The 72089-nt window shown below is 30.5% G+C and overlaps 5 protein-coding genes and 1 pseudogene across 6 annotated transcripts in view; 4 read left to right on the top strand and 2 right to left on the bottom strand.

The window, feature by feature from the left end:
* LOC107629737 (signal recognition particle 14 kDa protein) overlaps positions 1-2131 on the top strand; it is a 6676-nt gene extending 4545 nt beyond the window's left edge. Inside the window, exon 6 of the transcript XR_001618025.3 lies at positions 2064-2131. The gene's annotated coding sequence lies outside the window, so the exon portion shown is untranslated. The remainder of the gene's footprint in view (positions 1-2063) is intronic.
* A 32672-nt stretch (positions 2132-34803) lies between these two features.
* IRE (AGC (cAMP-dependent, cGMP-dependent and protein kinase C) kinase family protein) lies at positions 34804-42294 on the top strand. The gene is made up of 17 exons (XM_021118250.2): positions 34804-35227; positions 35301-35368; positions 35477-35653; positions 35765-37120; positions 37307-37479; positions 37690-37939; positions 38209-38301; positions 38391-38531; positions 38644-38736; positions 38844-39045; positions 39330-39415; positions 39937-40025; positions 40648-40699; positions 40794-40850; positions 40947-41102; positions 41256-41336; positions 41503-42294. The coding sequence occupies exons 1-17, from the start codon at positions 34804-34806 to the stop codon at positions 41590-41592; spliced, it is 3588 nt and encodes a 1195-aa protein (XP_020973909.1). The 3' UTR covers positions 41593-42294.
* Positions 42295-44269: 1975 nt separating this feature from the next.
* Positions 44270-47606, top strand: LOC107629735 (P-loop containing nucleoside triphosphate hydrolases superfamily protein). 2 transcript variants are annotated; one of them, XM_016332610.3, is made up of 9 exons: positions 44270-44520; positions 44640-44708; positions 45002-45041; positions 45499-45616; positions 45698-45854; positions 46226-46306; positions 46388-46495; positions 46888-46953; positions 47132-47606. In XM_016332610.3, exons 1-9 carry the CDS (start codon positions 44446-44448, stop codon positions 47153-47155), a joined length of 738 nt encoding a protein of 245 aa, XP_016188096.1. In that variant the 5' UTR covers positions 44270-44445; the 3' UTR covers positions 47156-47606. The 2 variants fall into 2 exon arrangements, with proteins under 2 accessions (XP_016188096.1, XP_016188097.1); XM_016332611.3 differs by having other exon boundaries at positions 44275-44520; positions 47135-47606.
* Positions 47607-48119: 513 nt separating this feature from the next.
* Positions 48120-50112, top strand: OTP70 (Tetratricopeptide repeat (TPR)-like superfamily protein). Its single transcript, XM_016332609.3, has one exon. The coding sequence runs from the start codon at positions 48315-48317 to the stop codon at positions 49896-49898; it is 1584 nt and encodes a 527-aa protein (XP_016188095.1). The 5' UTR covers positions 48120-48314; the 3' UTR covers positions 49899-50112.
* A 7599-nt stretch (positions 50113-57711) lies between these two features.
* On the bottom strand, positions 57712-58382 carry LOC107634202 (pectinesterase inhibitor 4-like). The gene has a single exon (XM_016337774.3). It carries the CDS (start codon positions 58328-58330, stop codon positions 57737-57739), a length of 594 nt encoding a protein of 197 aa, XP_016193260.1. The 5' UTR covers positions 58331-58382; the 3' UTR covers positions 57712-57736.
* Positions 58383-65167: 6785 nt separating this feature from the next.
* LOC107634201 (21 kDa protein pseudogene) lies at positions 65168-66028 on the bottom strand (annotated as a pseudogene).
* Positions 66029-72089: the final 6061 nt, after the last annotated feature.

The following is a 72089-nucleotide window of genomic DNA, read 5'->3' as shown; positions in this document are numbered from 1 at the left end:
CAGCGAGGTGCGTCATTTCCTATATTTGTAAAACAAAAATTTTCACATCGGGTGAGAACTCGAAAGTTTCTAGTAGGATAATAATTCCAAATAAAGACTATATAAAAATTACATGAACCCACTAGACAATCCTAGTCTCCAAACTCACAAAGTTCAAATCTAGGATTCTTTCTAATCCAAATAGGGTGTATTCACTAAGACAACTCTTTCCAACACTTCTTGGCATCTTTAATATCCAATATCACAATTGACCAACTCAGTAATTTAGTATCCAATTTAGTAGTATCAAACACATTTAGTAATCAATGCAAGTTAAACACAATTGCAAAGCAAGTAATACAAATAACAGTTAATTAGAATAAGTAGTTAGGCAAACCAAAGACAATTAAGCACATTCAAACAATGACAATTAAATGTAATATGATGTATATCTATTCTACTAGTCGTGAGCTCACATGTCGGTTAAACTGCCAGAATCTGACACATCCAGTAGCTAACCTAGATATCGTCTCTCTTGTGTTAGTTGAGATATATTGCCTGGCACATTTCTGAGATATAGTGTCCAACACACTCTTGGGATATAGTGCCCGCCACACTTTAGGGATATAGTGCCCGACACACTCGTGGGATATAGTGCCCGCCACATTTCACACACCGAGATAATGTGGACGGGATGAAACCACCATCCCCACATAATACCACAACCACGAAACAATCGGGATGGAACCACCGTCCTTGTCCGGTGCAGGTCAATACGCAGGAGGGATAAGACCACCATCCTTACCAAATTAACCATTCAAACCACAATTAGTCGTAATCATTGTCTTTAATAAATTTCATAAGTTATTAAATTCGTTAACCCCAATTACGTATGAATTACTAAAATTCGTTTTCTCATGAATGGGATAGCACCACCTTCCTTACCGCGGGCGAGACAAGACCTCCATCCCCGCAACAATTTTCTCCGGTTAACTAAGTGTTTATTCGGAAATAAATTAATTTAATTCGTCATATCATTTCCCAGTGTATTCAAAGCTTAATTATCAGTTATTCAACTCCATATGGAGGTTAAAGGGGGTTACAACCACGCCGAAAAGGCAGAACAGCCACAAAAATAGGGTTATTTAACAAAACAGGGTGTATGCGCACGCACACCCCTGTGCACACGCATGGATCAGATTGCAATTCTTGTCGGGTGTGTACGCACCACCCCTATGCACACGCATGGATCAGATTGCAATTCTTGTCGGGTGTGTACGCACCACCCTATACCTATGCACCAACCTATGCGTACGCACAATACGCACAATGTCTCTTGGTGTGCGTACGCATGAGCTGAAACACTTGTTCTGTGTAGTACACACGCACACAGGCCAATTTTTTTGGTTTTTTTTGCAAACTATGCAATTTCAGTTTTTTGCACCAATTTTCAAACGCACATAACTTTTGTTACAAAATTTCATTTTTTTTTCTTAGACGGTTTTAAAGCTCTCATTGTTATATTTAATTTAGGATAAATTTTATCCAAATTCGAACTCCGAACACTAAATTATGACCCGTTGAAGTTGGTCAAAAATATATTTTTACACAATTTTCTGCTTAAGTGTAACTTTACCGATTCCCAATTTATTTCATTTTCAAAACTCAACATAAACCAATCTTTGACACTTTCTATACTTAGCTCAATCATATCCTAGCCAACATACATCACCCAACATCAAGCATGCCAACGCATAATTCATCTAATTAAAGCTTTCGGCCACAATCTCACTCAACAAATCATCAATAGACTTACTGAAATGCTTCCAATCATGGCTTCCGGACTAATTTTCATATCAATCGTCATAATAGGCAATCAAACCACAAATTTGCATCCAAACTCATTCATATATATACATATCATTATTCAAACCATCATCCAACCAATTAATCATACTAAACTATCAATAATTCACAACAATAGTTATTTTCATTCAATCCTATCCTAGGGCATTTAACTTATGTTTTCACATAATTTACATAATGCTTATCTGAAACAAAAATTCGTACCTTATTGACGACAGTTTTCAATCTTTGAATTTTCTCCTCAAAATGGACCCAAACCTCAACCAAAAGTTCCACAAGCAAGTCAAGCTCCAATTCCACAACAATCAACTTCACCCAAAAAATATATATGTGAAATATATGTGTAAATGTAAAATATATGTGAGTTTTTAATATTGTATTGTTTAAAATTAGGCAAAATCTATGGTGTAGATACCATAAATTATCTACACGTATAGAAACGTGTTATAATTTTTTTAGTGACACATAGTTCTATTTTTTCTTTTATCTTCTCCATGACAGTAATATTGCAAATTTCATATTTTTGTCCCTTTAAAAATGTATCATTAGTAGTATTATTAAATTAGTAATCAAGGAATTTTTGACCTAATATACTGGGCCAACTTTTTAATTATAGTTAAGCCCGTCGTTATGATTTAATTTTTTTTATTTTTTAAATAATGCAATATATTTTTATAAGTTACGCAACATGGTTTCTTTTTTTACCGTTATTTATTTTTTTCTTTTACAACATTGCTTCTTTCTTCTTTAACTTTTTTAATGATGGTAAATAAATTACAGAAAATTTTTATGTGATAGATCTTAACATAATTAATATTCATGGTTTTTTGGTCTTTAAATTTTTTGTTGAGTATAGGCTATAGATATTTTTAAATAATTTATTTATGAATTAAAATTTTATAAAAAAAATTAATATTTGTGATTTAAATCATATAAATAATTTTATCAAAATAATATTTTAAGCATACAATTTAGTATTTATTCATAAATATATATTTTTTATTTATATTTATCTTAATAATAGTATGTTCAAATAATATTTTAGTATTTATTCATAATTATGTATTTTTTTTTTCTTTTGCTTATACTATGTGTATAATAATGTGTTTAAATAATATTTAATAATATAAACAATTTATAATTCTATAAGAGAAAAATCAATTTTTTTTGGAAGTCATATATTTGGGTGTTTTTAGATCCAAATAAATATAAAAGAAATCAAATTTTATTATTTGTTTTACTATTATAGAATTTTTATTTTAATTTAAAATAATTCATTAAATTAATATAATTAAAATTAATTATAAATTATTTTATATAACACATACAGATTTAATTAAATGTTGTTTAAAATTATTTTTAGTTATTTATATTTTATTATTATTAAAATTATATAATTATTTATTTTAATATCAATTTTCTGCATATAGATGATGATGAGTGTATGAATAAAAAAATGGTACGCTGCAGAAGTAGTGATTTTTTTTTTGGGATAATTCTAGTAGTAGTGATATTTTTATTTTTTGAGTATTGAGTAGTAATAATATTAATTTATGATATTCTTCTTATATATTTTTCAGCTTTAAACACAAAAACATCTTTTTGTCTAGAAAATGTAAAAAGTCCAAGATACAGATCCCAGTAATCAACTTAACTTAATTAATCATAATAAAATATAATTATCAAACTAAAACATTAACCTCCTCACGTGAATAGTTTTTTCTACATGTTCTTGCCAAATTTCAGATCTTGTCTCTTCCTATGATATTTGTTGTAATCATAGGCTGCCACTACAAATCTACACCTGTACAAGTCAATAGACCATATTCTACAGACAATCTATAATTACAACAAATGTTATAGGAGAGACAAGATTTGAAATTTAGGTAGAAAAAGTTCAATGACATTCACACGAGGTTAATGTTTTGGTTTGATAATTATATTTTATTATGATTAATTAAGTTAAGTTGATTACGAGTATGTATCTTGGACTTTCTAAGTTTTCGGACAAAAAAATATTTTTATGTGTAAGATTGAAAAATATATAGAAAGAATATCATAAATTAATATTATTACTACTCAATACCCAAAATACAAAAATATCACTGCTATTATAATTATCCAAAAGAAAAAAGAAAAACATCACTCCTACTACTAAGCGTATCATTTTTTTGTTCATACACTCATCATCATCAATATGCAGAAAATTAATAATAATAATAATAATAATAATAATAATAATAATAATAATAATTAGAAATAATTTTAAGCAACATTTAATTGATTCTGCATGTGTTATATAAAATAATTTATAATTAATTTTAGTTATATTAATTTAATAAATCATTTTAAAACAAAATAAGAATTCTATAATAATAAATCAAATAATGAAATTTGATTTCTTTTATATTTATTTGGATTTAAAAATACCCAAGTATATAAGATTTGCAAAAAAATTATTTCTTCTCTTATAGAATTGTAAATTGTTTATATTATTAAATATTATTTGAACACATTATTATACACATACTATAAACAAAAAAAAAAGAAAAATACATAATTGTAACTAAATATTAAAATATTATTTGAATATACTATTATTAAGATATAAAATAAATGAAAAAAAATACATATTTATGAATAAATACTAAATTTGTATTCTTAAAATATTATTTTGGTAAAATTGTTTATATGATTTAAATCATGAATATTAATTATTTTTTATAAAATTTTAATTTAAAAATAAATTATTTAAAAATATCTATAGACTATACTCAACAAAAAATTTAAAGACCAAAAAGCTATAAATATTAATTATGTTAAGATCTATCACATAAAAATTTTCTGTAATTTATTTACCATAATTAAAAACGTTAAAGAAAAAAGAAGCAATGTTGTAAAAGAAAAAAAATAAACAATACAAAAAAAAACTATGCTACGTAACTTATAAAAATATATTGCATTATTAAAAAAATGAAAAAGAAATTAGATTATAACAACGGACTTAATTATATGAGATCTAATTTAAAAGTTGGCACATTATATTAAATTAAAAAAATTTTTATTACTAATTTAATAGTACTACTAATGATATATTTTTAAGGAGATAAAAATCTAAAATTTGTAGTGTGTTATTGATATAACTGCTATCATGAAGATGAAAAAAGAAAAAATAAAACTCTGTAACACTAAAAAAATTATAACAAGTTGTTTATGTATATGTAGATAATTTATGGTGTCTACACCATAAACTTTGTCTTAAAATTAAAACTGTTTAATTCTATGTATAAATGTAAAATATATGTGAGTTTTTAATATTGTATTGTTTAAAATTAAAACTGTTTAATTCATTTGAAAATAAAAATATTATTATATTATTGATTATTTTAAAAAGTTAAATAAATAAGAGAAAAAAAAAAAAAAAGAAAATTGATCCATAAGACCATCTCCAATAGGGAACTCATCCCCGTTCCTGTTTATGGCCCACCTGTCATAAAAAGTAACTCCACATTAACTTTTGCGTCATAAACAGTAAATAGGAACTCAAAACATCTCTCTCTTCTCCATTAGGAGGAACTAACTTTAGTTCATGTTATGGTTCCACTTAATTAATTAATTAAAATACTTGTAATTAATGTAATTAATTTTTTTTAATAATGTAATTTAACACCAGATGAGTTATGTCTTGATGCACTGAATCGAGTTGGAAACGGCAAGAAAGTTGGAGTAATATTTCCGATAGAGGGGTTAAATATGGACGAAAATAGAAAATGGGGGTGTTTGTGAATTTTGATTTTGCGGTTGGAATATAGGAAACTGATTATTATAAAGAGCTTGAAAATTGAAATTAGAAATATTTTGTGGATTTGGATTTTGAAATGAATTTGGTTGTGTGAAGTTTTGATTTGGAACTTGAAAGTTTGAGATTTGAGATTGTTGGGTATTTGGAATTTGAGGAAAGTTTTGTAAGTAATTGAAGAAAGAGTTGAGTTGGTTTGGATCCATTTTTTCGAACAAAAAATAATAGTAGCAGAACTTTGATTTCGTAAACTTGGAAGAAGATAAAGAAGAGTAGTAGATAGTGTGAGAATAGAAGTGTATCCAAGTGGTATATATAGAGTAACAAAATATTAATTTTTTAACAATAACGGTAACATAGTAACGGCTAGTTTCTAACGGCTATTTTTACAACAGCTAGTTTTGCAACGGTTAAATTAATATAATAATATAAATTATTAATTAAATAAAAATTTAATTATTTAATTATTATAATTATTAATAAATTAATTATAACTTAATTACTTAATTAGTTATTAGTTAATTAATTAATATAAATTATTAATTAAATAAAAATATTAATATTTAATTTAATTAGTCATTATAATTATTATTAAATTATTTATTATTTGATTATATAATATAATTATTTAATTAATTAATATTTTATATAATTATTTATTTTTTATTTTACTTGTCACTTGGCAATTATATATTGGTCAATGGGAGTCCCCATTCAGAAGGATTCCCTCTTCTCTCTCTCTTCTTGAAAAAAGTGAAAGAACTCACTTTAGTTCCCTCCAACGGTCCAATTCCTTTTTTCTCTAACTAAATAGTAACTGGGCTTCTCCATTGGAGATGCTCTAAGCCTCTCGTCGGTCCTCACAAATTCCCAAAAAGTTATTAAGTTGTGTTGTGATAAGATTAAGGCCAGTTTGGGTAAATAACTTAAATAAGTTCTTTTGGAAAAAGAGCTTAAAACATAAGGACTTTTATTAATAGCAGCTTATAAATAAGTTATTTTGTGTTTGGATTTTTAGTTATAAAAGTACTTATTTTAAAGTTGTAGCGTTTGGATAAATAACTCAAAAGATAAATTTTTTTTTACAAAAGAGAATGAATATTAAAATAACGATGATAACAAATACTTTTCAATATTGAATGTTGATTTTACATAACCTAATCACTAATATTGTGTATGATATGGTAGGTGAAAATAAAAAATAAAAATAAAATGTGTGTCAATGTATATTTTATTGCTGTTTTTTATTTTTTATTTTTATTCCTATTAGAACTCTCTTCTCCTTTATTGAGGTCAAGAACTTGTTATAATTAACTATGAAAATAATAATAAGCTATAAAATTACATATGAAAAAAATAAAATTAAAACTGAAATTTCATACCACACTTGAATACAAATTTAATAATAAAAAATAGTGATAAAATAATAAAAAAATATTTAGAAGGAATATATGCAGTAAGTTGTTCAGATGTAATATTGTCTGAAAATGTGGTGGAGGATCAATACTTCCATCAGATGTTTCATTACGTAAAAATGGTGAGACTTGGAACATTGTGTGAGAATGATAGTGGAAGGCCAGTGCTTCTAGCAGACCTTGTGTGAAAATGGTGATGAAGTGTCAGTATTTTTCATAGAATCAAGAAGGAAAGTAAATAGTGCCAAAAAGTTGCAAATTAACTTTTCGGGAAGTTAGAAGCTTTTTTTTAAATAGTGCCAAACACATAGATTATGACTTTTCATAATCCAAAAGTTAAAAAAAGTAGCTTCTGCTACTTCCCAAACGGGATCTAATTAGGTGGATGCCCGTTTATAATGGACAGTTGAATATTCTCAAAGAAAAATATATTTAATAGGGTTAGAAAAAGGAAACCTTATACATGTATAAATAGGAGGTTAAGCCTCCGTTGATTATACACACAAAAGTAATAAAACACCCTTCTCTCTCTTTCTCTCTTTATTTTATATTTGTTGCCTATTCCTTATTTATTTATTTAGTTATTTTATAACACGTTATTAGCACGAAGCTCTAACGAAATTTTAGGAAGACTCCAGGTAACAAATTTTCATTATGTCGAAACTCTCTCATCTTGAATTTAATGCTCTTGATATATCTGAAAACAATTATTTATCATGGATAGTAGATGCTAAAATCCATCTTGATTCAATGGATCTTGGAGATACCATTAAGGCTGAAAATAATGTATCCCAGAAGGATAAAGCCAAAGCCATGATTTTCCTTCGTCGTCATCTTGACGTATGATTGAAAAATGAATATCTCACATTAAAAGATCCTGTAGATCTGTGAAAAGACCTTGAAGAAATGTACAATAATCAAAAGACAGTGATACTTCCTCAAGTCCGATATGTTAGAGAAAATTTTCTCGACCTTCCATACATCGAATGTGCTCCTGTAGCAGCAGTATCGAGAAAAAGAATTTAAAAATATTCTGAGTTAATTTATTGCCTTCTTGTTGCTGAACGCAACAATGAGATACTTTTGAGAAATCATGAAGCGCGCCCAGTTGGTGCTTCCCCATTTCCTGAAATAAATGCAGCAAATTATAACCTCAGAAGAGGTAAATGGCAAGGTTTTAGTAGCAAGAAAAATTATGAAAGAAAAAGAAATTATGTTCACAAGAAAGGATCTCACCAGAAGTGGGACAAAGAAAGAAACTTTGGGCAAAATAAACAGAGGATAAATATTTCCATTGTGGTGGAAAGGGCTATTGGTCACGTACTTGTCGTACCACAAGGCACCTAGTCGATCTTTATCAAGTATCTTTGAAAAAAGACGACAAAGAAAAGGAAATAAATTTTGTTTCAAATGATGTTGAGAATTCCACCACTCATTATAATGTATCTGATTTTTTTGAGAATCCTGAAGGAAATATTAGTCATTTGATCAATGATAGAATAATTTAATACGTGAGATTGTTAAGTATTCATGTAAATAAATAATATAAGAAACTTCTTATTAAGTGTTATTTTCTATGCATTTGAATAATGTTTGATAAAATATTTATAAATTATTGCACATATATTTCTACATATTTAATTATTATTTGTCTTTGAAGCAAAATGGCAAGGACATATAATGAAAATGTATGCCTTGCGGATAGTGCGAGTTCGCACACCATTCTTAAAAGTATTATATATTTTATCCATCTTGTGCCAAAAGAGGAGTATGTTAATACTATTATTGGCTCGGGTAATGTGATAGAAGGCTTCAGAAGAGCTATAATTTTGTTTCCTGAAGGAACAAAATTTGTAATAAATAATGCACTATTATCTACCAAGTCTTTGAGAAACTTGTTGAGTTTCAAAGATATTCGCCGAAATGGATATCATATTGAAATAATGAATAAGGGAAATCATGAGTATTTATGTATCACAAATCATGATTTAAATAAAAAGGTTATATTAGAAAAGTTACTCTCACTTTCATCTGGGTTGTATTATACCAAGATTAGTGCAATTGAATCACATGCCTTTGTAAACCAGAAGTTTACTAACCCAAATGAATTCATAACTTGGCATGACAGATTGGGTCATCCGGGAACAACCATGATACGAAGAATTATTGAAAACTCCCATGGACATTCACTAAAGAACCAGAAGATTCTTAAATCTAGTGAATTTTGTTGTGTTGCATGTTTTCAAGGGAAGTTAATTTTAAGGCCATCACCAGTAAAGATTGGATTTGAGTCCCCTGAATTTCTAGAAAGGATTCAAGGTAATATATGTGGACCTATTCATCCACCATGTGGATCTTTTAGATATTTTATGGTCCTAATAGACGCATCTTCGAGATGGTCACATGTGTGTTTATTGTCTTCTCGCAACCTGGCGTTTGCGAGATTACTGGTTCAAATTATTCGATTAAAAGCACAATTTTCAGAAAGTCCAATCAAAGCAATTCGTCTTGATAATGCTGGTGAATTTACTTCCCAAGCCTTTGATGCTTATTTTATGGCTAATGTTATAAGTGTTGAACATCCAGTAGCTCATGTTCACACACAAAATGGGTTAGCAGAATCCCTTATTAAACGTCTCCAATTAATTGCTAAACCCTTACTTATGAGAACAAATATTCCAATCTCGGTTTGGGGGCATGCTATTTGACATGCCGCAACACTTATTCGTTTGAGACCAATGAGTTACCATCAGTTCTCTCATATGCAATTAGCATTTGGCCAGCAGCCAAATGTTTCCCATTTAAGAATATTTGGGTGTGCGATATATGTTCCCATTGCACCACCTAATCGCACCAAAATGGGACCCCAAAGAAAATTGGGAATATATGTTGGATATGATTCTCCCTCTATAGTGACGTATCTTGAGATACAAACTGGAGATGTATTTAAATCCCGGTTTACGGATTGTTATTTTGATGAATCAAAATTTCCAACATTAGGGGGAGAGAATAAGCTTCCTGAAAAGGAACTTAATTGGAATGCATCATCGTTGATGCATTTAGATCCTCAATCAGGGCAATGTGAACTAGAAGTTCAAAAGATTATACATTTGCAAAGAATAGCAAATGAATTGTCTGATGCATTTTCCAATACAAAGAGGATAACGAAGTCGTATATACCAGCGAAAAATGCCCCAATTCGAATTGATGTCCCAGTTGGACAAATTGCCACCAAAGCAAATACATGCCAGAAGCATTGCAGGTCTGTTGGTTCTAAAGACAAAAATCCTCGAAAAAGAAAAGAGGTAAATATGATTCCTGTTAAAAAAGACATAGTAAAGACACCTGCAGTTGTCCAAAATTCTGATATAGTTTTAACGCCAAAAGACATTCAGGTACCTGAAAATTGTGAAAATGACGAGATCTCGATAAATGATGTCTTTACAGGAGAGAAATGAGACCGAAATAAGACAATTGTCAATGAAATATTTGTATATAATGTGGCATTAAATATCATACATGAAAGTAAGGATCTTGAGCCAAGATCAGTCGAAGAATGTCGACAGAGAAATGATTGGCCAAAATGGGAAGAAGCCATGAAGGCTGAATTAGACTCACTTGCAAAACGTGAAGTCTTTGGACCTGTAGTCCGTACACCTGAAGATGTAAAACCTGTTGGATACCGATGGGTATTTGTGAGAAAACGAAATGAGAAAAATGAAGTTTTGCGCTATAAAGCCCGACTTGTGGTGCAATGTTTTTCACAAAGGCCCGGTATAGATTATGAAAAAACGTATTCTCCTGTAGTGGATGCGATAACATTGCGTTATTTGGTCAGTTTATTTGCATATCATAAACTGCATATGCATTTAATGGATGTGGTAACAGCCTACTTATATGGCTCATTAGATCGGGATATTTATATGAAAGTCCTTGAAGGACTAAAGATATCCAAACCATCCAATGAATATTCACAGGGATTATACTCAGTTAAATTGCAAAGATCTTTATATGGTCTAAAGCAATCTAGACGAATGTGGTATAATCGTCTTACTGAGTATCTGGCGAAAAACAGATTCAAGAATGATGATATCTACCCGTGTATTTTTATAAAGAAAACTGCATCTGGATTCATTATAATTGCTGTGTACGTTGATGATTTAAATATAATTGGAACTCCTGAAGAGATTCTAACAATTATAAAAACTCTAAAAGAAGAGTTTGAGATGAAAGATCTTGGAAAGACTAAATTTTGTCTCGGCCTGCAGATCGAGCATATAAAAAATGGGATCTTTATTCATCAAATAACATACACATAGAAGATCTTGAAGAGATTTTATATGGATAAGTTGCATCCATTAAGTACTCCAATGATCGTAAGATCTTTGGATGTGAAAAATGATCAATTCCGTCCTAAAGAAGAGAATGAAGATATCATTGGTCCTGAAGTACCATATCTTAGTGCCATTGGAGCGCTAATGTATCTTGCTAATAATACGTGACTGACATATCATTCATGTTGAATTTACTAGCAAGGTATAGTTCCTTTCCAACCAGAAGACATTGGAGTGGAATCAAGCAAATCTTCATGGAACGGTTGATATGAGATTGTTTTATCCCTATGAATCTAAGTCACAATTAGTTGGCTATGCAGAAGCAGGATATTTGTCTGATCCACATAAAGGGAGATCTCAAATAGGATACTTATTCACATATGGTGGTACAGCTATATCATGGAGGTCCACAAAACAGACAATTGCAGCAACATCCTCTAATCATGCTGAAATACTAGCGATACATGAAGCTAGTCGCGAGTGTTTTTGGCTCAGGAGTTTGATCCAATATATTCTGTCATCATGTGGACTGATTGATCATAAGATAGCTCCAACTGTCCTGTTTGAAGATAATACAGCATGCATTGCTCAACTTAAAGGCGGATACATCAAAGGTGATAGAACAAAGCATATTTCTCCCAAATTCTTCTTCACTCATGATCTTCAAAATCAAGGAACAATTGATGTCCAACAGATCCGCTCAAGTGACAATCTGGCAGATTTATTTACAAAGTTACTCCCAAAATCCTCCTTTAAAAGATTGGTACATGAGATTGGGATGCGTCGATTTCGAGACATTAAATGATGTCGACAAGAGGGGGAGACTGTACTCTTTTTTCCTTGGTAAGATTTTTTCTTATTGGATTTTTCCTGACAAGGTTTTTAATGAGGCAGTCTCCATAAAAAAATATTGTACTCTTTTTCCTTCATTAAAGATTTTTTTTCCATTGGATTTTTTTTAGTAAGGTTTTAACGAGGCATATCTCTAAATGGACATCCAAGGAGAGTGTTGTGATAAGATCAATTAGGTGGATGCCCATTTATGATGGGCAATTGAATATTCTCAAACAAAAATGTATTTAATAGAATTTACAAAAGAAACTTTATATATGTATAAATAGAAAGTTAAGTCTTTGTTGATTATACACACAAAAATAATAAAACACTTTTTTTTTCTTTTTTTTATATTTTTTTGTTTTATTTATTTATTTATTTAATTATTTTATAATAAGTTGAAAAATTTTGAAAAAGGGGACACGCAGAGTAGCATAGGGAGGGCCCGGACTCTCCTGGGCTCTGGGGCCCTCTGCCACATTCACACTTGTTGGTTTATGTGACTTTTTAATAGCCCATGCATACACATCAATATTATGTACATGCAATCATATACATATATGGTAATGTAATGTATGATGTTCATTCAGACCATTTTTACATAATAAAATCTCTTCCGAGGTACCCTTCCACCTCCACCGTTTTGGATTTTTATTTTTTAGTGGGACCCTCAACATTATTGTATTGAATCTCACAAGTTATGATTGAATGCTAAAGTGAAAACATCTAACTCTCTATTGAGTTTGCATGGGAATCGGAATATGGAATAAAACGGTGGTGTTACTATTTTTCACGCATATATACAGGGAAGAGGAAATTCACATTCACATTTGTACAATTTCAACTTAAGTCTTAAGTAAGGAGCTTTCTTAGGTGAAAAAAGTATAATTTGAATCTTGATAGACTAAGGAATAAATGAAAATAGTAAAAAATTTAAGGGCCAATTTACAAATAGTAAAATTTAGTAAATGGGACAAATTTGGATATATCCTTCTTGCAACCTTACCTTTTATACTGTTCTTTTTTTTTTTTTGTCTATTATTATTATTATTATTATTATTATTATTAATAATGTTGTAACATTGACAATAATAATAATAATAATAATAATAGGGCAGATTATAGGCCTAATAAAAATAAGAAAAAATTTAGGGGCCAGCGGCCAGCACTTAGCCAGCAAAAGAAAATGAGTGATTTTTTATCATTAGATGAAATTTCACGCCATTAAATACATTATTGATGACTAATTGATGGCTACAACTCACAAAATCTGTTGTCCCTCTAATACTCCTCTAAAAATAATCCTAAAAAATTAAAATAAAAAACTGTATTTTAAGCCGTAATTTAAAGACATGTATTTAAATTTTTTTAATAAAAAAGTTGTTAATTTTATTAGAATATGATTATTATTTCCTTGATTGTTATATATTTATCTATTTAACCAATATATTTAGAACGGCTTTTAATTAAGATTCTTAAAGGATTAGTTTTCTTTTTATAATTAGTATTTTGTTTCAAAACAAAATTAATTATTAATTTATTATTCACTATTATTTATTATTATTTCATTTTTTTTTTGAAAACTAAAGAGCTCAACACACTAGGTGGAGCAAACAGCGTCAAACAAACAAAAAGAACAACAACTTCAAATGCATATTTAATCATGTTTGATTATATTATACATTATAATTTTAATTTGAGTTTTAAAAAGGCTAAAATTTTAATTTTACTACAAAATGATAAAATATTCTTTAAGCATTCAAGTAAAAATACTAAATTATCTACTTCAATAATCATATTTTTATATATATTATTTATATATATATAATTTCATAAATAAAATTTATTAATGTTCATCTAAGACTATTATATAATTTTATTAATTTTAAAAAAAGTAATGCTATATATCCAACTTTTTTTATGAATCAAGTTTAACCAAATTAAACAATAAAATTAAGAATAATACTAGTCATAATTTATTTTTATTATGTAGACTAACTTAATTAAAGTTGATTAAGAAAAATTTTAATATGTAGTATTATTTTTATTAAAATTATCTAATTATATTTATACAACTTAAATTTTCAGAAGAGATTATTAATAACATGTTATTGGCCAAAAACCTTATTATAATAACTCTAGAGTCTAGATAACTTGATGTGAATATATATTTTTTTTACATTAACTTTAGATAAAAAAAAATTAGTTCTGACATATAATTGAAAACTTAAAATGCAATTAATAAAAAAAATTTATCTATAAGAAGAATTATTAATGAGATCTAATCTAGATATAATGAGAAATAAATCATATAAACAGAGATTTTGCATAATAGATAGAGTTAGATGCAAAATTAACAATATTTTTTAATTAAATTTTTTAATTTATTCAATAATAATAATAATAATAATAATAATAATAATAATATATTTGTCTAACTTAATTTACAATATCTCTATGCATGTTAGTCATTCTATTCATAATTATATTATTAAATAAGTCACAAAAAAATTATATTATTAATAATTATTGCAAAATATTTAACAAAAAAATATATTAAACTTTCAAACAGGCATTGAATGTTTTTAATTCAGTATATTTCTTAGGAAAAATTTTCAATTTTCAAATACCATAACTAATGGTACGGCATCATTTTTCCCCACTAGTACGAAATCCATGAGCTTACTTTTTAAAGGTCCACTTTTTACTCTCCCATTGTAGACAATTCCCTTAAGTAAACTCTGAAATTGATAGCTTGTTCATTAGTCTTTCACTCATTTTTGAAATTACACTATAAACATTATTGAAATTGAAAAATTGTTCATTAATCTTTCACTCATTTTTGGTCGAATTACTCCACACGCTGTGAGTGAGTGACTTGATGTATTTTTTTTTTCTTATGATGATGACTGGATGAAACAATATCGTTTTAGTTTTTAGAATTGGAAAAATATAGGGCCAGCAATTTTTCCAAATTCTGGCCAGGTGAGCCATTGGATGAAATCTCACACCATTAAAACTATCATTAATGACTATTTGATGACTACAAATAACAAAAGTTGCTGACCCCTAACACTCATCTTTAGAATTAAATATTTAATGGAATAATATTTAACCCCTTAACTTTAATGGTCATAACGGTTATTTTGTCTAGTCCAGTTTAAAAAGGTATGCGTCATGTCACTCATTTTGAATAACTCGATAAAAAAAGAATGAAGATCAACGTGATACAATTTTTTCCATCTTCAAAATTTGTATGGCACAATTAGATTAATGAAGGCCTTTTTAGTACAAGCGATCAATCTCACGAACTACCTTAAGATTTAACTCGTATAATTTCACACATATTCAGCTACCATTTAATTTTTTTTATACTGTATGACAATTTTCTTTTTTATGAGGGAATTATGTTCCTATGCATATTATTATTGTTATCGTTATTATTATTAAAAGGAGAACTACACATACAAGTCATTTTGGTTTACAAGTCATATAAGTTGGGATAAAGTTAACAGAAAAAAATATGCTCACCTATATCAGCGTGTTAACACACGCGCTACTCAACGATTTCCATGACGTGTTTCGCGTTCCTCTTTTTCCTCCTCCTCTTCCTTCTACTTCTCCTTCTTATTCTCCTTCTTCTTTGCGTTTCTCCCCCTTCTTCTTCACGTGTTTCATCCTCATTGTCGTTTTCTATTGTTGTTATTGTTACTGCATTTTTTTTCCCTCCTCCTCTTTCTATTGATTTTGCAATATTATGTATTTTTTCCTTCTTTGTTGATTTTTTCTCCTAAGAAGAATTATAAAAAAACGAAATAAGAAGATGAGAAAGGAGAGGCAGTAGAAGATGAAGGGAGGAAGAGGAAGAGTTTTGAATTATGCAGAACTTATCAGAATAAAAATACACCTAAAAATTTTTAAAATACACCCAAATATCTTCGTATTACACCAAAATATCTTCGTGTTATACCCAAATTTGCTGCAAATACAGAAAAATATTTTCTCTAATGCTACATTTTTTTTCTTATTTCTTTCTTTCTTTTAGTTAATGAATGTAAGTTCATCATCTTTCAAGTAATTTTGCAGCATTATAGATTTTTTTGTTTTTATTTTTGTTAAGAGAGTAAAACAAGAAGAAACTTGAGAAGGTAAAATAAAAAAGAAAAAATGAATAAAAAAAAGAAAAAGATTGTGATGATGATAAGAAAAAGAAGAAACAGTAGAAGATGAGAAGGAGGAAGAGAAAGAGTTTTGAATTATGCAGAACTTATCAGAATAAAAATACATCCAAAAATTCTTAAAATACACCCAAATATCTTCGTGATACACCCAAATTTGCTGCAAATATAGAAAAATATTTTCTCTAATGCTACGTTTTTTTCTTCTTCTTTTTTTTCCTTATTTCTTTCTTTCTTTTAGTTAAATAAATGTAAGTTCATCATCTTTCAAGTAATTTTGCAGCATTATGTATTTCTTCTTCTTCTTTGTTTGATTTTTTTATTTTTATTCTTGTTAAGAGAGTAAAACAAGAAGAAACTTGAGAAGGTAAAAAAAAGATGAATAAAAAGAAGAAGAAGAAGAAGATGGTGATGATGATAAAAAAAAAAAAAGAGAACAGTAGAAGATGAGAAGGAGGAAGAGGAAGAGTTTTGAACTATACAAAACTTATCAGAATAAAAATATACCAAAAAATTCTTAAAATACACCCAAATATCTTCGTATTACATCCAAATATCTTTGTACTACACCCAAATTTGCTGCAGAAAAATGTTTCCTCTAATGCTATATTTTTTCTTCTAAATTGAACCACACCTTAGTCTTGGATTCAAAACAATAATCAAATTGACAATCTGAACCTGAATTATTTATTATTTTCAACGAGATAACTGATGATGAAGGAGAAAGAGAAAACGAAAAGAGGAGATGAAATTTCAATGAAAAAAAGGAGGAAGAGGTGGTATTGATGACGACGATAACGAGAGAGAAAAATTACGAAAAAGAAGAAGAAGAGGCACGGAAAAAGAAGAAGAAGGAGGAGAAGAAAAAAAGGAGGCACGGAGAAAAAAGAAGAAGAAAAAAAAAGCACAGAAAAAAACGTGAAAAACGCGTAAATATAAATAACTTGTATAAAAAATCGCTTGTACGTGGAGAATAACTATGTTATTAAACCATCTATTATTACTTTTTTCCAATAATTATTGAACTGAATTAAAATAAAAAGTTGCTCTATAGAGCTTTATTTTCATTTTACATATGTTGGCACCGTTTTAAAGAAAATTTAAAAAAGGAAAATACATGAACATATATTAATTCCCATTACTGTTATGAATTAAATACCTGATCCGATTCGAGTGATATTATTGGAGCCTGCATTAAAACGAGTAAAAATTATTTGAACAAAAAAAGAAGAGAGTAAAAATGGTTGAAACCAAATTTACCATTCTTGGAAAGAACAAGTAATAGACGATAAGCTAAGTTTGCATAACATGGTTAAAAGGACAAGGAAAACTGAACCTTTGTAACTCAACCTTTCAGGTATCAAATGCAGCACACGCAGGGTGGTAAACGGACTAAAATTAATCGGGTCGGCCTGTTTAACTTGTAAAAAATGACAGGTTGGATTGAAAATTTGAAATTTCCATAACTAAAAAATTTGTCTAATTCGCATCGTTGATTTGTGGATTTTGGCGGGACGGGGTAAACTTGTTCGACGAGCTCGTCGTTTTTTTAATTGAAGATGTTGTACATTATAATTTGAATTATGATGTATGTTTAATTGATTAGAGACTTAAAAATGTTTTATTATATGTTTTGGATAATGTTTGTTTTATTTTTTACAATGTTTGTTTTATTATTTTATTTCAAAAAATTTAGTTGATAATTATGTTTAGAGTGAATTACCAACTCGATTTCCGTTCATTTTTCAGAATGACAACGCAGTCTCTGTGCGTGTTTTTTCGTCAACTCTGAATGAAAAATACTGACGTGTCAGGTTCAGAAATGGATAGGGGCCTAATTCAAATTGGTTAGGGGATTATTTGTCTTTATTTTTTAAATAATATTTTTCAAAAAAAAATTATTCATTATATTAATATTCTTTTTTTAATAAATTATTGAATATATAGTATAATAAATACAAATCAATTAATAAATTATTCAAATTTAAAAATATCATTTATTATGAATAATTCTCAAATATAATTTTTAAATATATATAAATAATAAATATTAAATTTTGGTTAATACATTAATAATAATAAACCTATGATATATTATTAATATTATGATCTAGATAATTTTTACAATAAAATAAAAATTAATAAACACATTATTTGATATATAGTAAAAAAATTTTGAGTAATAACAAATTTATTTTTTTTATCTTTTTAAATTAATAAATTAACAATATTATTGATACTTTAAGTTTGTTGAGTTTATAAATGATCTTCATAATATATATATATATATAATATTTTATTTCATTTAGTATTAGTAACCTATTCATAGTGTATTTTAGTGTAAAAATATCAAATAAAATTATTAATTTAGTTTAAAGAGAGAAAAAATTAAATTTGTTATTACTAAAAAAAAATTTACTATATATCAAATAATATGTTTATTAGTTTTTATTTTATTGTGAAAATTATTTAGATTATAATACTAATATTATATCATAGGGTTATTATTATTAATGTATTAACCGTATTTTAATATTTGTTATTTATATATTTGAAAATTATATTTGAGAATTTTTTTGTTTAGTTTCATAATAAATGATATTTTTAAATTTGAATAATTTATTAATTAGTTTGTACTTATTATACTATATATTCAATAAAATATTGAAAAAGAATATTAATATAATAATAAAAAATAATTTGAAAAAGATATTGTTTAAATAATAAGGACAAATAAATCCATAACCAATTTGAATTTAGAAACAATTAGGTCTCTATCCATTTCTGAACCTGACACGTCAGCATTTTCTGTTCAGAGTTGATGGAGAAACACCCACAGGGATTGCATTGTGTCACGGAAGTAAAGGATAGAAACCGAAGTGGATCGTTTTTATTGTGAGAGATCGCGTTGTCATTCTGAGAAATGGACAGGGACCGAGTTGATAGTTCACTCTTATGTTTATTATATATTTAAAATTATAAAAACTTTAATGCTTGTGACTTTATAAATTTTTTATGTCTTTAAAAATTATAAATTTATTGAAATAGTTGTGAAATTATATATATTGTTTAATATTCAATAATTTATTAATAAAAAAAAATTGACGGGCTAAGTATGCCAACCCAACGTTAGACAGAACAGGAGAAAAATTCGAAACCAGCTCACTAGACTGAGTGGGAGAAAGCCGACTAGCCCATTTGCACGGTACTAGAACAATGGAATTTTTCCTCAAATTAAGTAGGAATAATTGATTGTTTAAACAAAATTCTGATGGTGCTCCAGATTAAGAATTGGCTTTTATTCCATAATATCATTAGGCTATTATTTTCTTACCTTTAACGTTTTGAGTGTGATAACGGTCGTTGTTTTATTTATCCTTTTTTCACAAGCTTTTAGTTATATTATTATCTTTCGAATGTTATGTATGTATTTTTACTTTTATGTGTCGTAATGCCCCACCACCTTTGGTAGGGTATTACACAAATTCCCGTCATTTGTTTAAGCGGACTAATGAATTAACCGTATGGTTCTGAAAATTAGATTGGACTGGCCGGTCAGACCAATCCAACCACGAACTGACAGTATTAACAGTCCAGTCAACATACAAAAACGTCAAAATGAAAACCGGCAATTGGCTGGGAACCTATTGGTTCAGTAAAAACAGCGTTGTTTTTTGCTTAAACGGTTAAACAATCCAACCCTAGTTGCACGTCTCACTTTAGTCTTCACATCTCACTCTCTCACTCAAGCTGTAGACCTCTGAATCACTCCCCCTCCTCCAACCCTAGCTACTGTCGCTGCCGGTTTGTCGATCCACTGCCGTTGTCTGTCTGTGTAGCCACTGCCCCCCAAGTCTCCAACCCCTGCTCTCTTCATCCGCGAACTCTGTAAGAACCAAATTTTTCACGGATAAAACTATTTAAATACCCGAATTAAATTCTGAAAAGTTAGGATGAGAATTTGGGGATTTAAATATGATTTTTGGACTCAGTAGGTCTTTCTGAGTCAGAAAACGTGTTTTCTGTGAAAAACCGTGAAAAACTACGAACCGACAGTTGAACTGGTTGAACCGATTCAAGTCTGCTCGGTGCTGCACGAAAAACAGTGAAAACAGCCGAAAACCTTAGAAAAATATTAGAGATGAAAAATTGGGCGTTGGTGTTAAAGGTTTGGCCCAAAGTTGGGTCGAACGGATTAAAAACGCTAACGGGTTGGACCGGACCCAAGTTGGGCCCAAGCCCACATATAAAAGGTTCATAAGTGAACCCATTTCATCATAACACACAAACAAACACACCCACACAGCTGAGAAGGAGAAGAAGAGAACCTCCATTTCCACTATTCATCTTCTTCTTCCCAAGCTTATATCTTGAGCTACAATACTCCGATTTGCGTGCCGTCAGCGGCTACGCGTTCTTTGTGAAGAGTTCTACAAAATTCATGTAAGAAACTGGTAAGAAAAGTTCGAAATATTCCCAGTTTTTCTCCTCTAAATTTTGGGTTTTTAGGGTTTTGGATTAAGTGAATTTTTATGATTTTGGATGTTTAGGTTTGCTCTAATCCTTGCTTAGCATTGGATTTTTTTGCTACCAAATTTGTTGGAAAAGGTAAAAGCCACTAAACCCTTGTGATTTTATGATTAAGTGGAACCCTAGGTTGATTTGTGATGGTTTATGCATATATAGTTTGATTATTGTGAGTTTGGTGCTTGTTGGTGCTTGTTGGAGCTACATTGGTGGTTGGATTTTGGTTGGAAGCTCATTTGGTTCATATTGGAAATCGGCCAAGGTATGGTTTCGGTTTTTTCTATGTAGGATATAATATTTATAGACACTTAGGCTAGTGACCCATAGGATAAGTTTGAATTTGAATGGTTGTTGAGTTGTTGAATAATGGTTTGTGGTGATTTATGATGAATTGTTGATTGATGAGTTGGATTATGATAATTGATAGTGATATCATGAGGATGAATGACTTGTGAAGTTAAGAGGTAAATTGTGTTGATTTATATTTATGATATTGATGTTGATGATTTGGTAATGTTGTTGGGAGAGTGTTAATGAGGATTGACTTTAATGTAATATATTGAGGTTGAGGTTGATGATGAGGAATGGTAAAAGAAAATGTAGTAATCTTGGTGTAATATGACATATAGTGCTAATGGTGGTGAAAAATGGAATTTGGGGTGGATTTGGTTGTGTTTTATGAAAGATGGAGGAAATTGTGATTTTGGGTAAAAGTTGATTTTTGATGAACTTTGTCTGATCATAACTTTTGCCTTGGTTTTCAAAATTGGTTGAAACTTATTTAGAATTAAATATCTTTGAAAACCCTTTAAATTGATATAAAGTTTGTGGAATTTAGAATTTTGTAGAGGAAGTTATGATCATTTAAAGTTGGTGTTGAAAATCTGAAATTTTGCAAAGTTACAGAATTTTATGTTTTCTGGTATGTGCGCACGCACACTCTGCGAAAATGGTAACCTGTGCGTCCGCACACGCAGAGGCAGGCAGTCTGCTTGCAGCGCTGGCACAGCTTGTGCGCGCGCACACCAATGGGAAATTGCAACCTGTGCGTACACACAGACCTGTGCGCACGCACACGATGGGAAGGCCAGTCTGTTGGGGGCGCTGGCACAGGTTGTGCGAGTGAACAGATTGTTTTTAGTTTTGACACCTGTGCGTACCACATTTTTAAAAATTTTCCTGGGCGTGCGCACGCACACCTTTATGCGGATGCACACGTCCTGTTTCTCAAATTTTGCTTTGTTTTCAACTATTCTACCTCCCCAACAAGGTTGTAAGCTTTTATAACATATTTTTAAGACTTTTGGACGTATTTTTGGACACTCAAACATGGGAAATGGTTGAAGGGTTTTAGACGCTATTATTTGGAAAAGTTAGCAAAAGGAGTATTAGGTTTCTGGTGTACTGAGAAAGGCTTGATGATGTGTGATGAATAGTTGATAGATGAGATGTGAATTAAGGAACAGTGGTTGAACAGCGTTGAGGGCTCCAGATGAAGTGATGGATCCATCTTGTATTAAAAATATTTTTGAAAAACCACTGCACTACTTTCATTGACTTTATGAAACACAATGCGCCCAGCAAGAGCCGAGGTTGGATCCCGCATGTCGAGGTAGCGGCGGCGGCGTAAGGACGGTGGTACATCCCGCTTGCGCTTAGATGTGAGGTCGGTGGCAATAGATCCCGCTCGCATCCCTTCGGATTATCAGAGCATACAGGCGCAAAATCCTGGATAGTGATCCGAGCACTATATCTCGGGGACTCCCACACCATGATTCCGAAGGGCAACATCTCCATGGAGATGTGTCGGGTTGGTAGTTGAACCGACAATGTGATATCACAGCCAGTAGGACAAGCAATCATCATGTGCATTTTCTATCTGTTTGTATGCTGTGCCGACTTGAGATTGTTTGCCTATTTGGATAACATGTCTAATCGCTACTTGTAATAATTGCTAGATATGTTCCTACTTGTATTTTACTTGTATTGTATATATACTTGTGCTTTCTACTGGGACTGAGGAGGTTCGGAAGGCGGTGGCGATGGGATCGCATGGAGGATCAGTCGGTGAAGGCTGTGGGACAACGGTGTTTGATTAGATTAGAAATTCCTTAAGATAGATTACCCTCTTTGGTGCTATGGTTTAAGTTTCATTAAGGCTTTATATAATTATGCTTATTTGGTCTAGAATGCTTTAAGCTTGAATTCTTGTGATGGATATGGAGTCTAGGATTGTCTTTGGCATCCCGGGGTCTTATATCCTACATCACTAGGCACTGTTACCATACGAAGAACCTCCGGTTCTCATACCATATTTATGTTGTGTTTTTCAGATGCAGGTCGCAACCCACCTCGGTGAGTTGTTTGGTTGGTGACAGAAGTGGAGGATCCGGATACCTCTTGAGTCTCTTTGATTTATTTTTGTTTATATATATATATATATATCTCACTCTTGTATTTTTATTTTAGCCTAGAGGCTTATATTTGAGAGAGAACAAAACTTGTATAAGCCATTTTTAAACTTCAGTTTCCTCTTATCTGTATATTTGGCTAGCCGGCTTAAACTCCGCGAGCCGTGACTAGTTTCCTATGATATTACACTATTATACTATTATTTTTGTTTATATCACATTTGTTCCTTGTGCTTTAAGTTAGACGCTTCGTTAGTACTTTTGCACTTTTCAAATCCTGTATTTGAGTTATATTCTTCATCGGACTTCTAGATATTATTAATTCCTTCTATATAATGTATCTACAAGCTCAGAACTGTCGTAACCTTTGGATAACCTTTGCTTTACGACGCGAGGTAAGGGTTAGGCTAATTAGGGTGTTACATACTCTCGGCCCGTCCGTCGTCTTCATCTTCTCACCGGCGTCTGGTCAGCGTCGTCCGTCAATCAACGGTCTATCGGCGTCGTCTTCGAAAGTCAGTGGCTTAGTCGCTTGTTCTTGACTTTGTTCTTAGTTTTTTTTTTGTTTTTTACTTTTTATGCTCTGTGGTTCAGGGCTTGTGGTTGTGTTTTTAATTTTTGGTGGACGATTACTTGCTTATTGGTTAGCTTTGGTTATGCTATGATGTTGTTTTGTGTGTCACTTGATGCGTGAGCATCTTTTCTATCTTTTCCTAGTGAATTTGCATCTAATTTGTTGAGTTTAATTAAGAATTAATTATATTTTAGCCACTATGGATGCTATTTTGAGTTTTGTGCAATTTTATTTATTTTAGGTAGCATTCGGATGGATTTGATGAAGTTTCTGCAGAGAAAGAGAAGAAACCAAGGAGATGACCAGCGAATACCGACGCGGACGCATGGCTCACGCGACCGCGCGGAATGGAGGAGATCGCAATGATGCAATCGCGTGCCTAACACGAACGCGTGGACTGGAATCTGCACAAATTACGCGTCACATGCGCCACGTGCAGAAAATGCAGAAAAACGCTGGGGGCGATTTCTGAGCTATTTTAACTCAATTTTCAGCCCAGAAAACACAAATTAGAAGCTGCAGAATGGATAGAACAAGTGGTCCCCACCCATCAACTGAAGATCTGTTAATTAATTCAAATTTAAATTCAAATCTTAAATTAGGAAAAGATATTATTTTAATTTTTAGTTTTAGATATTAGATTTTAAATTTATTAGGATTAGTTATAAAAGGAAGAAGCTTTCCTTCCTTTAGAGAGGTCCTGGAGAGGATCCCATCCTATTCCAAATTTACATTCCATATTCCATAACATTCTACCATGAGCAACTAATCATCCACTGTTAAGGTTAGGAGCTTTGTCTATTGTATGGATTGATACTATTATTTTTCTATTTTAATTCATGTTTTGATTTATATTTAAGAATTGTTTTCGTTCTTTATTTTATGAATTTGGGTGGAACGGAAGTATGACCCTCTTTCTAAATGCGTTCTTGTATAACTCGGAAAAGCTCTTTACTTGAACAACAGCTTGAAAACATATTCTCCTAAATTTCTAATTTATCTGGATTTAATAGGATACGTGACATATAATCCTTTTATGTTTGGGTAATTAGGATTTCTGTGGCATATAACTAGAATTAAACTTCACCCCCTAATTGGAATTAATTGACCAAGGAATTGGCTGTTGATGAATTTTAGAGGAGACTAGAAAGGTCTAAGGAATTAGGGTCTAGTTACATATAGTTGCCATAAATTAGATCTTACATGATTAAAATAAAATAATAAGAAAAGTCAATCCGGAAAAAAAGATAACTCTAAAACCTTAACTGTTTCTTCATATTTTATTCCTCACCTATTCACCTGCCTGTCTTCAAACTCTTCTTTAACTTTTTAATGCTTTTGAACTTCCAAACACTATTTTCTGTTTGTCTAACTAATCCTATCAAACACTATTGTTGCTTAATCCATCAATCCTCGTGGGATCGACCCTTACTCACGTAAGGTATTACTTGGTACAACCCGGTGCACTTGCCGGTAAGTTAGTGGGTTATAAATTCCGCACCAAATTTTTGGCGCCGTTGCCAGAAATTGACTGTGATTAACAACTATTAGTTGTTTGATTGTTTAGATTAGGCGTTTTAATTTTAATTTTATTAAAAAAATTGTTTTATTATTTTTCAAAAAAAAAATTTTTTGTTCGTTAGCATAACCCCTTCCCCCTTTTTATTTTGTTGTTGTTTGTTTTTCTTTTATTTTTCATTTTTTTCTTTTTTTCTTCTTTTTTTTTAGGTCAATTTTTTCCTTTACGTTTTGTTTCTTTCTTCTTTTATTTTGTTGTTTAGTTTTAATATATATATATAAAAAAATTTAAATAAATAAATAGCACTAATATTTTTTTTTAATTTCTGAAATTAAGTTTGGTGTTTCCTAGTTAATTTTATTTTAATTTTTTTTATTTTAATTTTTAGAATTCTGTTCTTTCTTCTTTGCTTTCCTGTTTACCACATGGTGCGTTTAATCTTTTTTTGTGTTTTGTGCTAAGAAAAAAAATAATGGAGAGAGATCATATGGGTTACTACTCACACCCGAGTAGTAATTCATATCATTATGAATGGGGGAACTACCCGAATTTTGGTTGGCAAGGTCAAAACCAAAGAAACTTCAATGCTCCATGTTCCAACTATCAAGAACCACCATCTCCATATTCATATCAAGAACCACCATCTTCATATCCATACCAAGAACCACCACCTCTCTATCCATATCAAGAACCATCCTCTTTTTACACTTATCAAGAACCATTACCTCCTCCTTATTCATTTCAAATACCATCAGATCTTGAGCTTCTCATGAAAGAATTCTTACAGGATACAAAGACAAGTGTCAAAAATATAGAGAAGCATGTGCAGTCGATTATCAAGTCACAGGAAGAGGAGCAAGAAAATTCCTTCCCAAGAAATATAATACAAGATCCTATAGAAGAAAGTGAGGAAATCAATCAAAAGAGTTCATACTCCAGTGAACTAGAGAACTTTCCATCCTCACACATGGAGGAAGAGGAAGATGCACAACCTCCCATACCCTTGGTAAGTAATGAAGAAGAGATTGAATTAGAAGACAGCTACCAAGAGGAAGAGGTTGAAATTGAGGAAGCCTGCAAAGAAGTGGAAGAATTCAAAGAAGAACACAAGGGAGTGGAGCTTGCAAGACCTCTTCCAAAGCCATCACCATCCAATACAACATTCAAGTGGGTAAAATTCCTATCCTTAATCCTTACTTTTCCACTTGAATATGGGCTACTGGAGACGGATGATCAACTTAGAGCTCTTTGTGGCATTAAGAGTAAGAGGAAGATGGTTAGTGGTAAGAGTTGTCAAGCAAGGTTCAATATGGTTGCATACTCCAAATTGAAGTGCAAGGATTGGTGTGGAGCTCAATTGAATGGGTCTAGAAGGTTGTTTGGATATCTCTGTGAGAATTCAAATCAATTGCCACCCGGTGAGAACAATGGTGATCCACAAGAAGACGGGTATAAAAGCAAGGTTTGGGACCCTGGAATTCATTCTCACAATCAACACTATTGGAGCCTTATCACTTGCTTCAACTTGCGCAAAGGAGTTATGCGCCTAGTTTGGAATCCTGGTGGCCATTGGATTAACAAACATTGGTGGAGATTCCTGAATCAGTACAAGCACAAGCCACCATGACAAGGAGCTCACCACATGTCCAACTTAAGGACTTTAACTAAAAGTGCTAGGTGGGAGACAACCCACCATGGTATGATCATTCCTTTTCATTCTTAGCTTTATTTTGTTTTATTTTTTTTATTAGTAGTAGTTTTCTTACTTATTTGATTTTTATTAAGTTCTTACTAATTTTCTGATCATGCAGCTATTTTATAACAGGAACCGAACACCTCAAGCTATATTCAAAAAAAAAAAAGAGCACACGACGTGCACGCGTCGCTGACGCGTACGCGTCAGTCAGGTGGGTGCGTGTGAAAAAATAAATTTGACAGAGGGTTGCGAGGGAGTGGCACTGGAATAGTGCCTTTGGCACAAATTGTTTCACGCGACCGCGTCACTCACGCGAATGCGTGACCTGTAGAATCGACGTAAAAGAGTGTTTGGGCAGAGAGTTGTGCTGGCTTGGGGCAAGAAGTGTGCTAAAAGCACAAATTTGGTCACGCGAACGCGTACCCCACGCGTCCGCGTCATTTTTTTCAATATCGGCCATCCACGCGATCGCATCCCCCACGTGTTCGCGTCACTTCAACAGCGCGCTAATCGCGCGATCGTGTGACTCACGTGTCCGCGCCGCTTGCGCCGCACACCTCCACCAGTTCGCCGCCAGTTTTTAATTTTTTTATTCTCTCTCCCAAATCCTAAATCTCTCTTGTTCTTTTATCCTTTTATTCTTATTTCAGTATAATATTTGTTTCTTTTTATTTTCAGTTATTCTTTACTTGAGGACAAGCAAACCTTTAAGTTTGGTGTTGACGCTTCGCTTATAGGTTTTCTGTTTAATTTTATGGCACTAAGGGAGGTGAATCACCTTCACAAAGGAGCACAACCTGAAGAATAAAACGACCGCTCGGATAACTAAGGTGGTTGAGTTCCTTTCATTTTTTTTATTCCTTCCCACTTTTATTATATTATGTTCTGGTTTCTTGCTACTTTGTTTTGTTTATTGCATGATCCTTTATTAGTAGATTCATAGGTTCTAGTTTAATTTTTCTGTTAAGTGCTTTAATTCTGAAAGATGTCTCATGTATTACCCACTAAGCTTGAAATAAAAAAGAAAGAAGAATAGATGTATTGCATGAGAAATTGAGTTAATTTTAAGAGTAGTCTTATTCACTTAGAAGTGGTGGTATTTTCTGTGACTCTGAATGCATGACATGAACAGTGCATATTTTTTATAGTGAAGTTTATGAATGTTAAAATTGATGGTTCTTGAAAGAATGATGAAAAAAGAGAAATGTTATTGATAATCTGAAAAATCATAAAATTGATTCTTGAAACAAGAAAAAACAGTGAAAAACACAAAGCTTGCGAAAACAAAAAAAAATTCAAAAAGAGAAAAAAAAAAGCAAGTAGAAAAAGCCAATAACCCTTTAAACTAAAAGGCAAAGGATAAAAGGATCCAAAGGAATAAAATCCTGGCCTAAGCGGCTAAATCAAGCTGTACCTAACCATGTGCTTGTGGCGTGAAGGTGTCAAGTGAAAAGCTTGAGACTGAGCGGTTAAAGTCCTGATCCAAAGCAAAATGAGTGTGCTTAAGAACTATGGGCACCTCTAATTGGGGACTCTAGCAAAGCTGAGTCACAATCTGAAAAGGTTCACCTAGTTATGTGTTTGTGGCATTTATGTATCTAGTGGTAATACTGAAAAATAAAATGCTTAGGGTCATGGCCAAGACTCATAAAGTAGCTGTGTTCAAGAATCAACATACTGAACTAGGAGAATCAATAACACTATCTGAATTCTGAGTTCCTATGGATGTCAATCATTCTGAACTTCAAAGGATAAAGTGAGATGCCAAAACTATTCAGGATTGCAGTTGTAAACCCTATTATAAGAAGAAGACATGGGCTTAATTGAACTCTCATTCTCATGCAAATTCACATCTTAAGCTTATAATAGTTTTGGTTGCTTGAGGACAAGCAACAGTTTAAGTTTGGTGTGTGATGCGTGAGCATCTTTTCTATCTTTTCCTAGTGAATTTGCATCTAATTTGTTGAGTTTAATTAAGAATTAATTATATTTTAGCCATTATGGATGCTATTTTGAGTTTTGTGCAATTTTATTTATTTTAGGTAGCATTCGGATGGATTTGATGAAGTTTCTGCAGAGAAAGAGAAGAAACCAAGGAGATGACCAGCGAATACCGACGCGGACGCATGACTCTGAATGGAGGAGATCGCAATGACGCGATCGCGTGCCTGACACGAACGCGTGGACTGGAATCTGCACAAATGACGCGAACGCATGGACGACGCGAACGCGTCACATGCGCCACGTGCAGAAAGCGCAGAAAAACGCTGGGGGCGATTTCTGAGCTGTTTTAACTCAATTTTCAGCCCAGAAAACACAGATTAGAAGCTGCATAATGGACAGAACAAGTGGTCCCCACCCATCAACGGAAGATTTGTTAATTAATTCAAATTTAAATTCAAATCTTAAATTAGGAAAAGATATTATTTTAATTTTTAGTTTTAGATATTAGATTTTAAATTTATTAGGATTAGTTATAAAAGGAAGAAGCTTTCCTTCTTTTAGAGAGGTCCTGGAGAGGATCCCATCCTATTCCAAATTTACATTCCATATTCCATAACATTCTACCATGAGCAACTAATCCTCCACTATTAAGGTTAGGAGCTTTGTCTATTGTATGGATTGATACTATTATTTTTCTATTTTAATTCATGTTTTGATTTATATTTAAGAATTGTTTTCGTTCTTTATTTTATGAATTTGGGTGGAACGGAAGTACGACCCTCTTTCTAAATGCGTTCTTGTATAACTTGGAAAAGCTCTTTACTTGAACAACAACTTGAAAACATATTCTCCTAAATTTCTAATTTATCTGGATTTAATAGGATACGTGACATATAATCCTTTTATGTTTGTGTAATTAGGATTTCTGTGGCATATAACTAGAATTAAACTTCACCCCCTAATTGGAATTAATTGACCAAGGAATTAGCTGTTGATGAATTTTAGAGGAAACTAGAAAGGTCTAAGAAATTAAGGTCTAGTCACATATAGTTGCCATAAATTAGATCTTACATGATTAAAATAAAATAATAAGAAAAGTCAATCCGGAAAAAAAGATAACTCTAAAACCTTAACTGTTTCTTCATTTTTTATTCCTCACCTATTCACCTGCCTGTCTTCAAACTCTTCTTTAATTTTTTAATGCTTTTGAACTTTCAAACACTATTTTCTGTTTGTCTAACTAATCCTATCAAACACTATCGTTGCTTAATCCATCAATTCTCGTGGGATCGACCCTTACTCACGTAAGGTATTACTTGGTACGATCCGGTGCACTTGTCGGTAAGTTAGTGGGTTATAAATTTCGCACCATCACTATGTTGTGATTTTATTATTTTAATTTACTAATTATTGATTATTAAATGTGTTGTGATTATTGATTAGCTTTGGTTCTGCTATGCTACTGTTTGGTATGTCAGTATGTCATTGTGTTGCTGATAATAATATCTCAGTCAGTGTTTGTTTTGGTTGATTAGCTTTATGCACTGTTTGGTCATAAATTTCAATTTTAATGATTGTATTACTAGATTACTGCTTAATGATAAATTACATTGCCTGTATTACTGATTTATTGCTCTTTCTTGCTCTTCTATTCCCACAACTACAGTCATTTATCACTTCGACAAAAATTATTTTTTAAATGGAAATTATTCTAGACAAGAAGAATGATTTTTTAAAGAGCAATAATTATAAGAAGCTGTTAAAGTGCTAACTATTGCATATGTGAGATAAGTTTCATTGTGGCATAAATATGGAGGTAATTTGGAGGATATAAATAACTTTAGTGAATTTTTATTTGATTTTTGAAGATAAATAATAAAAATGTATCAAATTTGTAAGACAATTAGATCATGAAAAATTATATTTTTGTGGCAGAGATATGGAGAAATTGGAGTGAATACATATTACTGGACCTTGTATATTGTCAAATGGCTCCTAAGATTTTTGATATACTATTTTGCTTTTTATATTTTCATATGGCTCCAAAGATTATTCGTAAGTTGTCCATTTATGTAAAGTAAGCTTTTATTTATATTTGATAATATTACTATTTTTCTTGAACTGTTTGATTTTCATATTATAACTAAGTTGTGGTACTCTTTTTTTTTTTTTGCGTGTATTTCTCTTCAATTGAGTTGAATTTGTTTTATGATTAAACAAAAAAATACAAGGTCACATGGCTCTACTAACATATATGTTTCTTTCTTGAATTTTTTTTTCTCTACTGAGACAATGGTAACATATGAGAACTCAAAGAGGAGGGAGAAAAAAAAGCTTATGTTGAAAAGAGAAACTTTTAAACCTCCTTTTAGTTCATTATTATTCTAATAGTGCTACACTACTGTACTCTATTTGGTCACTTTGTAGCGCAATTTTTGTGAGAATACAAGACTACGGATTTGTTCATTTGAATGTTGTTCAATTTTCCGATGAACATACTCTTGTTATTAAACTTAGTACCTACATTGTTTTCAAGACTTTCACACTATATGAGTATATATTATAGTAGTAGTAGTAGATGAGATTTGATGGTAATCTTCTTACTATCGCCATATGAAAATATATTATGTATAGGATGTGTTATTATGTAAATTCTTAACTTGTTGAAAAGTAGGTGTGTTTACTATTTAAATTGGAGAATAATTGTATACAATGGTAATGAAAACTTTATATGCTGTTCATTTTGGTGTGTTTAATTCTTGTCTTCAGAATACTTCTATTTGAATCACACTACTGCCATGATCCACTCAAGAAATGAGATATTAAACACAGGTGTGACATATTGTCATTAATTTTTTTGTTATTTGATTTTTGAGTTTATATTTGAAAGAGATTACAACATTGTGGTTTATGTAGTATTTTTAATTTGGATTATATTTTAGTATGTTTATTTATTATTTTATCATAAAATAATTTTTTCGATTAAACCACGGTCAAACTAGTTGAACTAGTGAACTAATAATTCAATAACTAGGGTGGTCCGATCTTTAGAACCTTAGTTAACTATTAGACCAATTCATGTTGCTTTAGGCAAAGTTAGCTTTGTATTCCTAGTAGCTCTTTTTGGGAGCTCATCTAGACACTCATGGTCAGAGTTGATAAGAGAAAACCAGCGACACCCACAAAATCCAATTTCGTAGGGCTACACACGGATCAGATTGGATATAGCCTAAAATTCTATTCAATCCGCACTACACTTATCAGATCGGATATGATATCTGTATTTTTTGATGTAAGATCGGATCGGATATCAGGTATATCCGCAAAATTCAAAAAATCTGTGTTAAGGCCCTGTTTGGTTATTTTTATAAAAAAAAGTCTACAAAATCCATTTTTTTACCTGTTTAAGTTTATTTACTCTTAAAATATTATCAATAAAATTTCTCTTAAATAACAAAAAAATAAAAATAAAAATACAAGATCTAAGTTTAATTATTTTAAGTTGAAGTTATAATAAAGTTGAAGTTATAACATAAAAATTTAAAAATAAAATATTAAAAAATTCATAAAACAACACACTAAAATTCATAAAACAACACTTAGTGAAATAACACACTAAATCAGAGCATACTAAAATAGCAAGTTCTAATCGACATATCTCGTGGTGAAATAACACACTAAATCAACAATTCAACATATACTAAAATAGCAAGATCAAATTGACATATCTCATCCAATTGACACTATAAATATTACACAATAACACAATGATTCTAGTAGTTTAATCTATAAGCATTTGTGTACAAATGATATTTAATTTATTCTAAAAATTTATTATTTAAAAATTAAAATTAAATTACCTGATGAGTTGAAGATGATGGAGACGATGAAGATGAAGGAGCCGTGGTCTGACGGAGCCGCTGGAGGAGACGACCATCGCCGATGGAAGAGACGACCAAGCCGCTAGAGCCTGGAGGAGACGACCTTGCCACTGGAGGAGACGACCGCGCCGCCGCACCTATGGAGAAGACGACCACTGTCCACTGCGTCAATGGAGGAGACGACGATCGTGCAGCTGGAGGAAACAAGTCAAAGGACGAACTTATGAGACGACGGAAGAGATGACGGTGGAAGAGACGCGACTATGAACGACCGCTGGTAACGGTGGAGTGAATGCCGATGATGGAGGTGGAGCCTGTCAGAAGTGAGCTAGGTGAGGGTGAGAGTACCGAGACCGTGAGAGTGTAGTTGTGTGGGACTAGGTCTGGGTGAGAGTCTGAGAGAGGAGAGGGAGAGCCAGGGAAGTAAGAGACTAAGGATTAGGCCAGGGTTTGCTTTCTTAAACTATGTTTTTTATATGATAGGTGTAGATATGTGGATCAGATCCGCGGATATTATTGCAAAATCTACTATTTGATTCTACTATATTGCAGACCAAAGCTGACCCGATTCGATGACTCTGCGAATTGGATAATATCCACAAAATTTAAATCGAATACGGATAATTACTGTGGATATGCAGATATTATCCATGTGCTTTCTATAATTTCGCATGATTAATTCATGAATCTTCAAATTTAGCTCGTTATATGCAATTCGTGGTGTTCTAGGATAGTATAGTTTCGCACGTTAACTTCATCAATCCATTATCCCGAGACAAGATCACAATCAATCCCAAAAAAGTTATGCATGAAGGTTGTGGCTAAAAGTAACAGATGCACCGTTTAACCCATAGTACTTGTGAATCGCGAATAACTCATTCAACCCCTCCTTTACTATTTGCCAAGGATTTAAAGCATCACGTTTTAACCTTGATAGCTTTTGCTAGTGGCGGGTACAAATTACAAAGTGAGGTCTGGTGAGTGATAGAAATTTTAAAATGACGATTATTAAAATTTATTTTGAATTGGATATTAGTTCCGTAAAAAATTTAAAAGTGAATATATAAATATTAATTTTTTATATTTTAAAAATGATTAAAGATTGAGGAATTATGGGCTAAATAGCATTTTTCTATTGATAATATATATCTGAAATCTAAATTCATTGATATATACTTTTTCATTGGTTATATATATAAGTAATATAACTTCTTTGGATTTCCATTTTTAGACACATTGACTAATGACTAAAATATGAGATACAAATTTAAATATTGGATCACTACATACACATATCAATCATGTGAATGAGAATTCCATTTCTTTTAAATATTTGGGCTCATTCAACTAAAAAATAAAAAAAAAATAGTCGCACGACAAAATCGTAAAAAGAAGCCTAACTAAAAATTTGGTTCTCTAAAGAACTCCTCAAGAAGATGATTAGACAATGGATATTCTAGGAAAATGTTGAAAATAACATTCCATAGAATCTAACCTAACAAGAACAATTGTAAAGCATTCTATAAATAGCAAAATGGGATGATCCTATTTGTCAAGCATGATACATGCAAGTGCGAGAAGGAGAAACAAATAAATAGGCACATAGACACGTAATATAGGAAGAAGGCTAATACATCGCATTACTAGGTTCCCGGGAAGCACGTTGACAAATCAGACATCGTATTTGTTATTCTCTAACGAACTTCCCTCCGTACATCTCTCCCTCTTAATTTTCCCGCGAAAAACTCTCACCACGATCCATTCCCTCACCCTTCCATCGATCAATCATTCAATCAGTCACTTTCTCTAACTCTCTCTCACTTTCTCTCTCATCACTCATAATGCCATGACGTCAACACCTACGCCACCACGCCACGCCGAACCCTCCTCCTCTTCCTCTTCCTCTTCCGCCAAGTTCAGGCTTCAGAAGATTCCTCCGATTCCGTTCCGAAGGAAGTCCAAATCTAAGGCCGAAGCAAACAGATTGGCCGAGGAAGAACATAAAAAGCAGCAGCAGAAGCTGCAGCAGGAGAAGCAAGAACAACAACAAAAACAAAAACAAAGCAAGGTGCAGAAAGACATGCAGGATTGCGATTCCGGAGAACCCTCCATTCTTCTCGCGTCTTCTTTAGGGCTTAATCAAATTCGCACTCGCTCTTCTTCTTCCCCTCTCCGCCATTGCTCCTCCGTTGGCGCCTCTTCCTTTCTCACAAACGACGTCGTCTCAAACATTGACCACATTCCTACAACCAAACCTACTAAGGAACCATGTACGTTTCCGTACACATGCATTTCCGTTATTTTGATTGGATTATTGATAAGTTCCTAATTGTTGTTGTTTAGGGGAGAAAGTTCATTGGAGTCAATCCAAATCGTTGAAGGCTCATTCTCAGCTGCTTCCTGTTCTGGAGGTGATGTATAATAAATAATTTGTATCTTGAATTGTATGTAATTCAACGAGAGATTAGTTAGAGGAATTTAGCTAGGTTTTAGCTTAATTAGGTTGTGTGTTGGAACAGGGTAATCATGCAGCTTTTGCCAAAGAAATGAATTCCCCACGTTTTCAGGCAATCCTGCGTGCAACAAGTGGCCGCAGAAGGACACAACCTGATATCAAAAGCTTTTCCCATGAACTCAACTCCAAAGGTGTTCGACCTTTTCCAATTTGGAAACACCGTGCATTAGGCCATATGGAGGTACATTATTCCTTATCTATCGTCTTGAAACTATCACATGATTATTAGTTGTTTTATTGATTTTGAAAATACATGAATTTCTCAAGACATTTGTATGAAATATTTCTGTAGGAAGTCATGGTGGCAATTAGAGTTAAGTTCGAAAAATTGAAGGAAGAAGTTGATTCGGACTTGGGTGCTTTTGCCGGAGATTTGGTGGGTATTCTTGAAAAAATTTCAGGGTCTCATCCTGAATGGGCAGAGAGCTTGGAGGATCTCTTGATTGTTGCTCGACAATGTTCAAAGATGTCAGCTACCGAGTTTTGGGTCAAATGTGAAACTATTGTTCAAAATTTAGATGACAAACGTCAAGATTTACCTGTGGGGATCCTCAAGCAAGCTCACACACGCCTACTTTTTATCCTCACTCGTTGCACCCGTCTTGTGCAATTCCACAAGGAAAGTGGCTATGAACAAGATCACATTCTGGGTCTTCACCAGCTCAGCGATCTTGGTGTATATCCAGAGGAGCTGTTGCAGGCTGCACAACAAAATGCTGATGCTCCAATTGGTGGACATGACATGGCTGACCTGCGGAAAAAGTCAAAAGGAAAAGAGAAAAACAAATCAAAGACTACGAAATCTCAAGCTAACGAACAAAGAGTTATGAGTGGCAATGCGGAGGAGGATAGTACAACAAAAAATAGTTCCACTCCAAATAGCTATAGGATGGCTTCTTGGAAAAGGTTTCCAGCAGCTATTGACAAAAAGCAAAAGGATGAAGATGATGGAGATTTCCCCTCAAAAGGTGATATGGATCATTCGCTGGTCAAAGAACAGAATTCTGAAAATTTGGATGCTATGTCATGTCAACCTGAACATTCTGTGTCATCGTCAAGGACACGAAAGGGTTCTTGGGGATTCTGGGGAGATCAACAAAATCTAACATATGAAGATTCAATGATCTGCAGAATTTGTGAGGTTGAAATACCAATTGTACATGTGGAGGAGCATTCTCGAATATGCACAATTGTTGATAGATGTGATTTGAAAGGCTTAACTGTAAATGAACGGCTTGAAAGAGTTTCTGATACTATTGAAAAGATATTGGAATCCTGGACACCTAAAAGCACCCAAAGTACCGAAATTGCAGGAGACAGTTTTGAGGTTTCTAGAATGTCTACATCAAGTGTGCATGAAGAGTTCAGTGAGTTAACTCTAGAAAGAAATAACATCTCTTCTAGATGCTCTGAAGACATGCTTGACTCTACCAATGAAACTGACAATACATTTGTTATGGATGATGTGCACCTCCCATCCGAAATATCGTGTGAACCGCATATCTATTTAAAATCTGATCATGGGACAAAAATATCTTCAACTGGAAGCTTGACACCAAGATCCCCTTTGATAACACCACGAACCAGTCAGATAGAAGTGTTATTAAGTGGAAGAATAGCAATATCTGAATATGAGAGTTACGACCAGGTATACATATGGCTGTCAGTTTTATTCTGTATTGAATATATTGTGATGCATAGAAACATTACATTTTATTACATTAACTAAGAACATATATCACCTTTATACATAAAAATTTTGTAATTCATGGATTTCTTCTACTAAGTATATACGTACAAATTTGGGGTTGATTAGTAAACTGTCAAATGACAGATTAATAAGCTAGTGGAAATAGCTCGTTCTGTTGCAAATGTGAATGCCTGTGACTACAGTTCTTTGGAGATTATGCTTGATCGCTTAGAAGACCTGAAATATGCAATTCAAGACAGAAAAGTGGATGGCCTCATTCTGGAGACTTTTGGACGACGTATAGAGAAACTTCTACAGTGAGCACTTGTAACTTTTCTGTTGGATTTCTAGTACAAACATACATTTCGTGATTTCAAAAGGGCCTACTAGATATTTCTAGCATTCATTAAAACCATTATTGCGGGAATGCTCAATATAACTTTACCCCTTTATTATTTTTTATTTGTTTCCTTTTGCCTTCAGCATGCTTAAACCTTGCCTTGCAAAATTGCAACTTCATTTTACAGGGAGAAATATATATCTCTTTGTGGGCAGATAGAAGATGAAAAGGTAGACTCGTCAAATATCATGGCTGAAGAAGAGAGTGCAGTGGAAGATGAAGTTGTACGTAGCCTTCGTGCTAGTCCAATTAATCCTTGTTCCAAGGACCGAACCTCTATAGAAGACTTTGAAATAATAAAGCCAATAAGTAGGGGTGCATTTGGACGAGTTTTTCTTGCCCGGAAAAGGGCAACTGGTGATTTATTTGCTATAAAGGTTAGCTTCCTAACTGTGTAGACATGTTGGCTTTGCAAAAAGGAAGTTAGAGAAAGTTGAGATAAGATGATGCCATAAATCCTTTTGTTGAATTGTACCTCGTAACAACATATATGCTGAAGTTTAGAACCATAAGATTATTTTTTCAGTCTGGCATTGCCAACTGGCTATCGTTCAGTAGAGAAATTATTAGAAAGTCTTCTTGCCAAATCAACAAAAAGAGAAACAAAAAGAAGTTACAAACTTCTTTTCAATTTTCACTTTTGCAGGTTTTGAAAAAGGCAGATATGATACGTAAAAATGCAGTTCAAAGTATTTTGGCTGAGCGAGACATCCTCATATCTGTTCGAAATCCTTTTGTGGTGAGCAGGACTTGCAATGTGGCATCAATATGTGAAATTGTTGCATATTGGTAATACTAATATGATGTTCATGAATTTATGATGAACAGGTCCGATTTTTCTACTCTTTCACATGTAGAGAAAATCTCTATCTGGTTATGGAGTATTTGAATGGTGGAGATCTTTATTCTCTGTTAAGAAATTTAGGTTGCTTAGATGAAGATATGGCTCGTGTCTATATTGCAGAAGTTGTAAGCATATTAACCTTTGTAATTTGTTGGCTTTTGCTTGTGAATATCTATAAGTTCTCGCAGAACTGTGCTTATGTTCTTTATTTTTCTATTTTCCTTATTCATTCTACAGGTTCTTGCATTGGAGTATTTGCATACCTTAAATGTGATTCACAGAGATTTGAAGCCAGATAACTTGTTGATTGGTCAAGATGGTCACATTAAGGTTAGCACTCGAGTATATCACTACATGTTTCAACTTGTCATCTTAAGATGCTCCAACAAGAATAACATTTGCTGCCTCTAATATTTGTCTAATACCTTCGATTACAGTTGACTGATTTTGGACTCTCTAAAGTTGGTCTTATCAACAGCACAGATGACTTATCAGCACAATCATTTTACAATAATGGTTTTCTAAGAGATGATGAACTAAAACCTCAACATTATTCTAAAAGGGAAGGACGTCGAAAGCATTCAATAGTTGGCACCCCAGATTATTTGGCACCAGAAATACTTCTTGGGATGGGACATGGTTGGCACTTTATCCATCAATTAAACAATACAAATTATATAAAAAGAGATATGTTATTTGCACGTTAAAAAAATGTATACGTTTCATGGGCATAGCAGAGAAATAAATAAAAGTTGGAATGGATTTAGGGTAAAAAGGTCAAGTTATTTTTTTGTCCATTGTCCATAGAATGCCCTATATTTTGATAACCAAACATCATTTCACATGCAAAAATGGTGTTACTTTTTTTCTTTATCTCGTTTTGTTTGACTTACATCCGTATATTTGCATGCTCTCCTTTTCAGGTGCAACTGCAGATTGGTGGTCCGTGGGTGTGATTCTTTATGAGCTTATTGTGGGTATTCCACCATTCAATGCAGAACATCCCCAGGTAGGATTTTGTGATATATTTCCGATTCTAACGACTATGAAAGGAGTTGATACATGACATTCCCTTTTCTTCTCCTCTTCTGCATTTCTAAATGATAGCAGGCAGCCTTTCTCTTAAGTTTTGTCTCCTTTTTTTTTTTTAATTTGCCAAATTAATGCTCTCCTTATTTTTTTACACTTAGTTTTAATATGGTTATAGTGCAAGATATTTTTATACTTCAAAAACTACCAATTGGGTAACTCTGCAAGATATTTTTTACACTTTGTTTTAATATGTGAACAGAACCAACACATAATAACCATAGGATGCTGTTGCTACAGCCTTTTTTATCAAGACATTGGGTTACTGTCCATTATATGGTTATACTTATATGGATTTTTAACTTGATTAAATATTTTGCTTTGCATTTGTTGGAACTTAAAAGGGACTAATAACTTTCGATTACTTTTTTTTCCCCATATATGTGAATATGGATGGATCATTATGCAATTTTTTCTCATGTTTTTTTTTTCTTTGGGCAGCAAATTTTTGATAACATAATCAACAGAGATATACAATGGCCCAAGGTTCCTGAGGAGATCAGCTTTGAAGCATATGATTTGATTAACAAGTAAGTATTATTTAAGTAAAATTATGCATTTTATGGGTGTTTCAACATGACAATGCTATCAAAGTAGTATCCTATTGAACAGTTACTCATTGTAATCTTTACCTGCATAAAATCTGGAAAGGTATATCATAAAGAAGAAAAAGGGTAAATTAAAGAATGCTGATGAGGAATGTATAGCTGTGAATGCACACATCCCATTGTTTAATGCCACTTTTTTTTTTTGGTCGTGTTTTATGCCGCTTTAACCATTGGCATGTATCTAGAGGGGATTAACCAAGCGAATAAATGTAAATTGTGACAAAAGTAAAAGTTGATGATTGTCCATTTTAACAATTAACATTACTAATATTGTATTTTCAAATAGACTCTGACATGCAAATTGGAAATCGATAAGAATAAATGCTTTCCAAAGTTCACATAATATGTCAGCAAAAGCTGGGTCAGTTTGAGTGAACTTGACAGTATATGGTTCATTCAACTGCTTATAATGTTTTGCACTTTTAAGATCCCCTCAAGGATCTAATATGAATCATGTCTTTGACCAATGAAATCTTCTCCATTCAACTCAACACATTCAAGTTTCATGTCATGTTGGATGTGGCTGACAGTATGTCTCTTTCAGATTATTGAATGAAAATCCAGTCCAAAGGTTAGGTGCAACAGGAGCTACAGAGGTAAGTTATTTATTGCTCATAAAAGCAGTAGGGTACTTGCACACTGAAATACTGCACAAAAATGTGACCATGACAACTTTAATTTTGATGGAAGGTTAAACGCCACTCGTTCTTCAAGGATATTAATTGGGATACTTTAGCAAGGCAGAAGGTTGACATCTAATTAGTTTATTATAGAGCTTTGATATATGTTTTTGCTGTATCTTTTGGAATCATCACACTTGGGATCTATCTTAATTGCTTTCAGGCTATGTTCATACCATCAGCTGAAGCTCTTGATACAAGTTATTTTATGAGCCGGTACATTTGGAATCCAGAGGATGAACATTGTACTGGGGGTAGTGACTTTGATGACATTAGTGAAACAAGCAGCACCTCTGGCAGTGACTTATTAGATGAAGATGTAAGAATATCGTCAAATATTGCTACCCTTTTAAATTGAACTTGTAACTGGGTGTTAAAAACCATTTCAGCTGACATGATCTATTAAATGTAGTAGCACTAAATTGTCAACCTTCTGGCCATGATGTTTTCTAATGAAATACTTGTTTATCAGGGTGATCAATGTGGTAGTTTGGCAGAATTCAGTGCTCCTCCTCTTGAGGTGCAATACTCCTTTAGCAATTTCTCATTTAAGGTGAGATTGGTCGAGCCTGGTATTCACTTTGGTAAAATATAATTTGATTCAAGATCTTATGTAAACTATACATTTTGTAGTGCCAAATAGTTTATTGCTTTTAATATGCACAATACATTTATGATGAACGAAAATATTTTCTCTTCCACCATTATCTCTTTTGCAGAACTTGTCTCAGCTAGCATCTATCAATTATGATCTGGTGATTAAGAACTCCAAAGAATCGCCCGATAACTCCAATCCATCAGTTTCATGACAACACCAGATAGGGTGGTAATTTTCTCCTACCTTCTTCGTGTGACTACGAGGGTATTATTGGTCTCATGTTGGATGCTATGTGATGTGGCCCAAGAAGTTGTTCTACTTGTTTGTTGTCATCTTTCGGTGTAGAAGCTCTTTTAGGATTTGAACCGAGTGAGACTGTTAATAAGATTTTATCTCTTGCTCAGAGTGCTTTTGGAAGGTAGAAGGGTACAGTTACACCGAAAATCTTAAGTATGACCATACACCTATGCTTTCTAGGTGAAGGAAAAAGGGGAGAAAGAAGCCAGGAGCGAAGCTAGTTTGAACCCCGAATAAAGTATTAGGTATATATAAGTTTAGAAATAGGTGTATGAGTTTTGGTAAAGGTTTTGTTGTGGAAATTGCATCTCTTTGTGGAGGTTTTAGGCAGCTTGATTCTTTGTACATACTACATACATCATAGGAAGCTTTGAACATGCCCTTCCTCGTAAAACTTGAACACTAAAACTAAAAAGAAAAAAGGTGATGAATTAATGAATTTACGTATTTATTTGTTTTTCCCAAGTGTTAATCTCCCCCCAGCCCCGAGTGACTAGTGAGTGCCTTCATCGACTGATATAATAAAATGGAAGTTTATGTGTCGTGGTCATAATGGGTGAGAAGAGTACTGTAGTGCGTGCAGGTTTTGGTGGAAGGCATCTTTTCGGACTGAGATAGAGGTCCTTCTCTTATCTCATCTTCTTCCCCTCGCGCGTAAAATAAAGATAAAGCTCTGGCATGCATTAGATTAGAGTGATTCACAATAACCTACGCGTCTGAAATGCATTAAAACTAAAGCAAAGAAGCTAGCTGCATGCCTGCCTGCCCGTGGAAGGGGAAAGCTTGCCAGATTTCTTGTTTGAGGATTGGCATGCATGGTCATCAAGAAGAAAAGAAAGCACGCGGAAGGCAGAATAAAATTTAACAATAACTCACTCAAATTCATGTTTTAAATTATGTCTTTAAATTGTATATTTTTAAATATAAATATACAGAGTGTCTTTTATCTAATGTAGTTTCAAATGGTAATATGTAATTGCAGAAGCGTCCTAAAAAAAAAGATCATCATTCTGTTATGATATTATAGTTCATAATTAAATCTAATTAGTAAAAGTAAAATCACTTAACACTTATATTAGAAAAAATATAATTACTCTACTCTAATGACTTAATTGCTCATTACATAAAAAGGAAAAAAAATTCGAATTTAATTTCTTTACTTTGCACTTAATAAGTAGTTTTCATTTTCTAAATTCTACCGTAACTAGTTCACTTCTACTTAGCTTAATTGGGCTAATATCATAACACATGTTTTGAGTATTATATATCACTCTTCGTCATGAATAAAGCTTCCTTCCTTAATACGTAATACCACTTAAAGCTAAATCATAAAGCGAGGAGGCGAAAAGTGAAGTTAGTTTTCTTCCACTTTATAGGCAGAAGTAGTAGCGTATATATTCAATGCAGGCTAAGGGGCGATGCTTATATGATTTTATTTCAGGAATTAATTCCATTCAACTTTTCCAAATTGGAAGCATCTTGGTGCAGCCACATGCTTTTACGAGTTTTGAGGAATGAGAAAGTGAAACCCCCTGGCCCCTGTTGCCTTCTATCCCAGACTAGACATACACCATCTCATTATTGACCTACTTGCTTCCTCGCTCATAATAGGCCAATAATGTTAGATGGCTTGATTAATGGACGGATGACATGTTGCATGATATTTAAGATCAGATTCGATTAACACTGCTCAAACAAAGCTGCGGGAATTCCCCGTAGCCCCGTGTCTGTGTCTGTACCTTCTAGCAGGTAGAGTCTTATCAACGCTCCTGGGGCACCACTCTACCACTTTTGATTAGGGGTGTAGATAGATAAGATGGACTTGGGTGCGACTGATTTAATTAGATTGAGATTTAATTTTAATATTGTATTAGGTCTATTTTAAGGATTTGGATCCTAAATTAATTTAAAATAAATTGGATTAAATTAATTTAATTTATATATAATTTTATAAATTTTTATATAACAAAATGATAAAATTTTATTTTAAAAAATTAAATTTAATAAATATTATATATTATTTATACTAAAACAAATCATTTTAAAATATAATATTATATAATATAAAAATATTAATTAAAATATAAAATATAATATTTTATTATTATCTTTTCTATAAAGCATATATTTTAGTTATACAATCATAACTTCAGACAGGATAATATTCAATCAAAACATTATTTGAATTCGGGTAAAAGATTACATAGAATAAAATTGATAAACCCAAATTTGATAAAATATAGCTAATGAGCATAGTTTTTTTATACTCAATTAAGAGGTTGTGGGTTCGAGTCTCTTATCTTTAATAAAAAAAAATTTGATAAAATATACTTTAAATTTAGATCAAATTTTAAATCGAATCTTAAACATTTCTACTTTTAATTAGTTGCAATAACAAAATTATCCACAATGACTTGTATTTTGTATGTTCATATGAAGTTATCATTCCAAAATAATTGAAAATCTTAATAAATTCTCCTAAGTTTAAAATAATGTTTTTTTTAATGAATTTCAGAAATAGCAATATTGAATTATTATTATTATTATTATTATTATTAATTTCGAAAAATAAAAGAGAGGGCGGAAGGGACGGAACGTGCTATTCTAACTAGTACTCACCCAATTCAGGTGAACGCAGTTTGCATTGTCCATTACCATTATTGCCGCCCACTGTGCCTTGCACGCTACCTGTTTGATGTAATACCCCTTCCCCACTTCCCCCTTTCGTTCCGTTCGAATTTCATCTGAGAAGCTCAACAAACAAATAATGTGGAGAAAAGTAACCTCCACTTCCTTCTCTTCTCTCAAATCCTCCCTTTTCTTCACACGCCTCCATCTCCAGGCACTCTATTCTCTTCATCTTTTTTTCATTTTTTCATTCAATAAAATTGAACATGAAATGATTCTGATTGATGCATTCTTCTGACGTTGACCTACTTTCAATTTGTCTTTTGAGTTCAGCAAGCTTCTAAACACAATGCCGCCTCTGCCTCCGCCGTCTCAAGATTTGCCACCATAGCACCCTTGCAGGTCTGATTCCATTTCCGTACATATACTCTCTTTTCAGTCTTTTACTTTGTACATTAATGACTTTCAATTTTTCATTTCCACTGAATAGATCACTTAGAGAGTGGATATTTCCACTCCAAATTGATAATATTACTTCTATTTAGGAGATTTTACTCTTAATCTAAAGCTTATCTATCACAGAATCTTATCAAATTTAGAGTCACTAACAAAATTGGAGTGCCAATGTCGACTCCCGATCACTTAACCTCACTGTGTCATTAACAAAAACTGATCTCCTTTTTCCTTTGATGCAGGAAAAGGATGGAAGGTGTCCCTTTATAACATTTGTTTTAGGTAATGATTGTGCCTTATTTGTCCTCAAATTTAATTTTGGGAGTTATATCTGAGGTTTTAAGTGTATTATCCAAGTAATGAACATAACCAGGATGACAGTGGCGTAATTGGATTTCACTTTGTAAGAAACCAAGAATAATATCGAAGGGTATCATGTTGTTGCAGCTACATGGTTAATAATGGAGCTTAGAGTTCTAGGATGTTTTATGTTATTCAATTAATTATTTGACTGTACATCTGGAAAATTTTATCGACTGTTTAGCCAATATGGAAGTGATTTGTGAAAGTTTACAAAGAGAATTGGCAGTGGATCAAAGTAAATAATTTTTTCTTTCCTTATGATAATTTAAGTTATTAATGAAATAATGATGCTAAATTTTTCCTTGCTACTATTTTTCTTTTCAGATATATGTTTGCTTCAAATATGTGATTTAAAATGTTGTTCTTATGTCCTAAGGTGGCCCTGGGAGTGGAAAAGGTACTCAATGTATTAAAATTGTTGAAACCTTTGGATTTAAGCATCTAAGCGCTGGTGATCTTTTGAGAAGGGAGATGGTTTCCAATAGCGAATATGGGTAATATTGTCTTATCCTATTCTTATTTATCTGTTTCATTTGTGAGTCTTTGGGATATTAACAATTAAAATGGCAAAACAGCTCAATGATTCTGAATACAATTAAAGAAGGAAGGATCGTTCCCTCAGAAGTGACTGTCAAATTGATTCTAAAAGAGATGGAATCTAGTGACAACCATAAGTTCCTTATTGATGGTTTCCCTAGAAGCGAGGAGAACCGCATTGCTTTTGAAAAAATTGTGAGTTTGACTTTCAACCTTTTTATCACTTAAACTTGCATTGAAGGAAGTTCGTATTGAGTTATTTTTGTGTCAGCACCTATTTTACTTGAATTTATGTATTTAACTTACTGGAAATTTGTTATACATTCTCTAACTTGTTTGCAAATGTCAATATTGATTACTGAGCAGTGTTTTATAACAGAGAGTTCTTTTAAATGGCAAAAGACCTAGATGTCTCAGATTCAAATTCAAAAAAGAAGCTCCCTACTTGCGGGGGATAAGCCTTTTAATACACATATAGCCATATACTGCCTTCTAGGCCCCACTAGGTGGGAGGCCATCCATTGTTAATTTTTCTATGTAATAAGCACTCACTGTTCCATACGCAGTCTGGAGCAGAACCAGATGTAGTACTTTTCTTCGATTGTCCAGAAGATGAGATGGTGAAACGAGTATTGAGCCGTAATCAGGTTCTAGTCAAATTCTTAGAAATTTAATATACACTCCTGATATGAAAATACTGTCTGAATCTGGTGCTCCTTTTATGTCAGGGGCGAATAGATGACAATATAGATACAATCAAGAAACGTCTTAAAGTATTTGAAGCATTAAATCTTCCTGTCATTGATTACTATGCAAAGAAAGGGAAAGTTCACAGGGTAATTCTATGTTGTTTCAGTACTTAATTAAATTTAGGAGAACTGACCTTCTTTAGTATGTCACAAACACACTAAAACTTAAACTACTGTTGCCTTCTTTAGTTTGTTGCTGCTTCAAATTGTCTATTTGAATTTGTCCAAGTGGAAAAATTCAAAAGCAAGTCTTCTATGGGTTTGACTGAAGTGAGGACTGAACCTATGGTTAACCTGTATGTTTGTACTTTCAATATGCAATTGAAGGTTTTGGAAAGAAGGAAAGAAAATTTAGGTTCTGTCCAAAGGATTTTATGTCGCTTTATTAAAAACACTTAACCCACTGGTTTTGGTTTTGTTATGTGATTGCATGCTATATGATGAACATGTTTGTTACAGTGACAAGCTAATCTCTGCAGATTAATGCAGTTGGAACAGTAGATGAAATATTTGAGCAAGTTAAGCCAGTTTTTAAGGCATGTGAGGTATGTCTTTTGTTGTTATTTCTTTTACATTACATTATCATATTCCTGATAGAATTATGGCTGCTTCATGGTCATGCTTACTACTAGCATTTCCAAATAAGCAATTAATAATTGACTGCACTTATTTGACAGCCATAACCATTGATTTGTTTGCCAATGACTTGTATCATCTATACAGCAGAAGGCTTTCAATAGAAGCTGATTGAATGGGTTGGAATTTGGAAACATTGCACAGTGTATTGAAATTTGGGTTTTACAAAGGATCATATATACTTCCAGCTGAATTGACTCTGACTCAAGTTCCTTGGCTGATAAGCACTGGAATTTCAGTCCCTTTAAAACAGTTGACTCAAAGTATTGACATTTACATGCCAACCATTCACAGTAGATAGCTCTTCTTGCCTTTTTTTTCTGTCTTTAAGTGTTTCTTACATGCAATAAACAGCTCATGCCACCAAGAGTATGGCGGATGGATCAAAACTATCCCCAACAGCAAAGGAATTGTCAAGTGCGCAGATCTATTTTTTGGTTAACATAGCATTTGATCTTTTGTAATTTGATGACAAATACTTTGCTGAAACCCTTTGGGGTTTTGTTAACACAGAAGTTGAAACAAGTTTGACAGATTTTTTTAGTGTTGGACTTGTTCTAAACTTTTAATCTTTCTTTCTTCTATTTTTCTCATCATCGTCGATTTCTAAGTTAGACAAACTTGTCTGATTTTGGTTCAATATAGAATGGAAGTGCTGCAATACTTGGGAAAATTGGTATGGCCATTCAGTAGCATAATGGAATTAAATCATTATCATGGAGTGCAAACTTGCATCCCTTGCTATTACCCTATTACACATTCAATGAAGAGTATTCTAAAAATACTGATAAAAAGAATCAAAAGAGAAAGTTGTGTGACTAAAAATTAATAGTTTTAAATTATTAATTAAATAAAAATTTCAAAATTTTCCTCTTCTATTAATTACGTAAAAAAATAATTGTTAGTAACAAATGTACTTTTTTGTTTTAACAAAGAAAAAATTTCATTAAATAAAAATGAGTTATATATGAGATTACTTGGATCAACATCATTGAATTTACAAATAAATACTGAGAGTACATAGGTAATTTACTGAGTCTCCCTTGAATATGGTAATTATCTCCCTTGCCTCATCCAATTCACTCTATTACTGTGGATTTTTTTAAGAAATTGACTTCAAAATATAACTATGGAAGAGTATGCATTTAAATTTTCCCACGATTAGAGCACAAGTTAATGGAGTTTAAGAAATGTTCATAGAGCATATCCGCTATATTGCTCACTAGGTGTTAGTGATGTGATTGGGTTTTATCCACAGGCAGTGACTAGAATGATAATAACCACTACTCTCCGACCACTAAGCTTTCCTCCAAGGTTGTGCATTCTGAGCAAGAAGAAGGAGAAGAACGACAACAAAAGTAGAACCAGGAAACTGAGCAAGTGGCAAACAGAGACCAACCATAACATTTTTTCCTTCCCAAAATCCAAATCAACCCCACTTCTCATCAATCACCAACCCAATCCCCAAACAAAATCCCAAGCACTTGAACAAGTCCTCAACGACCTCGAAGCTTCCCTTGAGAAGGGCATCACTATTGAACCCGAAATCTATGCTTCTCTCTTAGAAACATGCTACCGTTTTCAATCCATTCACCACGGCATTCGACTTCACCGCCTTATCCCAACCACCCTTTTGCACAGAAATGTTGGTATATCCTCCAAGCTTCTTAGATTATACGCTTCTTTTGGTTACATGGATGAGGCACATGACCTGTTTGATCAAATGCCTAAGAGAGATGAATATGCATTTCCATGGAATTCACTCATTTCGGGGTATGCTCAAGCTGGCCTCTATCATGATGCCATAGCACTCTACTTCCAAATGGTGGAAGAGGGTGTTGAACCCGACGTGTTTACATTTCCTCGGGTTCTCAAGGCATGCGGAGGAATTCGTTCGGTCGAAGTTGGGGAAGAGGTGCATCGCCACGTGGTTCGTTCTGGTTTTGCCAGTGATAGATTTGTCCTCAATGCACTCCTTGATATGTATTCTAAGTGCGGTGATATTGTGATGGCTCGCAAGATTTTTGAAAAGATGCCCAATAAAGATTCTATTTCGTGGAATTCAATGCTTGCAGCTTATGTTCATCATGGCCTTGAGGTTGATGCAATCAACACTTTCCACAGAATGCTTTTGAAAGGTTATGAGCCTGATTCTGTTTCCATATCGAAAATTCTTACTGGTGTGTCATCATTGATTCTTGGGGCCCAAATTCATGGATGGGTGATCCGGCGTGGGATTGAGTGGAACTTGTCAGTTGCTAATTCCTTGATCAGAGTGTACTCCAATCATGGCAAGTTAGATAAAGCATGTTGGATATTCAATGTGATGCCAGAGAAGGATGTTGTGTCATGGAACACTATAATCTCTGCTCATTGCAAACGAAGAGAGGCTCTAGATTATTTTAATCAAATGGAGCATGCTGGAGTAAAACCTGATAAAGTAACATTTGTTTCATTATTATCAGCTTGTGCTTATTTGGGTTTGGTGAAGGATGGAGAGAGGTTGTTTGCTTTGATGTGTGAAAAATATAAAATAGAACCAATTATGGAACATTATGGTTGTATGGTTAATCTTTGTGGAAGAGTAGGAATGATTGAAAAGGCTTATAGCATCATAGTGAATGGAATGAATTCGGAGAATGCTAGTCCAACTCTCTGGGGAGCTTTGTTGTATGCTTGCTTTTTACACGGAGACGTAACAATAGGAGAGATTGCTGCAAACAAGCTTTTTGATTTGGAGCCAGACAATGAACACAATTTTGTACTTCTCATGAAGATCTACGAAAAGGCAGGCAAATCAGAGGACATGGAGAGAGTTAGATTGATGATGGTAGAAAGAGGCCTGGATTATTAAATAATTATGCAGCAGAATTCTAAAACTGAAAAGTGCAATACATGTTTTCAATTCCATTTTGTCCCATGCAAAAGTGGTTATTTTAAGTAAGGATTCTTTAATAATGTATACTGTACAGCATCACCACATAGCTTGCTTGATAAAACTATACCTTGGCTTTGTCTGTCTTCATCTCTATTATCAATTACAAGGGAAAAACAATGTTTGCTGGGTAGTGTTTGGAATTTGTTCTTAATACATAAATACAAAGACAATGGAGACACTAGGGACAGAGATAAAAACACAGTTTTATCTATTTTTCTACTTTTTAAGAGAGAATACATAAATTGAAAAAAAAAAATCATCTTTGTATCTATCTTACACTTTGTTTGGATGTAGGAAAGAAAATAAAAGGTAAAAAAAGAAGAAGAAAGAAAATAAAAATAAAAGAAAATAAAAGAAAAAATAGAGTTATTTTTAGTGAGAAAATTTTTACATGTGGCGGTCACTTTATTGGTATAGCGCTATACCAGATAGGTACCGATATCGATTAGATATTTTATCTTATTGTATGAGACTAAATATCCAAAATATGACTAAATATCCAAAATATCCATGACTTATGTTAGAAGGACCGAAAGAATAGTGAAAATGAAGCAACTATGTGACTAAAAAAGGAATGAAGCTTGACACTCGGTGCACAAAAATTGGTTGAAGCTGATGGGTTGTTTGTTTTAAGCCCTGGCGAAACATGAACAAAATATGGCTTCATTTTTTTCTGGTATTCATGAATATTTGATGTAATGGATTTAACGAGGGTAAAGATGGTTTATGTTCAATGAGGATAAAAAATTTGGTTGCCGAAAAAAAAAAGTTAACTACTAGTTCGATATCCGAAATGTTGACAAAAAAAGTTCTTGAAAGATATTATTAATAAAATAGCCTATGAATGATTTGAAAATACGATAAAAAGAATTAATAAATATTATTTTTTTTTATAAACAACAAAAAAAATTTTCATATTTAGCAAACGGCTTATCTATTATATCTAAATTTTTATAGTAATATTTGAATAAATATTTAGAAGGTGCACAAAAAAATTTGGAATAAAATTTGATTTTTATATTTTTTATTTAAAAAAAACATAGTCATTCACAATAATATTTTTTTAAAAAAATTCACTTGACAAAAAATTATAAATTTTAAGAATGAAAAGATATTATTTTTTTAATAATAATTGTAAAAATTTATATCAAAATTTAATTTTTAAAATTATTTTTTTAGAATATATATTTAATATCTAGTTCTTTATGTTGTATTTTAAAATTTTTCGAAGACTTATTTTTTATTAGTATTTTTTTGAATTCGTAGTGTATTTATGCAATACCATTTTAATAGTTTACTTTTTAAAAAACCAAAAACTTCTACGACAAAAAAAACTTTATTATTCTCTTTTAATGTCCCTAACTTATGGTACTTAATTGATTGCTTACGAGTTATGACTTTTTTTTACAGAAATAATCTTCTCGACACATTTACATTAATAACATTCCAATATTTCCCGTTTCCACTTTTCATGAAAACTGACCAAATACTCTACATCTTTAGCTTCTGTTCGAATCAATCAAGTTCCACCTTCAAGCTTTTTCTCAAAACCTCATGTTACCTACATTACTTTCATTACTTGCATATTAACTTTTTAGGAATACTTTGGCCAATTTAGTATATCTTAACCTTTACGCAACACAAAAAGACTAAACCCTTTGTCCACATATTTTTATCACTAAAATTACTCAATTTCTATCTCAATCAATGTATGAATTATTTTTTTCCACTAAATATTTCTAACTAATTCCTTAATTGCCTTATTTGATTACACCCTTCGTGGATAATGTCAACAACGCAAATTTCATATATTTTGTGATTTATTAGTACATTCTCATCATCACTGACCTACTTCTACATTGCAAGGTCGCTTATTCATCTAAACCATCAAGTGTAACTGGAAAAAATCATAAAACACACTAATTATTATCCATCTTGACTCTGATAATATTCTTATATGATAAATTCTTTGTCAAATAATTGTTTTTTCTTTTTTTTTTACCTTTTACTTGACTTTTTTTTTCCCTTTCACTTTCAATCAATACTACTTTCCTTTCCCATTTTTGGTCTCATAATCATCCTTGTCACTGTATATATTTTTGAATTTGGATTCTCTAAATTTTAGATTTTTATTTTATAGGATAAAGTAAAATCTCTTACCACTAAATGTTTTCTCTCTCATATTTTCTCTTGGTTCCACGTATAAAATAAATGGTGATAGATTGTATTTTACTCTCTAAAGTGAAATTCAAAATTCTATATCTAATGCTTTTTTTTCTTTTTTTGTCAAATAATTAATGATTTAGTTATTATGACTTGTCCAAATTATTGTTCACAACGGTTTCAAATTTCAGACTCATTGTCCAAAAAAGGCCCAAGCACTCTGGCCCATTATCTCCAATTCCATAATGCAGCGGCCCATACACTGAGTTGTTGAGCCGCCATCGCAAGGTTTATACACTCAAGACATCCACTTAGAATTTTCAATCTACATGCTTTGGTTAAGGGGACATTCAGTAAATCTCTCACAATGTTTTGCATAATCACATCATCACGTCAAAAATAGTCGGCAAAATCTGACCCTTCAACATATTTTATTTAATATCAATCGGTCCAAAATCATTCTATACCAGTATATCAGTCAAGTAAACTAGTACATGTGAAACTTTTTCTATCAAATATAGTATTTCATTTATGTACGGACTATATATTTGTGTTTTTTAGAAAGAATTACTAGGTGGTTAAGTGTACTTTGCCATCAACAAGAATAGATAGATAAAAATGTGTCTTCATACATTGTTGTTGAATTTGATTCACGTTTCTTGGATGCATTGTATGTAGAAATTAGCATCAATAGTTTCTTACCCATGAAAAGTCACAAAATTCATTGACATTTTGTAATATTACTGTTGAATCAAGTAATTACTTGAGGCTTACTTAAAACATTGTATAGAACAGAAGTCTGCTTATTATTGACCAACAAATTGCTTCTTCCAGCAAACTTGTAAAGTTCTTAACGACGTGTAAAATAGTGTTATTTGTAGAATTTTGGACCATATAGATGTGTAAAAAAGAAACACTTTTATAAATGGGGTTTTATTAAGATGAGGCTGGGATCCTAAACTTATGGTGAAATATATGTATTATATAAAAGTAAAACAATTGGTAACTGTGGAAGAAAACAGATAACTGAATTCTCAAGTGGTGGTCGCAGCCAGAGTATTTTAGATTTCATGTATTAATTAACACACCATTACTACATCTAATCATGTGCTTTATTATTCTCATCTTATCGCTTTTTCTCCACGAAACAACTACTAACTTGTGAGCATTCCCTATTGATACTTTGATTCTTTTCAAATGGTGCTTTGTTCTGAAGCATAAAACCCTCTTTCAAAATAAGAAGGTGATACACAATGTTGAAGTAAGGTAAGCAATTAAGTAAAAAACAAAATACAAATTTACATATAGAATTAAGTCTTGCTGATTGGTGTTTCAAAATATTCTCCTAATTTAATATTTTACTGCATACATTGAATTATGCTAGAATGTTGTGTAACTTCAAGTTATAGCAAATTATTTTTTTGAGTTAATAGTCAAATTAGTTCTTAAAAATGTTTATTTTTTAAATCCGTTCTTAAAATATTTTATCAATCAAATTGGTCATTTAAAAATTATAAATTAATTATTTTTGTATTTTAATTATAATCACTTAATTAATAATTTTCGTCATCGATTGTTAATATGGAATGTTAACTCACATCATATATAACACCTAGTATATCCAATTAAATGCTGAATAAATATATTTATGAAAATTTATCAATTTAGTGTCGGTAGGATATATTAAGATTAGATCTATATAATTGAAAAATAGACTAAATTAATAAATTTTTATAAACATATTTGTTTAGGGTCTAATTAAATATGCTAGATGTCATATATGTTGTTAATTAATATTTTTTATATCAATTATTGATGAAAACTATTAATTGAATAATAAAAAACAAAAATAATTAAATTATAATATTTAAAAAATTAATTTGATCAACAAATTTTTTTTAGGGAGAAATTTAAAGAATAATTCGATTCGTAGATGAAGAAACCTTTGTCTACACTGATCAAATACAAAATGAATGTCATTGCATTAAGTTATACTTTTTGTTTTTTTTTTTAATAAATTCGAATATCTCATTAATTACACACACGAATATATTGCGTCTGATATAAGAATAATGAATGAACGTGAGAAGAGGCTTATTTCATAAATAGGCATAAGAAAGCAATATATAGCCCAAAATTAAAATTAATAATAAAGAAACGAATCTCCTTGAATAAAATAGACAATATATATTAAGTCAAGAGTAGCAATGTGTAACAAGCAAGGTACGTAATTAGTTACTTAAAGAGAATGGTTGTATTAATTAAGCTTAAAGAGAAGGGCTTATAACAAAGTGGCCTATATATCCAAGCTAAGCTAATAATTAATAATAAGCTTGGCTAAGGCATTGGTTAATCACAATTCACATGGTTTGCCTATTAGGCTTACCTATTACAAGTGCTATATATAGAGCCATATAGGTTAAGTTAGTGGCCTACTATTTTGATAGAATAGGGTACCAGAGAGTAGACGGATTTGACCAATAAGCTAACTTATGTCATTAACTAATCTCAATTGTTTTCAAAGAATTTTCTCAGATGCTTTTCCATGACACCACTATTATTCTTTCCATCTAAACTATGAGTTGTATTTTAATTTTTTGTTTTTAAAACAAAAATATGGTAAATATATATTTTTTATTATAGAAATTGCAAAAACAAAATAAAAACATAATTTTTTTCCAAAAACAGAAAATTATTGTATGTTCATTATTTCAAAAAAGTATTTTTATTTCTTCATCTTTATATTTTTATTTAAAAAAATATCATCCAAATGTAGTTATTACTAGCTAGTTACATTAATTTTTCTCATTTATCATATCGGATCTCTATTCTCTCTTCATATATATTGAATATGCGAGATCCAATATATTCCTATCATATGCCAATTTAATTAATAAAATCACGAGTATATATTCAAATAAATTTTTAAAAATTTCGTATTGTACGTTTTATCTTTAAATTTTTTTATTATATTAAAATATTTGGATTTTATAAAAACAAAATATATAAATTTTTATTTTAATTAACTTTATTGTTTTTATATGAATAAATCTTAAAAGAATGTGACAGAAGTTTTTTAAAATTCAAAAATTTTAATATAAAATTTTTTAAAACATAAAAATATCTGAAACAAACTTTTTTAAATATTTATTTGTGTTTATTTTTTTATATATTGGTATAATTTTAGTATAATACTCAATTATTAAATTTTATGATTTTTTTTTAAAATTGTAAGAATAGAACAATACGCCTCCTTGTATTGACAATATACTCCTTTTATATTATATATTTTAATACAAAAAAGTGTATTATCAATACAAAAGGATATATTATCTATTTCTATTATTTTAAAAAATATTATAAAATATAATGATTGAATATTACACTAAAATTATAAATAAATAAAAAATTAGCCACTTATTCGAGCATATACTCTCAAATTTTTCGTTCCCACATACTCTATTAATATAATATTGTTACATGTGTATAGATACTCAAATTCGAGAAATTCCTTTTGAACAATCATAAATTTAATAAGTCATCAAATTCTATGAGAGACCTAGGACAGTGTGCCTAGATGATTTCACGTTTCGTCCATGAACAAACAACTCAATCATATAGATGGACTGCTTAGGGTGTGCACTATGCGTAAACCTTATTAATATATAATTCATATTTTTATCTTATACAATTGTGATAAAATCGCTTGTCCCCTTTTAAGTTGAGGTAAATTTTACATATATTTTTTTTTGTTTTGTTTTATATGGAAGTTTTTTCGTTCGAGATAAAAAAATCGAATTTTGTATTTTTAAATTATAAAAAAAAATATTATGTTATAATATTTAAAAATTTAAACCGATAAAAAAAATATACAAATGATTATATTTATAATAACTATTAACTTTTTTTCATGTATATGTAATCTTTAACATAATTTTAGTAAATGATTTTGAATTTCTTAATTAATGTACAAATGTCTAAAAAAATACTTTTATATATAATGATGAGCTTATACCGCTAAGGGTGTAATCGGGGTTGGTTAATTCGGATTTACACGAAAAGTACACTTGAACTAATTAAAATACAATTGTGTCAATTTGGATCAAATTCAGCATTTGTTTAACTCAGACTTAAACCAATTCAATTAAAATAAAACCGAACGAGTTTGGATAATTAGGTATTTGATTAAAATTTAAAAAATAAATAAATTATAAAAAATTATAGAAAATAACAAAAAATATGATAAATATAAAAAAAATAAAAAAAATTATAAATTATCATTACAGATAAATATTATAATAAAGTAACATTATAATTACAAATTAATATCAAAAGTCAACACTACAAATTATATTTTTAATTTAATATATAAGTAATCGAGTATTCAGGGTTGGATCGGTATTTATAAGGCTAAATTCAATATTTATTCACTCCAGTTAAAAACATGTTTAAACAATATTTTAGCTTAGGAAAAGTCTAGGGCCAGCAATTTTTGTATTTTCTAGCCAGCACTTAACCATCAAATCAAAAGTGAGTGATCTCCCACCATTAGATGTAATCTCACACAATTAAAAATACTATTGATGGCCAATTGATAGTTACAAAATACCAAAATTATTGGCCCCTAACATTCCTCTTTAACTTATTATATCCGGTTAAATTGTACGGAGAAAAATATCAAAAAATCATTAAAATTTATTGTTTTTGTTTATTAGTTAACTATTAATATTTAAAAATATAGAATAAAATATATTGTTAGATTATTAAACTAAATCAATTTGACAAAAAAATTAAATTAATAGATAAATAAAAATTAAATAAAAAATATAGGTAAACATTGAATTTAATGAACAATGAAGTTACCTATTCTGTAACTTTCTTTCTCCACTTGTGATTTTTGTGATTTTTATTTTATTGGATTAATTTTAAAATTTATTCTTTACATTGTTTACGAAAGTTATTGTCTACTTAACAAAATCACAAATTAAATACAATAAATTTTAGGATTTTATTAGGTAGATAATGACTTGTGTGAACAATGTAAACAATAAACTCTAAAATTAGCCCAATAAAGTAAAAACATACTACACCTCCAAATTACCTACCTAAAACTTAATATTATCTGCACACCTATTAAATTGAATATCTAATATATGATATATCTATTGTTCACATTATTTAATATTTTCATTATACTTTTTCAAAATTTTAATACCCCACCATTTCTCTTGTATAGGTTTTGGTTTGGTTTTGTTAGCATAATTGAGTTTTCAAGATGCGCATATATATACTCCTATACATTATGCATGCAAAACAAGACTAATCACTAAAAGCAGAATGAATTAACTTGATAGGAACCATTAAACACATATACGAAGAAAAACACTACTCTATAGTGTATGTATATAACTTGAATGGTAGAAACTCATGTGCAAATGAGTCGTAGTCGTATTTATGTGAAGTTGTTAATTAAAAATCATTAAATTAGTTAAATTATATTTTTCAACTATCAACTTCACATGAAAATAATTGTACACAAGTATTCATCAACTTGAATTCATTCAAATAATCTAATTAAGATTGATGGATCTCTAGTAAGAAATCTTGTTAACAAGAGCGAGAGCATTGCTATTCATCCAAGCAACATTAGCAATACTGGATTGGATCTTCTTCTGCAATGGAACCCTCACTTTCATTTCACCGATTCCATCCGTACAAGTGTACTCATCCGTAATTGCAGCACTCATCCATGTCTTTATGCTATCCCATTCAAACCTCTCCTCCACCGTCCTCGTTCCGTTCAGCCGCGCCAACTGCTTTGCAGACTGCTGCAGCCGGTCCACCGTGTCGTCTATGTTATCCCGGCAATCCGCCAGCACCGAACTCTCCGCTTTTGTTAGGCTCGTCGATTTGGATAGTTTTGTCAGCGTTTTGAACGAGCTCTTCGCAATCATTACCGTTATGTTAACGGCTACTTTTGTGAGTGTGACGCGGTTTGTTTTGACTTGCCACGCGTAGTGTGACAAGTAGTTGTAACAGAAATTAGGGTATGTGGTTGAATTGCACTCATCCTTTATGAATTTCTTGTATGTGTTTATGGATTTTTGTGTGGCGGGAGAGTAACTTGAAGATGATGTATGAACAAGGGTTGAGATTAATGCAATGGATACAAGTATTCTCAACATTATTGATGATAATGATGATTATCTCTAGTATTAATGTATTAATGCAAAGCTAGAAGGAATGTAATGGTGGGTTTTATAAGGAAAATTTGTTATGATGAGTATTTGAGGTTCTTAGCAATGATGTGGTGGAAAAAGAATCAATGAGGAGGAAATTAATTAAATCATGAAGATGAGTAATTAAAAATTGCTGGAAAATTCTGTAATGTTGATAAGCCAAATCTAAAGCGTGGAAGAAGGGGATAGCACATGCCACATGCATGGTGATGATTTCATGGATACTGTTTTAGTTTCTTTTCTATGAATGTAGCATCATGAATCACAATTTGATTTAAAGGAAAATGGAGTATCTAGCTAGCACATGCTTGACTTTTAGATGTATATATTAAATTAAATGCATTTACGAGTACATATTACGCTACAAAAATATAATATGGAATAATTAATTCTGATTAATTAAGCATGTAGTTTATCAACTAATTATAGTGACAATGTAAATCCTCATGGATAAAATATTATATTGAAAAATAATTAAATAAATAGAGGAGGAATATCCATGCATGCATGTCAATGAAGAGTGAAGACTGAGATGTAGGTGGAAACCAAAAACACAGAAAAGGGGGCAATTAATAATAAAAACAGTTAATTAAAGTCCACAAATTAATGTAGAAGGGCAACATATACTGAATCAAATAAGTTATATAACTGATATGGTTTGAACTCTGGATCAAAGATAAGCAAGGAAATTGGAATCAAGGGATGAGAAGGGGAAAATAAGAGTTTACTATTGCTACTAGCTAGTTTTATTCTAGGAAGAGGTCAACATTTTTAATGTAGAAAGAAATAATTGGTTAATATTAATTTAAATATAACATAAAAATAAGAAAAAATGTTAATCACTTAAATTTTTTATTTTATTTTGTTTTATAACTATGAAAAAGAGTTAATTCATAAAAAGAAATCATTACTTTAATATTTATCAATACTAGCGTTTCAGTAGTTATGGCCGACCGTTTTTTACTTTTTTTTTATATATATTAATTTATTAAATTTAAATATTAAAATTACTATGTACAGATATTTTTGGAGCAAATAATTTTTAGTAATTTTGACCAATATTTAACCAATACGAATATCAAACTATTTTTAATAAATAAATTTTATTAATTTATGTGTATAAATTTTAATAAATATAAATTATATGGTAAATTATATATTTTTTTTGTACAAATTTTATATAAATATAAGTAAAAATTATTACTGATTAAATATTAGTTTAAAATGATAATATTTATTAATTATATAATATTATTATATAATTTTTAATATAAAATAATTTTATATATATATTCAATTATATAATATTATATTAATAAAAATAATTAATTTTTTTATTGATGGCCTGAACGGATATCCAAAAAAAATAAAATTTAATAATTATCTAAAATATTTTATATTATCAATATATTAAAATTAAATTTCATATAGTATATAATGCATGTATGTTAAGTAAAATATTTTAAATATAGATATACTTTATATATATGACGGAAAATATAAAATCAATCATCGTTTAATAGTAGTTAACATTTTTGTATAGAATTAATATCCTAAAGGTACTAGATTTTTTTTAAATGCCTGGACACAGCCTTTAGAAGTTTAGCACAAGTAACATCTATCTCTTTTGGAAAAGTATACGAAACTAAGAGGTTATCAATGAAAAACTAAACAAAATCATATTAATTTATATTAATAATTAATTTTAAATTTTTAAATTTAAAATTTAAAAAATTTAAAATTAATTAAGTAAATTTAATTAAAACATATAAAAATCTTCATCTTCTCTCTTATATTAACCTACCCACCTTTAACAATCACACACATAGACCTCTCTCTCTCACTGTCACACTCTCTCCGTCTCCCCACCGCACTACAAGAAAATAGAGTTATTTTAATACTTTATTTTTTAACACCATAATTAAATGTCAAAATTAATATATATTTTTGACAAATATCACAAATGTCAAATTTTCTATGTTTTCTTGATAAATAATTTGACAGTAGAAAATTACTCCTCAATTTTGAAACTCATTTGTTTTCAATTTACTCCACTATTTTTTTTTTCTTCTTTGGGCTCTGTTAATTTTGACATCACACTACTCTCAGTTTAAGATTATACTACTCATTCTTTATCTTCAAAATCTCAATTTATTCTTTAGTTTCAAGATCTCATTTCATTCTTTGTTAAAATTTTTTGTTGAAAATATTTTATAGTCAATAAATGTCAAAATAAATAGTATTTTTGACAATTAATAAGTATCACAGAAAATATGTTTTCAAAATTTTCTAACAAATTATTTTTGACAGCCAATATTTATCAAAATAAGATTTAAATTTTTTTTCACAATCACTTATATGTTAAAAATACTATTTTTGACAAAATTTTTATTAACATATTTTCATAGTTAAAATAGTGTCAAAATTTATTTTTTTGACAAATTTTAATTTTCTTTTACACATTATAACCCTAAAAAATAATCTATATTGTTGTAGTGTCGCGACCCACTCCTCTTCTATTACGGACATCTGGCTCGTCGGATTCGCCACCGTCGACAAGAACCGCTTCCCTTTTGTGAACCAAATGTGTTACCGGAGCCGCAAAACTTATCTTCACTAAAACATGTTGTCCATTTCATGGCTATGTCCTCAAATTTGGGTTTAGTTCACACATCTCATTAAAAAATACACTTATAAATATGTATGCCAAATATGGTTGTCTGGATGGCTCAATTAAGATATTCTTAGAAATGCCAAATAGAGACTCTGTTTCATGGAGCACTTTTATCATTGCCTGCGGTCTTCATGGATGTGGTGACCAACAAGCATTGCAACTTTTTCATGAGAGAGAGAAGTGAAGTCAGATGCAATTACCTTACTTGTTGTATTATCTGCTTGTAATCATGTCGGTCTTGTAACTGAGGCGCAACTGGTATTCAAACAAGTGAGTGCAGATTGTAAAATTCAATTAACCTTAGAGCACAATGAAAGTTAATTGATCTTCTTGGAAAGAAATATAAAAAAAAAAACATTCATTTAATATGAAAAAAATATCTTAATACTTAACAAAAAAATATCCAGTTATATTTTTGCAAAAATAATTAAATATCTATAAAATTTTAAAAAAAATATGAAATTCTTAAAGAATAGGGACATTCACATTTGTAATACAAAAAAATTCGAAAAAGAAACATTCTGATACTTAGCAGAAGAAACATGCATATATATTAACTCGTAGAGATTTTGGATTCACTCAAAAATATTTGGCTAGTTTTTGGCTAATACCCTCTTAGTTCCCTAGCATTGTTGATCTCTTTTATAACAGCTATTTTGTTTGAAAGAGATTTCACACTTCAAATTAAAATAAGATAGTAAAAACAATTCTTCTTTCAATATGCGAATAAATTATTATTTATATTCACAAAAAAATTTAAATGCTAATAAATATACTCACAAAATAATAAAATTAAAATTATATTCATAAAAAATAAGTTTTATACGATAAAATTATTCAAATTCTAAAAAGTTATCCAAAATTCTAAGTTACCTTTCTTCCACCATTACTACCATCATTCTCTATCTTATTCCCTTTCCAACAACCACCAGTCATCACCCTCATCTTTATCATTGTCGCCAATCTCAACCACTTGTATTGTCGCCTCCCCAACCGCAACCACACAGTAGCCCATCCCTCACCTTCTCCATCTTCGTCTTTAACTGCAATCGCACAACCCCATCATCATATTATCTCATCTTCCTCGAATCATCTCTAATAATTTCATTTTCGAGATGGAGAATCGCCATCATCTCGGTCTTAGTACACCTCAGCTCCAGCATCGAGATGTCAAGATCCTCCAAGCTGTTCGTGATGAATTTTTTACGAGTAGTGGATTGGATTCTTCGAGTTTACACCGTAGATCCAGAGAGTGAGAGCTTCAGCGAAGTATATGGTTACTTTACGCATGGCTCTAAGAACTCGATCTGCTTTAGAGCGCCTCCGCAAGAGATAAGTTGTTCTGATAAACTGCCTCCGCGCACGCCATGTGTGTGGACGAGTCGGATCCCATTTTCCTGCGAGTCAACCAGGACGAGTGACTGAGTTGAGGAGGACGATTCGGCAGGCAAGGGTTTCACGTGCTTGGAGGAAGGAGATAGAGAATCAACACTGACAGGGGCGGCAGTATATATTGCCTTGCTTGTGATGGATTTGAGGTCGTAGTCGGAGGAAAAGCTATCCTCAAAAATCCTATCCACGAAAGTTGAGATGGTGGAAAGAGAAAATACAGAAAGAGAAAGAGAAAGAGAGTGCAAATAGAAAAAATACAGAGAGAAAAAAAAAGGGAAAACTATTGTCATAAAAGTAGAGAGAAAGGTAATTTTAAATTTTTGAGTAGTTTTTTAGAGTTCAAATAGTTTTGTGATAAGGAGTCAATCTTTTATGAGTATAACTTTAATTTTATTATTTCATTAGTACATTTGTCAGCATTTAAAATTTGTATAAATACAAATAGTAATTTATTCTTCATTATGCTATCACTACTACTTTAATCTAATAATTTTACTCATTTAATTATATACTTTTTATTATTTGTAAAAAAAACGAAATTTATTAGGTAGTCAAAACTTTTTTATTATTTTTTATTTTATATTTAAACTAACACTGACAACTTCTCTTCTTGTTTATACTAAAAATGTTGGCTTCCTAATACTCTCTTTAAAAAAGAGACGAAATTCTAGATGGCTAACTTTTTTTCTTGTGAGTATTTTACATAGATATTCAGTTACATCAAAATTATTTTAAAAAAATTAAACTCTTTGTTTAATATTGAGATAATGTTAAGTATATTCATAATGAATATAGTCAATATACCCTAAACCATACTCTTTATTATATATTATATTAATTTGAGACTCAAAACGTAGTATATATTGAAACTTCAATTCAACTATATATTACTGTATGCGTGTAATTTCATTTGCTATGCTATCACATATTAAGCAATGTGTCACGTCCAAGCCTCTCCAAAATCAAAACACATCTCCTAAGAAATATTTCTTCTTTTTTCCGTTAATTTAATGACCTACTAAATTTAATTTGGATAATGTATTTTGAACATTAACATTTATAACATATTTAATATATTATCATATGTTATTGGATCCAGTAGTGTGCAATTAACATATACTAAATTAATTTTCATTTCATTATATTATTATATATTAAAGATAGAGTAGTCAGTGAGACACATACAGTGTCCTACAGATATCAAGGATAAATAGATATTTGTCTTAACACATAATCACCAATCCCTACATAGAGTACTGAATAATAAGAAAAAAAAAAAATCAAATCACTACTTATCAACATTATTAAATACTAGCTAGTATCTTCCGGAAATTTCGTGCATGTCAATTCACATTTTTATAATGTATTTATAAAAATGTTTTGTGGCAAGAAGTAAAATGGAAGTTGAGTTTGGAAAAAAATTGGCATACACATACAGTACAATATTATCTTAGTTAATGCTTAGTAGAGAAGTGAAGTATTAATAGAATGAAAATTTGATATTAAAAATAGCCTCTTCTTCTTTTTTTTTTCCTCTTTTTTTTTTTAGAATAGAAGAAAATAATGCCGATTGCAAAACGAAATTTTTAATTGATATATATATATATAGGCATAAAATTAAATAAGTATACATATAAGTGGAAAAATGATTTCTAACACGGACATGATATTAATAAACGGGTGTGAAACTCAGTTATGTATATTGATATGTGATTTTTACATATTCTAAATAGCTTTTATTTAAAAAAAAAAAATTGTGGCTGAGTTATTGCCGGCGGTGTTAAGACGGTTTCTTTTAAATAACTCTATACTACTATATATTTAGCTTTTAGGAAAATATATAACTCTAAAAAAAATACTTTAAATGTATACCTGTGATAATTGACAAATTTTGAGCATTGTTTAAATTTTTTTTACTATATAATTATTTATATATTTTCTCTTATTAGAGTATATATTTAAAAAAAATAATATTAGTATAAAAATTTGTATAATCTAAAAATCTAAATTTCAACCGATCCTTGTTAAAAACAAAATTAGCATAAATTTAATAAAAAGAGATAAAAAAAAAACTATAAAAAAATTCACAAAAGATTAAAGAGCCTCTTTATAAAATATATTAAGATATATAAGACCAGAGTAGAAAATTAGAGTATAACAAATATACATGACGTTCACACTGTAAAGTATATAAAATTTAAGTAAAATTAATTGTCAATATATTGTATATGTAATATTATTTAATGGTGATTATTATTCATATTAATATAAAAAATAAAAAATTTATTTGCAAAATTAATAACTAAAATTATTATGTTAAGTAATTTAACTAAATCAATTATATTATATGTATACAATAAATTTATAATAAAATAAATTATTTGCATAAAATACAAAATATAAATAAAAATAAATTAAATTTTATATATATAAATTTAATATAATATAAAATAATTTTATACGTATATTTAATTATATAATATCATATAATTAAAAAATTATTTTTTTACATTAATGACATAAATAATGATTTAAAAATAAATATAATTAGATAATTGTATAAAATATTTTACACTGTTAATGTATATAGTTATACAAATCCATGGTATTTAATTTTTAATATACAAATAAAATTTTTAAATTAAATAAGAAATCAAAGTTTGGCCATTTTCAGTTATCATCATGGTTCTATTCAGAACAGGTATAACATGACCAAGTGCAAATGAAGAATAGTTTTATTAATGAAAGTGAACAAACATGGTGCATGCGGATTTACACAGCGTAACTCTTGAGAAAATTCTCAAAAGTTGAATTTCATAAAAGAGCAAGCCATATATATAAATTAGCTTGGCTAATGTCCAATTAATTAATATCAATATACGAGGTGGTTGATGAAATACAATGCATTACTAGTCATCCTCGCAGCATTCAAAACAAGCTTATTGATCTTATTTCTAACATCACCATCCACACTCTGTTCTTCAAATCCATCCGAACACGTATTATAATTCGTTATAGCAGCACTCACCCATGTCTTTATGTTACTCATCTTGAAATCTTTGTCGCTACTCTCATACAAGTTCCCCATTTCAGAAATAGAATCTTTTATCTGCTCAACCGAATCTTTGAGGTTGCCGTAGCAGTCACGAACCACGGCTTTGGCCGGCGTCGTGAGGCTGCTACTATTGTTCTTGAGGATCTTGGAGACGGTGGTGGAGGCGGAGCGAGCCGCCTTAAAGGCGAGGCCGAGTGAAGTGTTGCAGAGCAGAAAAGGATCTGCTTGTATGGACAAAGCATAACGGTTGAGATTCTTGTAGCAAATTGAAGGGTATGTTGTTGTGTTGCATGAGCTTTTTATGTAGCTTTTGTAGTAATACGTTTGTGTATTATTAGGGGTGTTTTGGTAATTATTGGTAGAAGAAGAAGAAACAGAAGAAGAAGATTTGGATATAGAGAGAAGAACTAATAATAATAAGACAGGGTAATACATGGTAGCTGATGAGCGTGGAAAAACAACATTCACATCCATTGCTCTCTGATTGATGATTATCTCTCTCAGACTCTAATTGCATGTGAATATGTTCTTTCAACTGTCTTAAACTTGACGCATTTATAGGCAAGTGCCTTTCAGTTTCAATTCTATTTATAAAATAATTAGCCAGCCCATTTCCCTATATATAGATAAAATAAAGAGTAATAATATTATCATTGCTTGTATCTAATGATCTGGAATTCACTATATATATACATATTATAGCACATAATTATTTCTCTCTTTTAAATTTGGTCAGAAGCTATAACATAATTTATGCCTATGTATTACATCTATGTTAATTCAATTTTATATATATATATTCGTTGGTCAACCCTTATTTCGTAGGCACATACATGAGGTTTTAAAAAGACAAAGGCCCCGGCCCTGTGATTAAGGGGAATAGAAATAAAGCGTATATAACCGTTTTTTTGTTTTCATATATTGTATAATATAGGGTTTCCACCAATATAATTTATTGTGTTTTGGCCAATAATTTAACAATAATATTATTATATTGTTTTAGTCAACATAAATTAAAATTGCTGGTAGTTTAACTTTTCTAATAGTATTTATTATCATGAAAGAACATGGCTCTTGGGAAGAAGAGAAGAGAAAACGGGCATTGTGAGTTAGGAGGTGTTTAGGGCTGAATGAACATTGGTATCGGAAAAAAGAGAGTTGAAGAAAGAAGAGTCGGCACTCTATGTGAATATGACACATATGCGGATATGCCACGTGTCAAAAGTCCTAGAAGTCAAATATAAATATATAATACGCAAGCAATGTAGCACCAACGTGCGCCCATTTACATTTACATACAAGACTTTTAATTAGTTCTTCATTGTTCATTCAACTCATTTAAAATCAGCACTCTCATTGCGGCAATCTCTACAGTGCTCTATTTGATTCTATCTTAAATTGGTTTCCAGATTTTTAAGATAAGAGCTATTCTAGTACAGACGCTCATTTCATTCTGGTTTAAGAATATTGAACTCATTACACATGATTTAGAATATAACCAGTTTGGTTTTAGGTCAATTCATCGGATAATATAATAATATTTTTGTTCATGATAATATTATGAGAATATAAATTTTTAAAATTACATCGATTTTATTTTTGACATTATAAATTATAACAGAAAAAAATTTATCGAGTTAAACTACGTTTAAATAATGGTCATAAAAAACAAAAATTTTCATTTACTAAAAAGATCATAGATAAAAAAAAATTAAATAATAAATTTTTAGTTATTATTTTTATGTAAAATAGTGTAATTTTTTACTAATGATTAATTTTAACATTTATTATTTAAAATTTGATAGAACTAATTGATGTGTATACTTTTATATTTGATTAGGTGCGTGTTACGTCTGTTGCATAAATTAAAATAATTAATTTTCATGTTTGTTATTTAAAAATAATAATTTTTAATATATATATATATAATTAGATATTAGCATAAAAAAATTATATTAATAGTTATAAAATTAACTCAACATAATTTTTTTTAAAATAATTCAACCTTGATTCTAATTATTAATCACAATATTAATATTCTCTCCAAAATATTTGAAAAAAAAAATAAAAATATAAATTAAAAAGATAAGCGGTAAAAAATTTAAATTAAATAAAAAAATTAAAAAAGTATACATGTAATAATAATAATAATAATAATAATAATAATAGTAGTTATAATAATAATATTTGTTTATGTGAATAATATTACAGGATATTTTTTAATTATAAATTTAATATATTTTTTATAATTTTATGAATTTATTTTTAAATTATATTATTTTATTAATGTATTTTTTATAATTTTTTTAGAGAGAAATAAATAATGAGAGAGAAAAGATAAACAAAAAAAAAAGAGGAGGAGATAGAAAGTTTGTTAATTTTAGAGAAAAATATTTTATTTTAATTGTAACGAAAATATCTCGTCACATATATTTTGGTTTGTCAAATTAGTAATATAAAATATAACATATAAATTATAAATTATGTATAAAGTAGAAAGGGTAAAGTGAAATAAAAAAGGAGAGAGAGGTAGATAAGAGGATGCATAGACAAAAGAAATTTATTAATTTTAAAAAAATATATTTTATTTTAATTTTAATGAGAAAGTGTCAAGTGACACATTTTGATTGTTAAATTAGTAATATAATATAACTATACTTTAATTTTAATTTTAATTTATTTTTAATTATAATGACAAAATAACATATCACATATTTTGATTATTAAATTATAATTAATCATTGATAATAATATATAAGAGAAATAGAGTGAATAAAAGAATAGTGAGAGAGACAAAGAAAAGAAAAAAAAGCTCTTTAATTTAAAAAAAAAATTTCAATTACAATAAAAAAAAATAACATGAGAAATATTTTTATTATAAAATTAATAATATATAATAAATATTATAATTTTTTAAAAATTTTATTTAAGTAAAAAATTCCAAATTTTATTTTGATGATTATCACACCCTAATTCCTCTAATTCCGCTAATTCCTTATCAAACATGAAAGATTAGCTATACTTCAAAGATAAAAATTAAGGGCTCTTTTGTTTAAACCACTAATATATTATTAATCACTTTTAAAAGTAGAGATGACAAAGAATAGGATAGGAGTGGAACATTTTTCTATTTTGTGTTTTCTCCTAAATTTGCTTTTTATCCCCATATTTGAAAAATATTGTCCCCGGCCTATTTCTATTTTTTACGGATCTTCATTTTTCATGGCCGTATTTTTCATCTACCTATATTAATAGTTTATATGAAAGTTCTAATGAAAAGATAAAAAAAATTAAAAAATTAAAAACAATTATTAAACATATAAGAATACAGTCACACATCGATAAAAGTAAGGGTGGCAATGGGATGAATTTTTGCTCTATCCGATCCTGCCCCACCCTACAATAACCCGCATAGAATTCGACCTGCTCCTACTCGCAGGTAGTAAAAAGTTGAATCTTAACTCGCTTTCACGAGTACCCTCCCCGCCCCTATAATTATTAAAATTCAATAAATAAAACTAAATTTCAAAATTTATATAACCATCATCACATACATAATATAAATTAAAGCAAAAATTTAAATATAATACAATATTATTAATCATTTTACTAATTATTTTACATATATTACATATATTATATATTAAAATTATATATATTATATAAACCGGGGCGAGTATTACTTAAACTCGATCCCATCCCGCTCCGCCCAAAAACCCGTCTCAGTAAAAATCCGCTTCATGGGTAATTACTCGCTCCGAGCAAGTAGGAACGGGATGGGTACCCGCGGGTTCGGGTGGTATTACCATTCCTAGATGAAAAAGGAAAAGGACGTCACGAGCGGAGGCAATGAGACGATGAGGAGGTGATGACACGATGAGTACTGAGTAGGAGTGATGAGGGGTATGATTGTAACACTATGGGAGATTGAAATTTGCGAATTCTAGCCTTTTGGGGTGATTGGAGAGTGGGACGACACAGTATTAATGTTCTGGAGAAAAGGAAAAATACTTTTAAAAATAGGTTTAGGTTTTTCAACACACATGGTATGTGAAATGACTACTAAAAAATTTATATTAAAAATAATTATTAAATATATTTAAGTATATTTAATAATTCGGGGATTAGTGGGGATAGGGCGGGGATCCCCACTCGAGTTCTCATGTCTACTTCAAAGGAATTTTGGCTCCATTCCCACTTCCTGCGAAACAAATTTTCTGTCTTCGAATCCCTTTTTAAGATAATTCTTGCAAAAATCCCCACGCTTAAGAGAGTTTTGCCGTCCCTATTTAAATTAAAATAAGCTCTCACTTTCAATAAAATCACTAATCAACTTCTAATTATTATTAAGAGTAATGATAGAAAACTAATTTTTTTAAAGAATAAGAACTAATTTTTTTAAATATTTTATTTATTTTAAATTTTAAACTTTAAATTATAAATTTTCTAAAAATTGAGAATTATTAATTTTAAAAAACTTTATCTAATATAGTTAACTAAAAATTGGTCCTCTCTATGTTTTTTTAATTACTAATGTATGCCTACTTGAAACATGAAATTAAGCTCTCGCTTTCAATAAAATCACTATTTAACTACTAATTATTAATGAAATACTAATTGAAACAATGCAAGAAATTAAGTTCTATTTTTGATTAACATCTCTAATCCATTACAAATAAGTAATAATGACTCGTTAAGCTAAGCTATCCTTTTTATTATTGTTTCATAATAATTACTTTTTTCAGAAAAAAATTAGTGACTACAAATATAAATTAATTTTTTTTGGTCTGATAAAAATACTTTTTTAATTTGGATAAATATATAAATTATTTGAAATAATTATTTTTGGTATACCAATTGGGTCTAAGCCCAAAAAAAAAACTAAAAACTAAAGTGAGGGTAATAGCATTCCCCCTCAATCCTCATATCCAGTAGGGAGCTTAACTAGGGCAATGGGCCATAGTCCCCTCAAATTTTTTATAAAAAAATTAGTAGTAATTCTTTAAAAAATAAAAATTAATTTTATTGGTTTAATGCTTTATTATAATTTAGAATTTAGAATATTTAGATTTAATTTCCATCTCATGTCTTTATTGCATAATAATTTTTATAGTAGGCCTTTGTTGGCTTCACAACACATTTAACAAAAAAAAGTTATCTAACAAAAAGATATAAGAATAAAAAGTTTCCTTGCGTTTGCTGTCTTGTTTTTCATTATAAAATTAGGTATTTTTATTTATTTAATTTAATATTATTTTATATATTACTGTTTATTTAATTTAATTTTTTATATAATAAAAAATATTAGAATATTCAATAAGTATTAATATTATTGTATTTGTATAAATTGATAAAAAAATTAATAAATATTATAAATTTTAATATTTATCTTTTTATTTTTTTACATATTTTACAGGATATATATTCAAATTTTTATACAAAATAATGATGAAAAATCAAAGAATTGATGCATTTTTTAAGAAGAAAACTAATATTCAAAAAGGAGAATATATAACTTCTATAATATCAACACCTGTAAATAGTTGTTCTACTTTAATGAATCACGAAAAAAATGAGATACAATCTTCAAAAATTTAAAGAATTATATCAAATAAATTTAACGTTAAATTTTTTATGTTAAAATTTTGGCCCTAAAATTTTATTTCAAACTCCACCAGTGCTAATATCCTTCAACATCAAAGAAATAAGAACTTGAGCTAGCATGTCAACGAAGCCAAACAACCCAACTGCTTTTTTCCAATATTTTTTTTTCATTTAAATAAATTGGGTTCAATTTCGTCCCTCTTTTTCAATACTCTGGATGTTTAATTTCTAATGTTAACGTTTTTAATTATTAAAATATATATACACACGTGGAAAACAGGTAAGTAGTCAATTGGAGGAGAATGCAAAGATGTAGATACATCTTTACCCTGCTGTCTTCCACGTCATCAGATGACCGACACATCGTGTGGCTTCATATGGTGGCAGGTATTAATTCACTAATAAGGCTTTCAAATCCCAAATTAAAGACAAGGACAATGATGATTGATTTTGATGCATGTTTATCACTCTCACACTGAACACCAACCTTCAATAAATTTAGGTTTTTAAATAAAAGTGATTTTGCTGATGATCATTTACACTTATAGTAATATAACTAATCTCATGATTGCGATACGATCCACACATAATTTGCCATGACGTATATATAATACTACCTTCGACACAAAATATAATTGCATGCTTTTCACCACCCTTATTATACGTATATGCAGGGACGGATCTATTCATTTGGATGCAGGATAAATGTTTTCACTATAATTTAAAATTTTATTAAATAGTATATAATAATAATATTTATTTGTTTCTACTAAATTATTAAATTAAATTTTATAATAATTTTTTATTCAATTTTTAATACTTAATAGTTAATTTGAGAACTTCATATTAGATGTGATAATGATCAATTTTTAAATTTAAATAAGATTGATGTTCTTTCTTAAAAATCGACTCGAAAAAATATTATCTATCCATTTGTGTTTCTTCCTTTAAAATTAGTTTTAGTTTTTTTCATAATAACT

The sequence above is a fragment of the Arachis ipaensis genome, chromosome B3 (genome assembly GCF_059453495.1).
Source record: "Arachis ipaensis isolate K30076 ecotype BB chromosome B3, ASM5945349v1, whole genome shotgun sequence".
In the NCBI taxonomy this organism is placed as follows: Eukaryota; Viridiplantae; Streptophyta; class Magnoliopsida; order Fabales; family Fabaceae; genus Arachis; species Arachis ipaensis.
The sequence above is the reverse complement of the archived record's forward strand: the minus strand, read 5'-3'. Positions and strand labels throughout refer to the sequence as shown.

Coding starts and splice junctions, on each gene's coding strand:
- IRE (XM_021118250.2), top strand. CDS start 34,804: ATGACGTCAACACCTACGCCACCACGCCACGCCGAACCCTCCTCCTCT. Junction 38,532..38,643: donor GTGTCTATATTGCAGAAGTT/GTAAGCATATTA, acceptor TTCATTCTACAG/GTTCTTGCATTGGAGTATTT. Junction 40,700..40,793: donor GTGCAACAGGAGCTACAGAG/GTAAGTTATTTA, acceptor TTTTGATGGAAG/GTTAAACGCCACTCGTTCTT.
- LOC107629735 (XM_016332610.3), top strand. CDS start 44,446: ATGTGGAGAAAAGTAACCTCCACTTCCTTCTCTTCTCTCAAATCCTCC. Junction 44,521..44,639: donor TCACACGCCTCCATCTCCAG/GCACTCTATTCT, acceptor TTTTGAGTTCAG/CAAGCTTCTAAACACAATGC. Junction 46,496..46,887: donor AGAAAGGGAAAGTTCACAGG/GTAATTCTATGT, acceptor TAATCTCTGCAG/ATTAATGCAGTTGGAACAGT.
- OTP70 (XM_016332609.3), top strand. CDS start 48,315: ATGATAATAACCACTACTCTCCGACCACTAAGCTTTCCTCCAAGGTTG.
- LOC107634202 (XM_016337774.3), bottom strand. CDS start 58,330: ATGTTGAGAATACTTGTATCCATTGCATTAATCTCAACCCTTGTTCAT.